The 72,089-nt window shown below is 44.9% G+C and overlaps 2 protein-coding genes across 3 annotated transcripts; both read right to left on the bottom strand.

Annotated features, from left to right (window-relative positions):
• Nucleotides 1-14,123: 14,123 nt before the first annotated feature.
• Nucleotides 14,124-35,241, bottom strand: LOC120028001 (glycogenin-1-like). 2 transcript variants are annotated; one of them, XM_038973111.1, is made up of 8 exons: nt 35,185-35,241; nt 31,301-31,436; nt 28,922-29,096; nt 28,684-28,846; nt 19,310-19,436; nt 16,391-16,607; nt 16,075-16,167; nt 14,124-14,615 (listed from the first exon to the last, which is right to left on the bottom strand). In XM_038973111.1, the coding sequence occupies exons 1-8, from the start codon at nt 35,192-35,194 to the stop codon at nt 14,457-14,459; spliced, it is 1,080 nt and encodes a 359-aa protein (XP_038829039.1). In that variant the 5' UTR covers nt 35,195-35,241; the 3' UTR covers nt 14,124-14,456. The 2 variants fall into 2 exon arrangements, with proteins under 2 accessions (XP_038829039.1, XP_038829040.1); XM_038973112.1 differs by lacking the exon at nt 16,075-16,167.
• Nucleotides 35,242-50,043: 14,802 nt separating this feature from the next.
• On the bottom strand, nt 50,044-53,884 carry LOC120027934 (type-1 angiotensin II receptor-like). The gene is made up of 4 exons (XM_038973027.1): nt 53,318-53,884; nt 52,861-53,076; nt 50,592-50,704; nt 50,044-50,224 (listed from the first exon to the last, which is right to left on the bottom strand). Exons 1-4 carry the CDS (start codon nt 53,882-53,884, stop codon nt 50,044-50,046), a joined length of 1,077 nt encoding a protein of 358 aa, XP_038828955.1.
• Between the last annotated feature and the right edge of the window lie 18,205 nt (nt 53,885-72,089).

Raw genomic sequence — 72,089 nt, forward strand, 5'->3', positions numbered from 1 at the left:
CTTGTCGTCCACTATATCCTCAGTGATTTTCCATCCAGGTTGTCAGACCCCGGTGGCTTGTCGTCCACTATTATCCTCAGTGATTTTCCATCCAGTTTAGACCCCGGTGGCTTGTCGTCCACTATTATCCTCGATGATTTTCCATCAGGTTGTCAGACCCCGGTGGCTTGTCGTCTGCTATTATCCTCAGTGATTTTCCATCCAGGTTGTCAGACCCCGGTGGCTTGTCGTCCACTATTATCCTCAGTGATTTTCCATCCAAGTTGTCAGACCCCGGTGGCTTGTCGTCCTCTATTATCCTCAGTGATTTTCCATCCGTTGTCACGCCACCGGTGGCTTGTCGTCCGCTATTATCCTCAGTGATTTTCCATCCAGGTTGTCAGACCCGGTGGCTTGTCGTCCCTATTATCCTCAGTGATTTTCCATCCAGGTGTCAGACCCCGGTGGCTTGTCGTCCACTATTATCCTCAGTGATTTTCCATCCAGGTTGTCAGACCCCGGTGGCTTGTCGTCTGCTATTATCCTCAGTGATTTTCCATCCAGGTTTTCAGACCCCGGTGGCTTGTCGTCCACTAATTATCCTCAGTGATTTCCATCCAGGTTGTCAGACCCGGTGGCTTGTCGTTGCTATATCCTCAGTGATTTTCCACAGGTTGTCAGACCGGTGGCTTGTCGTCTGCCTATTATCCTCAGTGATTTTCCATCCAGTTGTCAGACCCCGGTGGCTTGTCGTCCGCTATTATCCTCAGTGATTTTCCATCCAGTTGTCAGACCCCGGTGGCTTGTCGTCCACTATTATCCTCAGTGATTTTCCATCCAGGTTGTCAGACCCCGGTGGCTTGTCGTCGCTATTATCCTCAGTGATTTTCCATCCAAGGTTGTCAGACCCCGGTGGCTTGTCGTCTGCTATTATCCTCAGTGATTTTCCATCCAAGTTGTCAGACCCCAGTGGCTTGTCGTCTGCTATTATCCTCAGTGATTTTCCATCCAAGTTGTCAGACCCCGGTGGCTTGTCGTCTGCTATTATCCTCAGTGATTTTCCATCCAAGTTGTCAGACCCCAGTGGCTTGTCGTCTGCTATTATCCTCAGTGATTTTCCATCCAAGTTGTCAGACCCCGGTGGCTTGTCGTCCTGCTATTATCCTCAGTGATTTTCCATCCAGGTTGTCAGACCCCGGTGGCTTGTCGTCCACTATTATCCTCAGTGATTTCCATCCAGGTTGTCAGACCCCGGTGGCTTGTCGTCCACTATTATCCTCAGTGATTTTCCATCCAGGTTGTCAGACCCCGGTGGCTTGTCGTCCACTATTATCCTCAGTGATTTTCCATCCAGGTTGTCAGACCCCAGTGGCTTGTCGTCCACTAATATCCTCAGTGATTTTCCATCCAGGTTGTCAGACCCCGGTGGCTTGTCGTCCACTATTATCCTCAGTGATTTTCCATCCAGGTTGTCAGACCCCGGTGGCTTGTCGTCCGCTATTATCCTCAGTGATTTTCCATCCAAGTTGTCAGACCCCGGTGGCTTGTCGTCTGCTATTATCCTCAGTGATTTTCCATCCAGGTTGTCAGACCCCGGTGGCTTGTCGTCTGCTATTATCCTCAGTGATTTTCCATCCAGGTTGTCAGACCCCGGTGGCTTGTCGTCCACTATTATCCTCAGTGATTTTCCATCCAGGTTGTCAGACCCCGGTGGCTTGTCGTCCACTATTATCCTCAGTGATTTTCCATCCAGGTTGTCAGACCCCGGTGGCTTGTCGTCCACTATTATCCTCAGTGATTTTCCATCCAGGTTGTCAGACCCCGGTGGCTTGTCGTCCACTATTATCCTCAGTGATTTTCCATCCAGGTTGTCAGACCCCGGTGGCTTGTCGTCCACTATTATCCTCAGTGATTTTCCATCCAGGTTGTCAGACCCCGGTGGCTTGTCGTCCGCTATTATCCTCAGTGATTTTCCATCCAGGTTGTCAGACCCCGGTGGCTTGTCGTCCGCTATTATCCTCAGTGATTTTCCATCCAGGTTGTCAGACCCCGGTGGCTTGTCGTCCACTATTATCCTCAGTGATTTTCCATCCAAGTTGTCAGACCCCGGTGGCTTGTCGTCCTCTATTATCCTCAGTGATTTTCCATCCAGGTTGTCAGACCCCGGTGGCTTGTCGTCCACTATTATCCTCAGTGATTTTCCATCCAGGTTGTCAGACCCCGGTGGCTTGTCGTCTGCTATTATCCTCAGTGATTTTCCATCCAGGTTGTCAGACCCCGGTGGCTTGTCGTCCGCTATTATCCTCAGTGATTTTCCATCCAGGTTGTCAGACCCCGGTGGCTTGTCGTCTGCTATTATCCTCAGTGATTTTCCATCCAGGTTGTCAGACCCCGGTGGCTTGTCGTCCTCTATTATCCTCAGTGATTTTCCATCCAGGTTGTCAGACCCCGGTGGCTTGTCGTCCACTAATATCCTCAGTGATTTTCCATCCAGGTTGTCAGACCCCGGTGGCTTGTCGTCCTCTATTATCCTCAGTGATTTTCCATCCAGGTTGTCAGACCCCGGTGGCTTGTCGTCCACTAATATCCTCAGTGATTTTCCATCCAGGTTGTCAGACCCCGGTGGCTTGTCGTCCACTATTATCCTCAGTGATTTTCCATCCAGGTTGTCAGACCCCGGTGGCTTGTCGTCCACTAATATCCTCAGTGATTTTCCATCCAGGTTGTCAGACCCCGGTGGCTTGTCGTCCACTAATATCCTCAGTGATTTTCCATCCAGGTTGTCAGACCCCGGTGGCTTGTCGTCCGCTATTATCCTCAGTGATTTTCCATCCAGGTTGTCAGACCCCGGTGGCTTGTCGTCCACTATTATCCTCAGTGATTTTCCATCCAGGTTGTCAGACCCCGGTGGCTTGTCGTCCACTATTATCCTCAGTGATTTTCCATCCAGGTTGTCAGACCCCAGTGGCTTGTCGTCCACTATTATCCTCAGTGATTTTCCATCCAGGTTGTCAGACCCCGGTGGCTTGTCGTCCACTAATATCCTCAGTGATTTTCCATCCAAGTTGTCAGACCCCGGTGGCTTGTCGTCCACTATTATCCTCAGTGATTTTCCATCCAGGTTGTCAGACCCCGGTGGCTTGTCGTCCACTATTATCCTCAGTGATTTTCCATCCAGGTTGTCAGACCCCGGTGGCTTGTCGTCCACTAATATCCTCAGTGATTTTCCATCCAGGTTGTCAGACCCCGGTGGCTTGTCGTCTGCTATTATCCTCAGTGATTTTCCATCCAGGTTGTCAGACCCCGGTGGCTTGTCGTCTGCTATTATCCTCAGTGATTTTCCATCCAGGTTGTCAGACCCCGGTGGCTTGTCGTCCACTATTATCCTCAGTGATTTTCCATCCAGGTTGTCAGACCCCGGTGGCTTGTCGTCTGCTATTATCCTCAGTGATTTTCCATCCAAGTTGTCAGACCCCGGTGGCTTGTCGTCCACTATTATCCTCAGTGATTTTCCATCCAGGTTGTCAGACCCCGGTGGCTTGTCGTCTGCTATTATCCTCAGTGATTTTCCATCCAGGTTGTCAGACCCCGGTGGCTTGTCGTCCTCTATTATCCTCAGTGATTTTCCATCCAGGTTGTCAGACCCCGGTGGCTTGTCGTCTGCTATTATCCTCAGTGATTTTCCATCCAAGTTGTCAGACCCCGGTGGCTTGTCGTCTGCTATTATCCTCAGTGATTTTCCATCCAGGTTGTCAGACCCCAGTGGCTTGTCGTCCTCTATTATCCTCAGTGATTTTCCATCCAGGTTGTCAGACCCCGGTGGCTTGTCGTCTGCTATTATCCTCAGTGATTTTCCATCCAAGTTGTCAGACCCCGGTGGCTTGTCGTCCACTAATATCCTCAGTGATTTTCCATCCAGGTTGTCAGACCCCGGTGGCTTGTCGTCTGCTATTATCCTCAGTGATTTTCCATCCAGGTTGTCAGACCCCGGTGGCTTGTCGTCTGCTATTATCCTCAGTGATTTTCCATCCAAGTTGTCAGACCCCGGTGGCTTGTCGTCCACTAATATCCTCAGTGATTTTCCATCCAGGTTGTCAGACCCCGGTGGCTTGTCGTCCACTATTATCCTCAGTGATTTTCCATCCAGGTTGTCAGACCCCGGTGGCTTGTCGTCTGCTATTATCCTCAGTGATTTTCCATCCAGGTTGTCAGACCCCGGTGGCTTGTCGTCTGCTATTATCCTCAGTGATTTTCCATCCAGGTTGTCAGACCCCGGTGGCTTGTCGTCTGCTATTATCCTCAGTGATTTTCCATCCAGGTTGTCAGACCCCAGTGGCTTGTCGTCCTCTATTATCCTCAGTGATTTTCCATCCAGGTTGTCAGACCCCGGTGGCTTGTCGTCTGCTATTATCCTCAGTGATTTTCCATCCAAGTTGTCAGACCCCGGTGGCTTGTCGTCCACTAATATCCTCAGTGATTTTCCATCCAGGTTGTCAGACCCCGGTGGCTTGTCGTCTGCTATTATCCTCAGTGATTTTCCATCCAGGTTGTCAGACCCCGGTGGCTTGTCGTCTGCTATTATCCTCAGTGATTTTCCATCCAAGTTGTCAGACCCCGGTGGCTTGTCGTCCACTAATATCCTCAGTGATTTTCCATCCAGGTTGTCAGACCCCGGTGGCTTGTCGTCCACTATTATCCTCAGTGATTTTCCATCCAGGTTGTCAGACCCCGGTGGCTTGTCGTCTGCTATTATCCTCAGTGATTTTCCATCCAGGTTGTCAGACCCCGGTGGCTTGTCGTCTGCTATTATCCTCAGTGATTTTCCATCCAGGTTGTCAGACCCCGGTGGCTTGTCATTGTTGATAGACAATCATTTGTTTACCTCTTCCACACTTACTTTACGGAATTCTAAATTACAACGCTTGTTTTTCATAATTTGGTCAGATATTCATGGATGTGTAGTGTCAGTGTTTGTTGCTGGAATGTCATCCCTGAGTCTGCTAATCAGGCCAATGAAAAAGATAATTAAAATAGTTAGGCAATATCAGTGGGCTTTGTGATGAATAAGCCATCTGATTCAATGAATGAATTTGATCCAACATTTCATTGAAGGTGCTCCAAACCTTTTTACTATCATTCTTTATGTAATTTATCTTTGTTTCATAGTGTAGTTTCTTCTTCTTGTTATTCAGTTTAGTCACATGATTTCTTAATTTGCAGTACGTTTCCCAATCAGTTGGGCTGACAGACTTATTTCCATACCTTTTGCCTCATTCATATGTTGAATGAGGCAAAAGGTACGGCATACAATTGTTCAAATCCTCATCAATCATTTGGATTTAACAGGTTTTAGAGTTATTTTCTTAATGGGTGCTTATTAGTAACTGGAATAAGCAATTTCATAAGTGTCAAGTGGAGAGTCTGGTTGCTCCTCATTACACACCACAGATCATCAACACAAGTTATTGACTTCATGAACCTTGTTTCTCATGTTCATGTGGAATATTTGTACTTTCTGGGAAGCTTGATTGTTCTTAATGCTTTAACTGGGAAGCTTATCAGAAGTAGACATGCTCATGTTATTTATGTTTGAGCTGATAGTGCAGGGTGAGCTGCACACAGTGGTCTTCCTACTAGGACACACCACCTCAATGTTAACAGTGTAACTCTGGTTCATAGGTATATGATTACTACATACAATAGCTATAGGATCAACAGAGGTATTCAGGGCAGTAAGATGGACATCAATTAAGTTACTTACATTGTGTCTACCAACGCTCCTGGAATAATATACATTTGATGCAGCATTATGACAATTCAGCATCACAACGGTAGGGATTAACTGAGCTGGGCTCGGGTCAATGATAAGTCATTGTCTCAACGCAGCCTTGAAATGCGTGGACAGAGTTGCAGGAGATGATTTGGATGGACTCCGTCATTCCTGTAGAGTATCTTCTTTATTTTTTATTTAACCTTTATTCATACAGAGTTTTCTCATTGAGATCAAATCTATTTTTCAAGAGCGACCTGGTCAAACAGCAGCATGGGGGAACAACGTTTCAGACAAAACAACTAACACAACATTGAACAAAACTATAAACACATACAGTACAACAATTACATATTACATAAAGAAACACAAATGTCATAACTAAAAAACAGCTGTCCTAAAGACAATTACACTCTTTGATATTTATATTGACCAAGTGTTTAAACTCCACCAACGAAACTAGATCATCACATTTTAAAATGTTCAGGAGAGAATTCCAGGACCACGGAGCTGAGTAACTAAAACTATTTCTACCATGACCTGTTCTAATTCTTGGTTCTGTTAGAAGCAAATCAGAATGGGACCGTAATTGATATTTATTTACCTAGTAGGTCTAGTGGGTCTTTATTGTCTCTAGTAGTTCCATACTGTCTCTATAGTAGTTCTATACAGTCTCTAGTAGGTCTATACAGTCTCTAGTAGGTCTATACAGTCTCTAGTAGGTCTTTAATGTCTCTAGTAGTTCCATACTATCCCTCTAGTAGGTCTATACAGTCTCTAGTAGGTCTTTAATGTCTCTAGTAGGTCTATACTGTCTCTCTAGTAGGTCTATACAGTCTCTAGTAGGTCTTTAATGTCTCTAGTAGGTCTATACTGTCTCTCTAGTAGGTCTATACAGTCTCTAGTAGGTCTATACTGTCTCTCTAGTAGGTCTATACTGTCTCTCTAGTAGGTCTATACAGTCTCTAGTAGGTCTATACTGTCTCTCTAGTAGGTCTATACTGTCTCTCTAGTAGGTCTATACAGTCTCTAGTAGGTCTATACTGTCTCTAGTAGGTCTATACTGTCTCTCTAGTAGGTCTATACTGTCTCTAGTAGGTCTATACTGTCTCTATAGTAGGTCTGTACTGTCTCTATAGTAGGTCTGTACTGTCTCTCTAGTTAGTCCCATACTGTCTCTAGTAGGTCTGTACTGTCTCTAGTAAGTCTATACAGTCTCTAAAGTAGATCTGTACTGTCTCTCTAGTTAGTCTATACTGTCTCTAGTAGGTCTGTAATGTCTCTAGTAAGACTATACAGTCTCTCCAGTAGGTCTGTACTGTCTCTCTAGTTAGTCTATACTGTCTCTAGTAGGTCTAGTAGGTCTTTATTGTCTCTAGTAGTTCCATACTGTCTCTCTAGTAGGTCTATACAGTCTCTAGTAGGTCTATACAGTCTCTAGTAGGTCTATACTGTCTCTAGTAGGTCTACACTGTCTCTCCAGTAGGTCTATACAGTTTCTAGTAGGTCTATACATTCTCTAGTAGGTCTATACTGTCTCTAGTAGGTCTATACAGTCTCTAGTAGGTCTATACTGTCTCTATAGTAGGTCTATACAGTCTCTAGTAGGTCTTTATTGTCTCTCCAGTAGGTCTGTACTGTCTCTCTAGTTAGTCTATACTGTCTCTAGTAGGTCTGTACTGTCTCTAGTAAGTCTATACAGTCTCTCAAGTAGATCTGTACTGTCTCTCTAGTTAGTCTATACTGTCTCTAGTAGGTCTGTAATGTCTCTAGTAAGACTATACAGTCTCTCCAGTAGGTCTGTACTGTCTCTCTAGTTAGTCTATACTGTCTCTAGTAGGTCTTTATTGTCTCTAGTAGGTTTATACTGTTTCTAGTTAGTCTTCACTGTCTCTCTAGCATGTCTATACTGTCTCTAGTAGGCATATACTGTCTCTCAAGTAGGTCTGTACTGTCTCTCTAATATATCTATACTGTCTTTAGATAGTCTTTACTGTGTCTCTAGTAGGTATATCTCTCTCTAGTAGGTCTATCTCTTTCTAGTAGGTCTTTAATGTCTCTAGTAGTTCCATACTGTCTCTCTAGTAGTTCCATACTGTCTCTATAGTAGGTCTATACAGTCTCTAGTAGGTCTATACAGTCTCTAGTAGATCTATACTGTCTCTCTAGTTAGTCTATACTGTCTCTAGTAGGTCTGTACTGTCTCTAGTAAGTCTATACAGTCTCTCCAGTAGGTCTGTACTGTCTCTCTAGTTAGTCTATACTGTCTCTAGTAGGTCTAATAGGTCTTTATTGTCTCTAGTAGTTCCATACTGTCTCTCTAGTAGGTCTATACTGTCTCTAGTAGGTCTACACTGTCTCTCAAGTAGATCTATACTGTCTCTAGTAGGTCTACACTGTCTCTCAAGTAGATCTGTACTATCTCTAGTAGTTCTAAATTGTCTCTAGTAGGTCTATACTGTCTCTAGAATGTCTATACTGTCTCTCAAGAAGATCTGTACTGTCTCTAGTAGGTCTATACTGTCTCTCAAGAAGATCTGTACTGTCTCTAATATGTCTATACTGTCTCTAATAGGTCTATACTGTTGCTAGTTAGTATTCACTGTGTCTCTAGTAGGTCTATACTGTCTCTCAAGAAGATCTGTACTGTCTCTAATAGGTATATACTGTTGCTAGTTAGTATTCACCGTGTCTCTAGTAGGTCTATACTGTCTCTAGTAGGTCTATACTGTCTCTAGTAGGTCTGTACTGTCTCTAGTAGGTATATACTGTCTCTAGTAGGTCTTTATTGTCTCTAGTAGGTTTATACTGTTTCTAGTTAGTCTTCACTGTCTCTCTAGCATGTCTATACTGTCTCTAGTAGGCATATACTGTCTCTCAAGTAGGTCTGTACTGTCTCTCTAATATATCTATACTGTCTTTAGATAGTCTTTACTGTGTCTCTAGTAGGTATATCTCTCTCTAGTAGGTCTTTAATGTCTCTAGTAGTTCCATACTGTCTCTATAGTAGGTCTATACAGTCTCTAGTAGGTCTGTAGTGTCTCTCTAGTTAGTCTATACTGTCTCTAGTAGGTCTATACTGTCTCTAGTAAGTCTATACTGTGCCTAGTATGTCATTTATGTTTCGAGTAGGTCTATACTGTCTCTAGTAGGTCTATACTGTCTCTGTCCATGATTGAATCTTTCAATGAAGAGATTGATATAAAACTGCCCAGTTTGAGTGTTTGTTGCAGCTCGTTCCAGTCGCTAGCTGCAGCGAACTGAAAAGACGAGCGACCCAGGGATGTGTGTGCTTTGGGGACCTTTAACAGAATGTGACTGGCAGAACGGGTGTTGTATGTGGAGGACTGCAGTAGATATCTCAGATAGGGGGGAGTGAGGCCTAAGAGGATTTTATAAATAAGCATCAACCAGTGGGTTTTGCGACAGGTATACAGAGATGACCAGTTTACAGAGGAGTATAGAGTGCAGTGATGTGTCCTATAAGGAGCATTGGTGGCAAATCTGGTGGCCGAATGGTAAAGAACATCTAGTCGCTCGAGAGCACCCTTACCTGCCGATCTATAAATGTACATCTCCATTATCTAGCATGGGTAGGATGGTCATCTGAATCAGGGTTAGGCTGGCAGCTGGGGTGAAAGAGGAGCTATTATGATAGAGGAAACCAAGTCTAGATGTAACTTTAGCCTGCAGCTTTGATATGTGCTGAGAGAAGGACAGTGTACAGTCCAGCCATACTCCCAAGTACTTGTATGAGGTGAACACCTCAAGCTCTAAACCCTCAGAGGTAGTAATCACAACTGTGGGGAGAGGGGCGTTCTTCTTACCAAACCACATGACCTTTGTTTTGGAGGTGTTCAGAACAAGGTTGAGGGCAGAGAAAGCTTGTTGGACACTAAGAAAGCTTTGTTGTAGATTATTTAAAACAAAATCCAGTGAGGGGCCAGCTGAGTATAAGACTGTATCATCTGCATATAAATGGATGAGAGAGCTTCCTACCGGCTGAGCTATGCTGTTGATGTAAATTGAGAAGAGCGTGGGGCCTAGGATTGAGCCTTGGGGTACTCGCTTGGTGACAGGCAGTGGCAGAGACAGCAGATTTTCTGACTTTATTGTATTCTCTCTGGTATGCAATCTGGTTTCCACTCAGGTTATGGATGTGCCACTGCAACCTTAAAGGTCCTCTATGATGTCACCATTGCCCTTGATTCTAAGCAATGTTGTGCTGCTATTTTTATTGACCTGGCCAAAGCTTTTGATACGGTAGACCATTCCATTCTATTGGGCCGGCTAAGAAGTATTGGTGTGTCTGAGAGGCCTTTGGCCTGGTTTGCTAACTGCACTTTTTGAGAGAGGTAGTGTATAGACATCAAGAAAGCCAGTCAGTTGATTATTGACACGTTCTTCCAACACTTTTGATAAACAGGGCAAAATAGAAATAGGCTTAAAACAGTTAGGAACAGCTTGATCTCCCCCTTTAAATAAAGGATGCACTTTGGCTGCCTTCCAATCAATGGGAACCTCCCCAGAAAGGAGAGACAGGTTAAAAAGGTTGGAGATAGGCTTGGTGATGATAGGGGCAGCAACCTTAAAGAAGAAAGGGTCTAAACCATCTGACCCAGATGTTTTTTTGCGGTCAAGTTTCAGGAGCTCCTTTAGCACCTCGGACTCAGTGACTGCCTGCAGGGAGAAACTTTGTAGCGGGGCAGGGGGAAAAGAGGGAGGAACATCGGGGATAGTCGCATTAGAAGGGGTGGGAGATGAGGAAATGGTGGACGGGCAAGGAGGCATGGCTGAGTCAAATAGGAATCCTGACTTAATGAAGTGGTGATTAAAGAGCTCAGCCATGTGCTCCTTGTCAGTAACAACCACATCATCAACATTAAGGGACATGGGCAGCTGTGAGGAGGAGGGTATATTCTCCAGGTCTTTAACCGTTTTCCAGAACTTCTTGGGGTTAGACCCACAGAGAGAGAACTGCTCCTTAAAGTAACTAACTAACTTTAGCCTTCCGGATAGCCTGAGTGCACTTATTTCTCATTTTCCTGAACGAGAGCCAGTCAGCCTGTGTATACGTGTGCCGAGCCTTTCGCCAAATGCAATTCTTGAGGTGGAGTCACTCTGCCAGTAGCGGTCGAACCAGGAACCTGTTTTTAATTCTCATTTTCTTTATGGGGGCGTGTTTGTTAACAATACAACTTTTACAATTTGATTCTATACTAATTTACAGCGACCAGGTCATGAAGGCTTGCTCATTAAAGTTTTTTAGAAAGTGTCTATGACAAATCAGGACAGGTCGTTTCACTGAGCAGACATTACCAACACAGGCTGTAAAACAGTGATCACTAAGGTCATTACAGAAAACACCAGACTGATACCTATCAGGATTATTTGTGAGGATAACTTCGAGGAGAGTAGACATTTCTGGGTGTTTGGAGTCCTACCTTGTGGGATTGGTAATAATCTGTACCAGACAGGGGGAGACAACCAGGGCAGACGGTGAACAGATCACCAGGTGGACTCCAAGCAGCAGTGCAGCAGGCAACGGGAGTAGGTGTCACCCACTTGGGAGAATATTTATTTCTGGAGGCAGATTTCTTGTAGAAAATGAACAGCAGGAGGGGGCTTCAAGGCCTCTGGATCTGGGTGGGGCAGCCTGTCATTTGCTGGGCTTCGACACCTAACGCTTCACGTCAGTGTTATATTGAAGTTGTTACTCTTTGTCCTGAGCATTCAGTCCTTATAAAGTAAAATATATCATTGGAATGTATTTTTCTTCATGGCTTTTGAAAGTAAAAAAAATTGCTTCAGACTAAACATTACTCAGTTCCAGGTTGGATGGTGTTTTCAGGTTTCTGTTTGTTTCCCAGAGCATTTACTGTATAGCTTGGGAATAATAATCCTTGTTTGTTTCCCAGAGCATTTAATGTATAGCTTGGGAATAATAATCCTTGGGTGCAAAGTCTTCCAGGTAATTCTGTCCAAAATCAGGTTGTAGGTTTTGAGTGGTTTTATTTAGGGTAGCATCCTATATATGTCTATGCCCAAAAAATCTAAGTTTGTCTAACTGTAAACATGCTGAAAAATGTGGGAGCTCATCTGCTCATCTTTCTCTCTGTGCTATACCGTCTAGTAGGTCTATGAAGGGCCAATAAGCCAGTTAAACCACATGCCTTCACATGGGAATCCAATGGATCAATAGTAATGAGGTACTCACATCTTGATTTCTAACACGGATCTGACAGATCAGAGATATGGGGTAATAATGTCTTCATGTCCCGTACCATTGAACCTTCCTGAATGAACCCTAGTGTGTGTTATTGTGCCAAAATAAAGACCCAGCGCAACTTATTCTACCAGTACTTTATCACGTGACACGGGCTGTGGTACCAGGCACCATTTGGGTCGAAGAAAAGAGTGACCTAAACAAAGCTGAACAAAATGAGATCAACATGTACCAGTGTTAGGAGCCGTTACCTAGAGTACAGATATGATCACTCGCCGAAGAACAGAGCCTTCAGCTCAACCAGGGACTTTAACAGGTTCACAAATCCAGCTTTGAGGGTTCAGGCCAACTGAAGACCTACCCTGGGTTCAGGCCAACTGAAGACCTACCCTGGGTTCAGGCTAACTGAAGACCTACCCTGGTCTCAGGTCAACTGAAGACCTACCCTGGGTTCAGGTCAACTGAAGACCTACCCTGGGTTCAGGTCAACTGAAGACCTACCCTGGGTTTAGGTCAACTGAAGACCTACCCTGGGTTCAGGTCAACTGAAGACCTACCCTGGTCTCAGGTCAACTGAAGACCTACCCTGGTCTCAGGTCAACTGAAGACCTACCCTGGCCTCAGGCCAACTGAAGACCTACCCTGGCCTCAGGCCAACTGAAGACCTACCCTGGGTTCAGGCCAACTGAAGACCTACCCTGGGTTCAGGCCAACTGAAGACCTACCCTGGGTTCAGGCCAACTGAAGACGTACCCTGGGTTCAGGCCAACTGAAGACCTACCCTGGGTTCAGGCCAACTGAAGACCTACCCTGGGTTCAGGTCAACTGAAGACCTACCCTGGGTTTAGGTCAACTGAAGACCTACCCTGGGTTCAGGTCAACTGAAGACCTACCCTGGTCTCAGGTCAACTGAAGACCTACCCTGGCCTCAGGCCAACTGAAGACCTACCCTGGCCTCAGGCCAACTGAAGACCTACCCTGGCCTCAGGCCAACTGAAGACCTACCCTGGCCTCAGGCCAACTGAAGACCTACCCTGGGTTCAGGCCAACTGAAGACCTACCCTGGGTTCAGGCCAACTGAAGACCTACCCTGGGTTCAGGCCAACTGAAGACCTACCCTGGTCTCAGGTCAACTGAAGACCTACCCTGGGTTCAGGCCAACTGAAGACCTACCCTGGGTTTAGGCCAACTGAAGACCTACCCTGGGTTCAGGCCAACTGAAGACGTACCCTGGGTTCAGGCCAACTGAAGACCTACCCTGGGTTCAGGCCAACTGAAGACCTACCCTGGGTTCAGGCCAACTGAAGACCTACCCTGGGTTCAGGCCAACTGAAGACCTACCCTGGGTTCAGGCCAACTGAAGACCTACCCTGGGTTCAGGCCAACTGAAGACCTACCCTGGCCTCAGGCCAACTGAAGACCTACCCTGGCCTCAGGCCAACTGAAGACCTACCCTGGCCTCAGGCCAACTGAAGACCTACCCTGGCCTCAGGCCAACTGAAGACCTACCCTGGCCTCAGGCCAACTGAAGACCTACCCTGGCCTCAGGCCAACTGAAGACCTACCCTGGCCTCAGGCCAACTGAAGACCTACCCTGGCCTCAGGCCAACTGAAGACCTACCCTGGCCTCAGGCCAACTGAAGACCTACCCTGGCCTCAGGCCAACTGAAGACCTACCCTGGCCTCAGGCCAACTGAAGACCTACCCTGGCCTCAGGCCAACTGAAGACCTACCCTGGGGGAAACAAGCCAGAGAAGAGATCACACTCATAGCAGCAGCAAAGTGAATTGTAAACCGTATTAAAGGCAGCAGAACAGCATCTTTCCACAAGAATATCAGAGGAAGATAATTTACTTTTAGAGAACGTTAGTTTAGACATCCGATCAAGGTGTGACTTCATATCCCACTGACTGCACGGTAACAGTATACTAGTCCCTGGTTGTGCTGCGTGGAGACCGTCACACAGGACAATACATTAAATGCTTTGTTAGTCTGAGGAGTCAGAAGTATTGCCACACCTGCATCTATGAAAGGTGTATTTCAGTGCCCCAAGAACTGAAGTATTAATCTGTCAAAATGTTTTTCAAAGTGTCCCCATGTAAGGCTCGTATGTTCATATATCCGACAACACCATGTTTCATTGCAGTTTTTATTCTCTTCACCAATACAACAATTTCAAAACATTTTTTAAATCATGCTTCTCAATCAATCAATAAATGTGTGCTTCACAGTGTGGGCATCTTTACAGTATGTGACAGCCTGAACATACTACACAAGTATTGCATAGTTAATGCGCTCTGCCAACAATGTCAGAATGTTTCACATTGTAAAACAATGTGCTGTAATCCTTAGAGGTGGTGTGGGTAGTGGCTCACTAGGAGAACCAACTATTGGCCAGATGGAGAGTTGGGGGGGGGGGGGGGGGGGGGGGGGGGAAATAACTAAATCAATCTGTCAAACTAAGTGATCCCTTGTAGACCTTTATTTGAGGAAAGCATCAAGCTTTTTCTGGATATTGTCAAACGAGTCCTTTCCCATGTAGTCCGCCTGGCCCTGCTCCCATTTCTGCTTGCGTTCCTCAGAGGTCTCGGGTGGCATGTATGGCTCAGTGTGATGGGGCTCATGGGACGTGCTGCTTCCCTGCGGGAGGAAACAAAACAATATTAATAATTATAATATTTTCTATAACAGATAGATGAATTCTGGAAAAAAAACGACAACTAAAAGCGACAGAGAAAACATGTTTCTTCACAGTCAGTACAGTTACACAATTATGTAAAACCTGCCATTCATATTAACGTTACGCCAGACCATCAAATCGATCTATACTGAACAAAAATATAACCTCAAAAGGCAACAATTCAAAGATTTTACTGAGTTACTGATCATTGAAAAGGAAATCAGTCAATTGAAACACGAGGCACTAATCTATGGATTTCATAACTGGGAAAACAGATGCATCTGTTGGTCAGTATCTGTTATGACCATCATTTGCCTCATGCTGCAACACATCTCCTTCACATAGAGTTGATCAGGCTGCTGATTGAGGCCTGTGGAATGTTGTTCCACTCCTCTTCAGTGGCTGTGCGTTGCTGGATATTGCTGGATATTGGCGGGAACTACACGTCGATCCAGAGCATCCCAAACATGCTCAATGGGTGACATGTCTAATGAGTACGCAGGCCATCTTCAGCTTCCAGGAATGTTGTACATATCCTTGTGACATGGGGCCGTGCATTATCATGCTGAAACATGAGGTGATGGCAGTGGATGAATGGCACAACAATGGGCCTCAGGATCTCGTCAAGGTATCTCTGAGCATTCAAATTGCCATCGATAAAACACAAGTGTGTTCATTGTCCATAGTTTATGCCTGCCCATACAATAATTCCACCATGGGACACTGTTCACATTGGCAAACCGCTCGCCCACACACCATACACGTGGTCTGCAGTTGTGAGGCCGGTTGGCTGTACTGACAAATTCTCTAAAACGACCTTGGAGTTGGCTTACAGTAGATAAATTAATGTGGAATTGCTGCAGTAAATCACACCAATTGTACCCTCCCTCAACTTGAGAAATCTGTGGCGTTGTGTGACAAAACTGCACATTTTAGAGTGACCTTTTGTCACCCAGCACAAGGGGCACCTGTGTAATGATCATGCCGTTTAATCAGCTCCTCTATATGCAACACCTGTCAGGTGGATGGATTATCTTGGTAAAAGGAGAGATGCTCACCGACAGAGATGGAAACTAATTAGTGCACAAAATGAGAAATCAGCTTTGTGCGTATGGAACATTTCTGGGATCTTATATTTCTGCTAATTTATCATAGGACCAACACTATACATGATGCGTTGATATTTATGTTCAGTTCATATAGCCAGCGAACACACGGCTATAGTACTATAGGGCTAGAAACTAAGCCAGGTTTGTTGTACATTCAGTTCATATAGCCAGCGAACACATGGCTATAGTACTATAGGGCTAGAAACTAAGCCAGGTTTGTTGCACAACAGATTGCCCACAAGATGCAGCGATTATTAGTGACGAGCGAGGTTAAGGCAGCATCACAACCAACTAGTCTCCTTCAGCATACCTTCCATCCATCCTCCTTGTGACTACAGATCTGGGACCACAGCTCATGCCAGTGACCATGATGATTACAACTTTCTTTGACCGAGGATTGGAACTATCAGATGGAGGAATGAGGGTTAGACATCGCAACAGCCATCAGGACTGAAGTATCACTACATTTTACAAATTGACTAATTTCTATCGTTTGGTATTAATTCAGGAGGTGCGGTGAGACGACATTACTTTAATTTACTAACAAGCATCCAAGTAACCATTTAATTTAAATTGTTCCAGCTGTTGATAACAGGAAGAACAAAGGCTAATACTTCTAGACTGACTTCCACACAGCCAGAGTGGAAGGGCTGGTCTCCGTATCCCTCCGTCATCATGGGCACCACAGAGGACGAGTAGAGGATCCACCAGTCCAGGAGGAAGCTGGGGTGTGTGGAGGTCTCCTGCATGTCCCCGCTGATCTTCTTGGTCGTGGGGTCGTACGTGTAGCTCCACGGCTTGGTCTGACCCAGGAAGTGGACCACCTTTGCGTTGCCACCGTATCTGGAACAGAATGTATGGTCATTTACGTCAAATTTATTTATAAAGACCTTACATCAGCTGATATCTCAAAGTGCTGTACAGAAACACAGCCTAAAACAGCAAGCAATGCAGGTGTAGAAGCATTTACTTATATTTTGTAGCGAAATCCAACTCATCTTGTAGTTAAAGATTGTTGTGAATGATGTGGTTTGACAGGTTTGACTGGCTTTCAGCCAGTATATCTGCAATATCAGCAGCAAATTGGGCAATAAATTGGTGATTCAATTCTACAAGATACCGTACCATTTAATCAGCAGTAATACGATTCCAAGAGTCAGTCCATTCTAGAAGCACTGTCCGACCTACCAGTCCCTTCTAGGATATCTACCCCAACAAGGCCTTGGGCCCTACAGTGGCTGGGAGGATATCTACCCCAACAAGGCCTTGGGCCCTACAGTGGCTGGGAGGATATCTACCCCAACAAGGCCTTGGGCCCTACAGTGGCTGGGAGGATATCTACCCCAACAAGGCCTTGGGCCCTACAGTGGCTGGGAGGATATCTACCCCAACAAGGCCTTGGGCCCTACAGTGGCTGGGAGGATATCTACCCCAACAAGGCCTTGGGCCCTACAGTGGCTGGGAGGATATCTACCCCAACAAGGCCTTGGGCCCTACAGTGGCTGGGAGGATATCTACCCCAACAAGGCCTTGGGCCCTACAGTGGCTGGGAGGATATCTACCCCAACAAGGCCTTGGGCCCTACAGTGGCTGGGAGGATATCTACCCCAACAAGGCCTTGGGCCCTACAGTGGCTGGGAGGATATCTACCCCAACAAGGCCTTGGGCCCTACAGTGGCTGGGAGGATATCTACCCCAACAAGGCCTTGGGCCCTACAGTGGCTGGGAGGATATCTACCCCAACAAGGCCTTGGGCCCTACAGTGGCTGGGAGGATATCTACCCCAACAAGGCCTTGGGCCCTACAGTGGCTGGGAGGATATCTACCCCAACAAGGCCTTGGGCCCTACAGTGGCTGGGAGGATATCTACCCCAACAAGGCCTTGGGCCCTACAGTGGCTGGGAGGATATCTACCCCAACAAGGCCTTGGGCCCTACAGTGGCTGGGAGGATATCTACCCCAACAAGGCCTTGGGCCCTACAGTGGCTGGGAGGATATCTAACCCAACAAGGCCTTGGGCCCTACAGTGGCTGGGAGGATATCTAACCCAACAAGGCCTTGGGCCCTACAGTGGCTGGGAGGATATCTACCCCAACAAGGCCTTGGGCCCTACAGTGGCTGGGAGGATATCTACCCCAACAAGGCCTTGGGCCCTACAGTGGCTGGGAGGATATCTACCCACAAGGCCTTGGGCCCTACAGTGGCTGGGAGGATATCTACCCACAAGGCCTTGGGCCCTACAGTGGCTGGGAGGATATCTACCCCAACAAGGCCTTGGGCCCTACAGTGGCTGGGAGGATATCTACCCCAACAAGGCCTTGGGCCCTACAGTGGCTGGGAGGATATCTACCCCAACAAGGCCTTGGGCCCTACAGTGGCTGGGAGGATATCTACCCCAACAAGGCCTTGGGCCCTACAGTGGCTGGGAGGATATCTACCCCAACAAGGCCTTGGGCCCTACAGTGGCTGGGAGGATATCTACCCCAACAAGGCCTTGGGCCCTACAGTGGCTGGGAGGATATCTACCCCAACAAGGCCTTGGGCCCTACAGTGGCTGGGAGGATATCTACCCCAACAAGGCCTTGGGCCCTACAGTGGCTGGGAGGATATCTACCCCAACAAGGCCTTGGGCCCTACAGTGGCTGGGAGGATATCTACCCCAACAAGGCCTTGGGCCCTACAGTGGCTGTGAGGATATCTACCCCAACAAGGCCTTGGGCCCTACAGTGGCTGGGAGGATATCTACCCCAACAAGGCCTTGGGCCCTACAGTGGCTGGGAGGATATCTACCCCAACAAGGCCTTGGGCCCTACAGTGGCTGGGAGGATGTCTACCCACAAGGCCTTGGGCCCTACAGTGGCTGGGAGGATGTCTACCCACAAGGCCTTGGGCCCTACAGTGGCTGGGAGGATATCTACCCACAAGGCCTTGGGCCCTACAGTGGCTGGGAGGATATCTAACCCAACAAGGCCTTGGGCCCTACAGTGGCTGGGAGGATATCTAACCCAACAAGGCCTTGGGCCCTACAGTGGCTGGGAGGAGCCTTTAGACTTAATGCTGCTGCTCCGTTAAAGCTCCCATCACTGGTAACCTGATGCCATAGCATGAGCACACTTTAATGTGACCGTATCACCTTACGCCTCCCGTTCTCACAGCCCACGCCAACAAGACGATTCCTGCTAGGGGTTGTACAGGTAGTCTACTATCGAGTCACTTCTGATCTTCCCACCTTTCGTTAGGCAAGCAGGGAATTGTAGAAAACTCTGATATTAACTTGATGTAGCCATGTTTGTGATTTAGCTGAATGGTTTATCAATGTAAGACGTACAGATCTATTCAGGCAGTTACTGCCTAAACCAGCAACTAGAGCTACACAGTTCTCTATCATACGAGTACTGGAAGGGAGGTGTAGACTGAGTACGTACTGTTTGAATGCTGGAAGGGAGGTGTAGACTGAGTACGTACTGTTTGAATGCTGGAAGGTAGGTGTAGACTGAGTACGTACTGTTTGAATGCTGGAAGGTAGGTGTAGACTGAGTACGTACTGTTTGAATGCTGGAAGGTAGGTGTAGATTGCTATGCTGCTGAGGTTGTAGATGAAGGGGAGGTGTTTCGATATATCTGCTGTTGCCCAGTCACTGAAGTAGCCATTCAAGATCCCCTGGTCTCCACCTAGAGACAGAAGAAAAACATCTGTTAGCAATTACACACAACAGGAAGCACAATATCTTTCACCCCAACATAATGGTTATGAGTGGTTCAAAACACGAGGAAGCAGAGGCTCGTTCAAGACTTAATCCATCTAGAAGTACTTCATTTATCATCATGAGCTTTGCCAGCCAATACACAGCCGACCAGTACCAGCCAGCCAGTACACAGCCAGCCAGTAGACAGCCATAGGTTGACACCAAGTCATTCCAGGGTTTCTTTATTTTTACTATTTTCAAATAGTGAAGACATGAAAACTATGAAATAAGTGTTCAACAACCTGACAACCACGGACCAGATGTAACCACGCCAGCCCAGGACCGCCACAGGAGTTGATTTTCTCCATTATAGTTAACCAATAGCTACCCACACTATCTGCATTCACCCTTTCTGCACCAACTCTGTACATACGCTGCTGTTACTGTTTACCATCTATCCAGTCTCACTTTACCCCTTCTAACCCCCCCACCCCTTCTAACCCCCCCACCCCTTCTAACCCTCCACCCCTTCTAACCCTCCACCCCTTCTACCCCTCCACCCCTTCTAACCCCCCACCCCTTCTAACCCCCCACCCCTTCTAACCCCCCACCCCTTCTAACCCCCCACCCCTTCTACTTCTACCACTATCCCCTTTTCTGCATTGTTGGAAAGGGCCTGTAAGTAAACATTTCACTGCTAGTCTACACCGGTTGTTTCCAAAGCCTGTGACCAATAACACTGGATTTGACATTGTCACTATGCTTTAGCCATCCAGAGATATAAATATCAAAGTGTCTGAGCTGACAGTCTGTCTATCGCTATATGATTAAGTCACCATACAGTCAGTCACCATCCAGAGATGTATTTATAGGAAACAGTCTGGGCAGCCTGGCAGTGTGGCTATCACAGTGGCAGCATGTAGTGTGGAAATCACACAATGTACAGATCACTAAGGAGACCCCGTTTTCCTCTGGTCGTTAGAAGTCATTGTGTGAGTGGGTTTCTGTTGGGAGTAAACCGTCTGTTGCAAAATATTTTACAACGGAAAATACGTTTTAAAAGGAATCTGACTAATGAAAACCCCCCAGGTGTTTGGCAAACATTTTAAAGCTCAGAGCTCAGACTGCAGACCGACATTCCGCCACACTGCGGCCCGAGGAATACATTCCGCCACACTGCGGCCCGAGGAATACATTCCGCCACACTGCGGCCCGAGGAATACATTCCGCCACACTGCGGCCCGAGGAATACATTCCGCCACACTGCGGCCCGAGGAATACATTCCGCCACACTGCGGCCCGAGGAATACATTCCGCCACACTGCGGCCCGAGGAATACATTCCGCCACACTGCGGCCCGAGGAATACATTCCGCCACACTGCGGCCCGAGGAATACATTCCGCCACACTGCGGCCCGAGGAATACATTCCGCCACACTGCGGCCCGAGGAATACATTCCGCCACACTGCGGCCCGAGGAATACATTCCGCCACACTGCGGCCCGAGGAATACATTCCGCCACACTGCGGACCGAGGAATACATTCCGCCACACTGCAGACCGAGGAATACATTCCGCCACACTGCAGACCGAGGAATACATTCCGCCACACTGCAGACCGAGGAATACATTCCGCCACACTGCAGACCGAGGAATACATTCCGCCACACTGCAGACCGAGGAAGTCTTTAAATAACACACCAACAGCTGAGCAACCTTCTCAGAAGAGGCTCACCTTCCTCGAGATGACAAACACACGTAAGGTATGCAGAGGTCATTGAGTAATCTACATACAAGGTTTCACAATCCACCAGTCAAATTACGAGATGGAGAAAATGTAACTGTTGTGCTGGAGGTTGAGACACTAGCTACATGTTAGAGTGGTCCATCTACTGTCCACAGAACGTTAGGAGGATAGAGTGGTCCATCTACTGTCCACAGAACGTTAGGAGGATAGAGTGGTCCATCTACTGTCCACAGAACGTTAGGAGGATAGAGTGGTCCATCTACTGTCCACAGAACGTTAGGAGGATAGAGTGGTCCATCTACTGTCCACAGAACGTTAGGAGGATAGAGTGGTCCATCTACAGTACACAGAACGTTAGGAGGATAGAGTGGTCCATCTACTGTCCACAGAACGTTAGAAGGATAGAGTGGTCCATCTACTGTCCACAGAACGTTAGGAGGATAGAGTGGTCCATCTACTGTCCACAGAACGTTAGGAGGATAGAGTGGTCCATCTACTGTACACAGAACATTAGGAGGATAGAGTGGTCCATCTACAGTACACAGAACGTTAGGAGGATAGAGTGGTCCATCTACTGTCCACAGAACGTGAGCAGGAGGACCTTTAAGCTGGAGACTGCAGGCTGAGTGTTCAACAGCGTAGTGCCGTGTCTAGTCTAAACCACTTGTTTCTGTAGTTTATTATAAACAGAGGGGCTGTACTGTCCGTCCGTTGTTAGCACAACCCCAGATACCCCCCTTGGGGCTTTACTCCAGCAGAGAGGTTCCAGGAAGTTAATGAGCCCAAGAATCTTCATTTAGAGGGGCTGAGCAGAAGCCAGCAGGAATGCAGCTCTACCCCTGCGGGCACTGCCAGTGTACCTTGGCAGCAGATGATACCGAACCACAGGTCCAGCTACAGCCTCAGGGTAGAACCAGTTCTGACCTGGACAGCATGCAGTAATAAAGGGGAAATTGTATTGAGGCGCCCCCGGCCCAAGACCTGAATTCTGATCTCCCCTGAACCATTTCTTCACTCCGATCATAACCAACTATTGTGCAATGTTGTTTAGCCAGAGCTATACAGCCAGGCCAAAATTGACTGGCACTATAATGTCCCCCCCGACTATGTTTTCCAGTTGTAGTGGAGGGCCGGAGCATAAATGCTAAAGGTCAGAGAAGTGCAAGTCACAGCTACAGTGAAACATGAAAAGACCAACGCTAAAAACACCGCAGCTTTAGCCAGTTAGCACACCGCAGCTTTAGCCAGTTAGCACACCGCAGCTTTAGCCAGTTAGCACACCGCAGCTTTAGCCAGTTAGCACACCGCAGCTTTAGCCAGTTAGCACACCGCAGCTTTAGCCAGTTAGCACACCGCAGCTTTAGCCAGTTAGCACACCGCAGCTTTAGCCAGTTAGCACACCGCAGCTTTAGCCAGTTAGCACACCGCAGCTTTAGCCAGTTAGCACACCGCAGCTTTAGCCAGTTAGCACACCGCAGCTTTAGCCAGTTAGCACACCGCAGCTTTAGCCAGTTAGCACACCGCAGCTTTAGCCAGTTAGCACACCGCAGCTTTAGCCAGTTAGCACACCGCAGCTTTAGCCAGTTAGCACACCGCAGCTTTAGCCAGTTAGCACACCGCAGCTTTAGCCAGTTAGCACACCGCAGCTTTAGCCAGTTAGTACACCGCAGCTTTAGCCAGTTAGCCGGTCTAGAATACTGGCCGAGGATCAAGTCTGATTGGAAAATTAAACAAAGCTTTCAAATTAAATAGTTTGGTGAGAAGGAACTGATTCAGACTCACATCATCCACTACAACTTTCTACCATCACCTACACCAAATACTAAAGATAGTCACCTGTGAGTCACAGCAAAGACCATGCTAGAGGGAGAAAGGCAGGGAACTTGTTCGGCCAAATATTTAAAGATACAAATTGACTGAAAAGGATTGGCATAAATGGAAAAATATACCAGTTTCATTTGAAGACAAACATGTTGACAGCTGCACCATACAGGTTGCAAAATATAAAATGGTAAGAGATGTGCGATGTACCAATTCCATTGCACATGGTTTATGAACCGATACATAAAGCATGTACCAATTCCATGGCACATGGTTTATGAACCGATACATAAAGCATGTACCAATTCCATGGCACATGGTTTATGAACCGATACATAAAGCATGTACCAATTCCATGGCACATGGTTAATGAACCGATACATAAAGCATGTACCAATTCCATGGCACATGGTTTATGAACCGATACATAAAGACAATTAATTCGGTTTAAATTTAACTTATACAAACTTCTTGCCACCAACAGAGAGATCTCATCTCAGTCTCCTCACAGCAAAATCTACAATCACTAGATCATTTATTCTGGTATAGTAGTATGTAGCTTGTCTCTGGTCACAGGTTCAGAAATTATATTAAAACATAGCATGTCTCTGTAGACTGTATGGTGTAGCAGGAAAGCTGTAAAACCAAAAAAGATGTCCTCCGAAGAGGAGGTAGATGGGTAAAAACAGACCACGTTACCACACTAGTCTGCTGCGTCTACAGTGCCACTTAATTTATTTCACCTTTATTTAACCAGGTAGGCCAGGTGAGAACAACTTGTCATTTACAACTGAGAACTGGACAAGATAAAGCAAAGCGACAGAGTTACACATGGGATAAGCATACAGTCAATAACACAATAGGAACATCTATATATAGTGTGCAAATGAGGTAAGATTACAGAGGTTAGGCAATAAATAGGCCATAGTAGCTAAATAATAACAGTTAAGCAATTAAACACTGGTGTGACAAGTAGAGATACCGGGATGCAAAGGAGCAAGATAAATAAGTATGGGGATGAGGTAGTTGGATGGGCGGTTTACAGATGGGCTACTGTCTGTGGTCCCCTCCCTGAGGACCTAAGTGCTGTAAGGACTGTCTAGATGCGCTGGGCTGACTAGCCTAGGATCCCCTGACAGGCAGGTTCTTCACCCGTGTTCTGCCAATCTACCTGCCTTGCTGTGTGCTGGAAGCCAGAGGTCAGTATTTTCGCTGGGCTTGCAAGCCCAGGATGCGCCACCGGTGATTTGCAGGTAGCCTAGTGGTTAGAGCGTTGGACTAGTAACCGTTTGGTTACAATATCAAATCCCCCGAGTGGACAAGGTAAAAATCTGTAGTTCTGCCCCTGAACAAGGCAGTTAACCCACTGTTCATAGGCCGTCATTGAAAATACACATTTGCTCTAAACTGACTTGCCTAGTTAAAGTTAAAATATATATTTTTTGCCCAGATCCACAAACGGCGTGAAATCCCAGTCAGCACACCGTGGCTGATGAGGCACCACTTGGTTTCTAACTAGATCTGTAGGCTACAGATGAACATTTTCAGGGCATTTAAGGTTAAAAGACCAACGCTGCATATTTAAATAGGTTCTAGTGAATTGTTGGAGTCAGTGGTTTAAAATGGGTGTTTCTGTACAAATGGTTTAATAGCTGTTATCTTGGTTATGGCTGATTGCAGTCAGTCGCCACAAACCCAGAAAACACCAAACCCTACTGTGATTGTAGCGCAGGTTTCATCTTACAGATCTGTTTGGTCTGATTGTGTCACCGTTAGATTCCTACGGTGATATGCTCATTAAAACATTCTCATCTGCAGGTTTTGGTCTGGCTACCAACTGTTGTATCAGAGGACTGTAGTTTGGATTATTTTAAGTCTTCTAAGTGTAGAGATTTTAGGAAGCAACAAATCAAAGGGTTTCATTTTTCTTCTGCTCTTGGTGTTAAATGTTCCCCTGAACCAAGGCCCAATGGCTGTGGATGAACTTCTGACTCAAATGTAACCTAGATCAGGGTTGGACTGACACATTAACATGAGTCTGATGCGTAAATTGTACATGACAAAAGACTGGGTTCATACCGTCTTAGTTCTGTCCGCAACATTACTCAGAGGCCATAAGAGGATTGACTGCAGTATAGACTTCTACTCAATTGCAGTTGCCCAAACCAAAAGACATCTCCAAGTCAACACTTCAAATTATTCTAACAATCCGCATCATTTTCAGCCATTGGTTGTTTCCCTAATGGTTTCAGCGATCTTTGTTAAGTTGCCCTAAAGTTCCCATCGGTTCATAGTCACAGAAGCAGTTCTGTCAGCAGACGGGGATAGGATTGCACTAGACAAATTCTCATGTTTTCATTCCACTTTTTCTACTATGTGATAAACGGATAAGTCAACAATCCTTGGTTGATAAACTTGTAACTCACCTTTTGAGCCTTAGACCCACCCGTCTCTATAAGGATTCACATGAGGCCATGTGCTAAACAGAGGGAGTAGTGTAGTAAACAGCCAAAAATCAAGACTGTAAGTGGAGAATGTAGTAGCCTACAATAAGGCCTGTGGAGGAACGCCTGGCTAACTTGATGGGTCATGTAAACATCCGGTGAAGTGGAGTATTGTTTAGACATGTAGCTAGCTAAACAATGAACCGGCATAATCCCAACTCATACTACTACCACCAATACAAACATCGTCATAGCTGGAGTATGAATCTGCAGCTGGCTAAAGCTAACTAGGTTGAATGTCAGCTAATATTAGTCTATAACTAGCAATGCAAATGAATTTATGATTAGAATATTACTACTGTACACCGAGCATACACGTAACGGTTGTTGATGTGTGCAGAGGGTCCCTGGTTCGAGCCCAGTTAGGGGCAAGGAGAGGGACGGAAGCTAAAGTGTTAAAACGTTCAAATGTGAAGTAGTGATGTGTGACATACAGTTGAAGTTGGAAGTTTACATAGCCTTATGTTGGAGTCATTAAAACTCGTTATTCAACCAATCCACAAATTTCTTGTTAACAAACTATGGTTTTAGGACATCTACTTTGTGCATGACAAGTCATTTTTCCAACAATTGTTTACAGACAGATTATTTTATTTAAAATTCACTGTATCACAATTCTTGTGGATCAGAAGTATACATACACTGTGCCTTTAAAAAGCTTGAAAAATTTCAGAAAATGTTATGGCTTTAGAAGCTTCTGATAGGCTAATTGACATAATTTATGTCAATTGGAGGTGTATTTCAAGGACTACCTTCAAATGCAGTGCTTCTTTGCTTGACATCATGGGAAATTCAAAAGAAATCAGCCAAGACCTCAGAAAAAGAATTCTAGACCTCCACAAGTCTGGTTCATCCTTGGGAGCAATTTCAAAATGCCTGAACGTACCGCGTTCATGTGTACAAACAATAGTACACAAGTATAAACACCATGGAACCAAGCAGCCGTCATACCGCTCAGGAAGGAGACGCGTTCTGTCTACTAGAGATGAACGTACTTGTTTGAAAAGTGCAAATCAATCCCAGAACAACAGCAAAGGACCATGTGAAGATGCCGGAGGAAACCAATACAAAAGTATCTATATCCACAGTAAAACGAGTCCTATATGGACAACCTGAAAGGCCGCTCAGCAAGGAAGAAGCCACTGCTCCAAAACGGCCATAAAAAAAACAGACTACGGTTTGCAATTGCACATGGGACAAAGATCGTACTTTTTGAAGAAATGTCATCTGGTCTGATGAAACAAAAATAGAACTGTTTGGCCATAATGACCATCGCTATGTTTGGAGGAAAAAGGGGGGGCTTGCAAACCGAAGAACACCATCCCAACCGTGAAGCACGGAGGTGGCAGCATCATGTTGTGGGGGTGCTTTGCTGCAGGAGGGACTGGTGCACTTCACAAAATAGATGGCATCATGAGGCAGGAAAATGTGGCTATATTGAAGCAAATTCTCAAGACATCAGTCAGGAAGTTAAAGCTTGGTCGCAAATAGGTCTTCCAAATGGACAATGACCCCAAACATACTTCCAAAGTTGTGGCAAATTGTCTTAAGGACAACAAAGTCAAGCCCTGACCTCAATCCTATAGAAAATGTGTGGGCAAAACTGAAGTGTGTGAGCAAGCAGGCCTACAAACCTGACTCAGTTACACCAGCTGTCAGGAGGAATGGGCCAAAATTCACCCCTTATTGTGAGAAGCTTGTGGAAGGCTACCCAAAACATCTGACCCAAGTTAAACAATTTAAAGGCAATGCTACCAAATACTAATTGAGTGCATGTAAACTTCAGACCCACTGAGAATCTGATGAAAGAAATAAGCTGAAATAAATCACTACTATTATTCTGACATTTCACATTCTTAAAATAAAGTGGTGATCCTAACTGACCTGAGACAGGGAATTTTTACTAGGATTAAATGTCAGGAATTGTGAAAAACTGAGTTAAATGTTTTTGGCTAAAGGTGCATGTAAACACCTTCCAGTGTTGTGTTGGAAAGTCAAAGACAGCTAGCTAACATAGCATCCCTCTGTTTGAGCAGGGTGTTTCAGTAGGCTAAACTAGCTAGCTGCATTTCTTAGATAAGTGAATCTGAAAATAATTCACTTTATTTTAGAAGAAATGAATTTGTTCAAAACTGTTCAACTATTGTCTGAGTCAACTACTCACCACAATTTATACACTGTAGTGCTATCTGGTTGTAGCTTAAGCTTTGGGTACTAGATAATTTCTCTGATCCTTTGATTGGGAAACATCAGTTTTTGCTGCAAGAGCTCGTCCTCCAACCTATCATAATTACTGTGCAAGTCTATGGAAGGGGGTGAGAACCATGAGCCTCCTAGATTTTGTATTGAATTCAATGTACCCAGAGGACAGAGGCTAGCTGTCTGCCGGAGGCCAGCCACCACCAAACAGCAGACTGCCGGAGGCCAGCCACTACCTAGAAAGAAATACCAGATATTTTGAATGCTGCACATCCATGGAAACACTACTCCAATATGCTCCAAGACCTACCAACAGACCATGGAAACACTACTCCGATATGCTGCAGGACCTACCAGCAGACCATGGAAACACTACTCCAATATGCTCCAAGACCTACCAGCAGACCATGGAAACACTACTCCGATATGCTGCAAGACCTACCAGCAGACCATGGAAACACTACTCCGATATGCTGCAGGACCTACCAACAGACCATGGAAACACTACTCCGATATGCTGCAGGACCTACCAGCAGACCATGGAAACACTACTCCGATATGCTCCAAGACCTACCAGCAGACCATGGAAACACTACTCCGATATGCTCCAAGACCTACCAGCAGACCATGGAAACACTACTCCGATATGCTGCAGGACCTACCAGCAGACCATGGAAACACTACTCCGATATGCTGCAGGACCTACCAGCAGACCATGGAAACACTACTCCGATATGCTGCAAGACCTACCAGCAGACCATGGAAACACTACTCCGATATGCTGCAAGACCTACCAGCAGACCATGGAAACACTACTCCGATAGACGTAGATTTGTACATAAGCGCCAACGGTTAGCTCTATGCAATGAGTACAATAGGTACCATTAAAATACACAAGTCATGGGATGGAAAATGGACATTACATTTCTTAACAGAAGGAACCATTAAAAACGGACACGTACCATCGAAGCTGCCGTGTTCTGTGCAGTACTGGAGCAGGTTGCTGTACGTCTCGTCGGAGGGCCGGAACACGAACACGCCGGAGTTGAAACAGTCAGGCCAGCCGGGGTCCGGGGACGCAGACAGCTCCTCCCTATCAAACAGCTCATCTATGTTCTGTACCACCTGCAACAAACACATACAGGTGAACTATACCGTACCAGGAGGAGGGTGTACAAATCAACACCAACTGTGTCTCACCAGTGTGTCTGCGTCCATGAAGACACATTTGGAATAGTGTGTAAGGGTCCAGCAGCGTAGCTTGGTGAAGGTGACTCCCAGGTCAGGTCTCTTCATCAGGGCCAGGTGAGCTGCATCTCCGCTGTCCAACACTTCCACCAACAGTACCTCGTCAAAGATCTTGTGAAGCACTCCCCTGTTGGTGGTAGGAGGAAGAGGCAGAGGAGGCAGAGACAGCATAACGTACCGTGAATATGGTGTACAGTTGAATGCATTCTGAATAACTGCAGTAGGGCGGGGCCGGGGAACACCTCTAGGGCAGGGCGGGGCCTAAGATGCCAAACTTGTAGGGCAGGGGTATTCAAATCTTATCCTACACGAGGTCCAGAGCCTGCTAGTTCTCTGTTCTATCTGACAATGAATTGCAGCCACCTGGTGTCCCAGGTCTACATCAATCCTTGATTAAAGGGGCTAAATTAAACAGAGTGGATCTGGCTCGGAGGTCAAGATATCAGTTTGAAGGCCACAGGGGAAGTCAGAAAGTTCTGGGTGTGGGAGATGGGGCATGTTTAAGCCCCGGAACATGACCGCCAACAGGTCTAGGATCAGCTCTTCCATCGCTAACGTTATAGAATTAACATTGGCATCGGAATAGATAGGATCAAGTCTTCAACTCCAATGTAATAGGTTAAGGGCATAATGCAAAGCATCTTCTCTAGGACGTTAAGGGAAGCACCTAGAGTCGTTTGATGCGCGGGTGAGGTCATTTTGAGTATTGAATAGCTCAGTGTTTTAATGTCGAGACTTACTGTTTATTGTAGTGGCTGCAGCTCAATCCCCTCTTCCCGCCAATTTAAAGTCTGAACCTGTTCCATAACTTGGGTTTGTGAAAGTGGCCTTTTTCTACACAATGATCCGGACAAGAAAATCACCTGTAAAACCCAAGCTGTGTGAGCTACAAACTAATGTCACCAATACAGAGAGACTCTCAGGAACACATCAGTGCCAGTTGGTTGGCTCTACGCCGTCTCTACGACACAAGTTTACGGCAGTTATCTTTACGCTGTCGTGGAGGTCCTCGTTTCTCACAAAACCAACTGCCCAGACCGAACCGTTGGCGCTACAATATCGAAAGGGGAGACTAACGAACACTACGCTGTCAGTTCTGCTCTACGATACACGATTCATGGGAGTCATCTGAAGGTAACCCAGTACCGGGTTGTAAAAATTACAAAAGTTGCATGGGGTGAAATGTGCCAAAAATAACACGAGTCTAAATGTATTTTCTTACATTCTCAGATATAGGACAGACTTCAAAACCTTGTTCCATATGATTATAATTATATATATTTTTTTTTACTTAGTTGACATTGATGAATGTATCATTTAAAGCATTTCTATGGGCTACAGCAGTAAAGGCCAAACACATCGTTTCATAAAATAATTGATATATATATATCTTTATATACCTATAGGGGGTCCTAAAATTCAAAAAACCCCCGCTAAATTAGATTTTATGGCCATCTAAAATTCCATATGTTAGCTTAGTAGATATTGCGATCTATGGGCTTAGACCTATAAGGGTTATTAAGGGAAATTTCATTGGGAAGTGACAGGTTTTTATATACATGGTCAGAGAGTTCAACTCAGACATCCTCTGCTGGCATTTTCTAAACAATGCATATTATTGTATACTAAATTTTGGTTTCAAAACTCTTAAGTCCTACAAAAATATGCTTAGAACTATTACAAATGGTCAAATGCTGGGAAAAAGATGAAAATATATCACCGATTACAGTTCCAAATAAAAACAAATAAAATGTTTTTCCTTACGGTAGGGCAAAAAGTAATTGTGTCATTCCAAACTTTATCTGCAATTTTCTACCATTTTGTGCCACTCAAGCCTTTCCCCTATCCAGCCATGCCATTCTCTAGCCTACTGCTGCAGGTACCGAACAAAAAGGAAACAAACAAAGTGTCTTAACAGGGCATTGGGCCAGAACAGTTTCAATGCACCTTGGCATAGATTCTACAAGTGTCTGGAACTTCCTGTGTGGAAGCTCCCGCAATCCCTCATTGACTCACGTTTCCTTATTTTAGGCAGTTGCCTGATGAATGGACGGCGCGGTATCGCACTGAATATTACATTGCCATTCCTTTATCCGCAACGTCATGTGCACAACATCTAAGGAACTGCATCACTACATTGAATGCTTTTCCATTTCTGAAAGGACATATTTCTGGACATTTTGTTCATGGTCCCCCCCCCCCCCCCCCCCCCCCAAGAGTCCCATACAACGCAACAAGGATAATGAAATGAATTGCTGGGTAAATTCTTCAACAACAAGTGAAACCATTTAGACTTGGTTGTAAAACATTGTCCTTTAAAGAGGTTCTTACTTGCAGGGATCAGAGACGTTGGGTCCGATCATCACCACCAGCTGCCTGGTTGTCTGGTGGTTCCTCAGGGACTTGCCCAGGACCATGGCTCCTCTGGCATAGTTGTCATTGGTCGCCAATGTCACAAAAGCCTGGTCTGGATGGGGGGGGCATAACTTGTTAATACAAACTTAGCAATAACATTTTCATTAGGTTCAAATGGTTGGAGTCCTACTCTTAAAACCTTCCCCCAAAAATACTTTGCCAGACTCATTTTTTACAAATTATTTAAACAGGGAGTCACATTGAGATTAAAAATCTATTTTACGAGAGAGCCCTGTACACATTACAATAAAAACAGATTTAAACATAAAACAATATCATTCAGCACAATAAAATGGTTTATAAAAGCAATCCCATTCAACTACATAGAGGTCCTCCATCAATAATGTAAACTGCCCGAGTGACACCAGTACATCTGACTGCAGTGAACGCTGCAGGTTGGTCCACAAATTGGGGGCAAAAACTAAACAGATTTCCCCAAATCTGACTGGAGTGATCTCTAGTGTTATCCATTCCTGTGAACGGGTTTGGTAACTTAGGATTCTTATCCTAGTTAATGATGTTAAATAGTGATTGCTTTGTAATCAGATTGCTTTGTAAATAGAGAACGCAGCTCTTTGAAACATGGGTCCATCTGACATGTTTATACAGACTACAATGAGTCCTAAAATTGTCCCGTGATAAAACGTATTGCGGAATGGAAGACGGCGTCCAAGGAGTTTAAAATAGAGGTGGTGCCGCATGTAAACAAAATCACCAAAACAGGGAGAAGTGTTTAAATAATCTCTTATTTTTAATACTAAGGAATGATTTATTTCTATAAACATAAAACTCTTGATCTTAGCTTCGTCAGATTTCCTATATATTCGTTACAAAGGAAACTATCAACCCCTCATAGCCTGGTTCCTCTCTAGGTTTCGGCCTTTCTAGGGAGTTTTTCCTAGCCACCGTGCTTCTACACCTGCATTGCTTGCTGTTTGGGGTTTTAGGCTGGGTTTCTGTACAGCACTTCGAGATATTAGCTGATGTATGAAGGGCTATATAAAATAAACTTGATTGATTGATTGATCAATCCAGACACCCAGGTACTTATACTGAGAAACAAGCTCAGTTTGGGCTCCATTTATAGCAGATGTTCCATGGTCATTCTGAGCCTCTTTACTGTGTCGCCACCATGCTCGATGCTAGGTACAAGGACCACTACTTCGATGCAGACAAGAAACCGGGTTTACGTGAAATGTTAGACACAGCTGGACCAGATGGAAACAGACAGTGAGCACCGAAGAGGACCCACAACCGAAGAGGACCCACAACCGAAGAGGACCCACAACCGAAGAGGACCCACAACCGAAGAGGACCCACAACCGAAGAGGACCCACAACCGAAGAGGACCCACAACCGAAGAGGACCCACAACCGAAGAGGACCCACAACCGAAGAGGACCCACAGAGACAGAGCTGAAACTTCACTGCCTTGACATGCATGATGAAATCCTGGTGGAGACTGAACAAATGAACAACGAAACAGCAAGTAAGTGAACGAAATAGGTTTTGATGATGTTTAACTGGTAATGGGGACATACGTAAATGCCAACAAAATAACTTTTTGGTGTGTTGCAAATATCTAACTGTATTAGAAGGCTGCTAACATTTTAAATATCAGGTTTTTTGGCAAGGAAAATACCGGATATCGGTCAAAACTCAGCGCATCAAACTAACGAATCAAAGTGTATTTGTCACATGCACCGAATACAACAGCTGTAGACCTTACTGTGAAACGCTGACTTACGAGCCCTTTACCAACAATGCAGTTGAAGAATAAGAGTTTAGAAAATATTGACTAAATTAAAGTATAAAATTGTGAGGGAGTGATGTCCAATGGTCTGTGGCGGTTTAAACAATGACACCAATGTCTGAATGCCAGTCAGAACAGCCAAGGGCTTGAAGAGGTCTACTTTGGCATGCTGTGCCATATAGGAAAATCTATAAAACTGCCCATAGACTCACAGCTTACAATCATTCCATTGTTGAGACAAAAGACCAAATAGATTCATGTTATTATAATGCCAAATGTACAAACTGGCAGTTAATATGAGCAGGCCTGGCTGGTCAGTTAAATAATCCCCTGGTATAGTAAGTCTTGGTGGACAACTGGATAACAGCCTGGTAAACAGCCTGGTAAAAAGAAACCACTGGATACAAAACCTCAAAATTGTGTTCAGATGCCAAACCAGGTACAGATGAAGTGTAATTAGGTATTTCCAACTGTACCTCCCAACACAAACTCTCCCACCCCGTATTGCCATTGGTCCCAAGAAAACAGCTGATGTTATATTAGAAGCAAGAAATATCAAATAAATCTGCCCTTAAAAAAATAAACAGTCAACAGAAGGCTCTACTGGATCTCTGCTTCTCTGCTGGTAAAATGCCCAGATAAGCACAGAAAGACATACTGTTGGCCTTCAGGCCTCAACCCACTGGATGGACATAGTGATGCTATTACAAAGGCAGAAGACCATGGGATGACAAACCTTCTGTAAGTCATGGGGACAGGATGTCAGGTTTCTCTACTGCATTTCTGCCAGGTACATATATAACTGTCATTTTAGTGTGCCCCTTATATTGGCTTTAGGTAGGCCTATATAGGCTTAATATAATAAAACATGGTGAGAATGCTTTGTAAGTTTACAGGACATGCAGTTTCACTTGGAACAGTAATTCAATAAGTTGTAGCATACTTCTAGCTGTCTACAGCATTGTGGCCAGCAGGTACAGTGAGATTTAACCCAACACTAGACCTGCCCTGTCGTCCAGGATTGATGTGCTCCGTGGAACGGCTCGTACATACAGCGTTCTCCATCTCAGCCTGCAAATGCATCATTTTTCTCCTTAACTATATTTAATGACAGGCCGTCAAAATAGAAAAATAATAAGATCACTTTATTGGTCAATTTTCCAGGCGGTCCAAACCAAAAGATGTCACCTGCTTTTCACCAAACACCTAAAAAACACTAGTTTTTGGAGCGGTGCGGGGGGCAGCCACAGGGCGCCTGGGGGGCTGTACCTTGCTGAAGGGCACAACGGCAGGCAATGGCATCTACGATTTGATAGCAGAAACCCTCAAAATGAAGGCCAGAATTGACGCGTTGTACTAAGCCCAAAACGTGTGGTTTCCGATGAAAAAGAGAAATGATTTAGGTTATCCTAACAAACTTTAACGGTGGGCTAGTTTTTTTTTCTCACGAGTTCCCCGTTGTATTAAAGTCAAAACGCAGGTTGAGAGAGAGACCCTTTGAGTAAGAACAGGATTAATTTGCAGCCTGAATGGAGGACGTTATGTACGAACCGGTCCACACCAGTAATAACGGCTGGGTACATCATTGCCAGACGGTAGCACCGATATAGCGGCCACTATCGGCTGTTTAGGCTACGTGTGAATATGGGGTTACAACTAGGGAGAGACTGAGCAACAGCAAAACTCATTGACCCAACCATTAACCTACTCCGTTATCCACACAGCCGTGAAACGTATCGATACGATTCTATTAAGTCCATGTTACAAAACACGCGGTGATGGAAAGCGGAATAGAGACTTTAAATATCAACGACTCAGTTTCCACATGCCTGTTGGTGTCACGGATCGAAAACCCCCAAAATAACGGCAACAAACCAAGCTGTACATTTCTCAACGCCAGCCCATCATTTACATACGACGGACATTGCTGCAACTCTTCGCCTCTGACAGTGGGAACAATCACAAGTTACTTAGTTTCCACCGTGTCCGCCACAGTCAAACTTCCATCACATCATCCAAGGCTTACATTGTAACAAACCGTCACGTACCTTTTGACATATTGCTGGTAGAAGTTGTAGATCCTCTGTAGACTAGACACAGCACCTTCGTTAGGAAAGGACAAGACTACTTCATGGAGGTGCATTTATAGACGCATGTAGACCGTGGGTCACGTGACAGGGTCTAGGCGCACACCCCCTTCTGAACTATCTATGGCAGGGTTCCGCAACTGGCGGCCCGCGGATCACAATCTGGCCCGCAGGTGATTTTATTTCGCCCCAGAGGTTGCTGAGCAAAAGAAAAATAAATTGTTTTATGTATTATTATTTTATTGTTGGACACAAAAGACTGTAAAAACACCAGCAAATCAGCTCCAAGTGATTACATTTTTGGAAATCTGTTCCAAAGTATTCCCATGCATTATAGAGAGATATATGTGACCGTATACAAACATAAGCAAGGTTTGATATGATTATGTTTTAGTCAAATATAATATCTGTTTGGACTTCTTGCAGGTCAATTTGCAGTCTACAAATTATTTGTAATTATGTTCTGGTCCCATGACCGTCTGCTCAAGAAAAAATCTACCCGCAACTGAAGTTGATGATCCCAGATCTATGGAGAAGGACCTCGCTGGAGAAGCCCCTATTCGGGGTCCACCATCCGTTTTCATTTGCGGAGGCTTTCCAGACAGACGATGAGCACTGTGGGATTCGTATATATACTGAAAAAGTATATAAACACAACATGTAAAGTGTTGGTCCCATGTTTTATAAGCTGAAATAAAAGATTCCAGAAATGTTCCATATACAAAAAAAGCTGATTTCTCTCAAATTCTGTGCAGAAATTTGTTTACATCCCTGTTAGTGAGCATTTCTCCATTGCCAAGATAATCCATCCACCTGACAGGTGTGGCATATCAAGAAGCTGATTAAACAGCATGATCATTACACAGGTGCACCTTGTGCTGGGGACAATTAAAGGCCACTCTAAAATGTACAGTTTTGTCAGACAACACCACAGATGTCTCAAGTTTTGAGGGAGCATGTAATTGGCATGCTGACTTCAGGAATATTGAATGTTAATTTCTCTACCATAAACCGCCTCCAACATCATTTTAGAGAATTCTCCACCTGCGGAATCGTCTGACACCAGCCACCTGGACAGCCAATGAAATTGAGGAGAATTTCTGTCTGTAATAAAGCACTTTTGAGGGGAAAAACTCATTCTGATAGGCTGGGTCTGGCTCCCCAGTGGGTGGGCCTATGCTCTCCCAGGCCCACCCATGGCTGCACCCCTTCCCAGTCATGTGAAATACATACATTACCAGTCAAAAGTTTGGAGAAACCTACTCATTCAAGGGTTTTCCTTTATTTTTTACTTTTTTCTACATTTTAGAATAATAGTGAGGACATCAAAACTATGAAATAACACATATAGAATCATGTAGTAACCAAAATAGCCAAAAGAGTGTTGAACAAATCAAAATATATTTTATATTTGAGATTCTTCAAAGTAGCCACCCTTTGCCTTGATGACAGCTTTGCACACGCTTGGCATTCACTTCTTTTTTTTTTGTCAGTGTACACTAGCCGTCTCCACCAATCCTAGAAGCAGAAGAACTCTCATTATGTTGTCAGTGTACACTAGTCGTCTCCACCAATCCTAGAAGCAGAAGAACTTTCATTATGTTGTCAGTGTACACTAGCCGTCTCCACCAATCCTAGAAGCAGAAGAACTCTCATTATGTTGTCAGTGTACACTAGCCGTCTCCACCAATCCTAGAAGCAGAAGAGCTCTCATTATGTTGTCAGTGTACACTAGCCGTCTCCACCAATCCTAGAAGCAGAAGAACTCTCATTATGTTGTCAGTGTACACTAGCCGTCTTCACCAATCCTAGAAGCAGAAGAACTCTCATTATGTTGTCAGTGTACACTAGCCGTCTTCACCAATCCTAGAAGCAGAAGAACTCTCATTATGTTGTCAGTGTACACTAGCCGTCTCCACCAATCCTAGAAGCAGAAGAACTCTCATTATGTTGTCAGTGTACACTAGCCGTCTCCACCAATCCTAGAAGCAGAAGAGCTCTCATTATGTTGTCAGTGTACACTAGCCGTCTTCACCAATCCTAGAAGCAGAAGAGCTCTCATTATGTTGTCAGTGTACACTAGCCGTCTTCACCAATCCTAGAAGCAGAAGAGCTCTCATTATGTTGTCAGTGTACACTAGCCGTCTTCACCAATCCTAGAAGCAGAAGAGCTTTCATTATGTTGTCAGTGTACACTAGCCGTCTTCACCAATCCTAGAAGCAGAAGAGCTTTCATTATGTTGTCAGTGTACACTAGCCGTCTTCACCAATCCTAGAAGCAGAAGAGCTTTCATTATGTTGTCAGTGTACACTAGCCGTCTTCACCAATCCTAGAAGCAGAAGAGCTCTCATTATGTTGTCAGTGTACACTAGCCGTCTTCACCAATCCTAGAAGCAGAAGAGCTCTCATTATGTTGTCAGTGTACACTAGTCGTCTCCACCAATCCTAGAAGCAGAAGAGCTCTCATTATGTTGTCAGTGTACACTAGCCGTCTTCACCAATCCTAGAAGCAGAAGAGCTTTCATTATGTTGTCAGTGTACACTAGCCGTCTTCACCAATCCTAGAAGCAGAAGAGCTCTCATTATGTTGTCAGTGTACACTAGTCGTCTCCACCAATCCTAGAAGCAGAAGAACTTTCATTATGTTGTCAGTGTACACTAGTCGTCTCCACCAATCCTAGAAGCAGAAGAACTCTCATTATGTTGTCAGTGTACACTAGTCGTCTCCACCAATCCTAGAAGCAGAAGAGCTCTCATTATGTTGTCAGTGTACACTAGTCGTCTCCACCAATCCTAGAAGCAGAAGAGCTCTCATTATGTTGTCAGTGTACACTAGTCGTCTCCACCAATCCTAGAAGCAGAAGAGCTCTCATTATGTTGTCAGTGTACACTAGTCGTCTCCACCAATCCTAGAAGCAGAAGAGCTCTCATTATGTTGTCAGTGTACACTAGCCGTCTTCACCAATCCTAGAAGCAGAAGAGCTTTCATTATGTTGTCAGTGTACACTAGCCGTCTTCACCAATCCTAGAAGCAGAAGAGCTCTCATTATGTTGTCAGTGTACACTAGTCGTCTCCACCAATCCTAGAAGCAGAAGAACTTTCATTATGTTGTCAGTGTACACTAGTCGTCTCCACCAATCCTAGAAGCAGAACAACTCATTATGTTGTCAGTGTACACTAGTCGTCTCCACCAATCCTAGAAGCAGAAGAGCTCTCATTATGTTGTCAGTGTACACTAGCCGTCTCCACCAATCCTAGAAGCAGAAGAGCTCTCATTATGTTGTCAGTGTACACTAGTCGTCTTCACCAATCCTAGAAGCAGAAGAGCTCTCATTATGTTGTCAGTGTACACTAGTCGTCTCCACCAATCCTAGAAGCAGAAGAGCTCTCATTATGTTGTCAGTGTACACTAGCCGTCTTCACCAATCCTAGAAGCAGAAGAGCTCTCATTATGTTGTCAGTGTACACTAGTCGTCTCCACCAATCCTAGAAGCAGAAGAGCTCTCATTATGTTGTCAGTGTACACTAGCCGTCTTCACCAATCCTAGAAGCAGAAGAGCTCTCATTATGTTGTCAGTGTACACTAGCCGTCTCCACCAATCCTAGAAGCAGAAGAGCTCTCATTATGTTGTCAGTGTACACTAGCCGTCTCCACCAATCCTAGAAGCAGAAGAGCTCTCATTATGTTGTCAGTGTACACTAGCCGTCTCCACCAATCCTAGAAGCAGAAGAGCTCTCATTATGTTGTCAGTGTACACTAGCCGTCTCCACCAATCCTAGAAGCAGAAGAGCTCTCATTATGTTGTCAGTGTACACTAGCCGTCTCCACCAATCCTAGAAGCAGAAGAGCTCTCATTATGTTGTCAGTGTACACTAGTCGTCTCCACCAATCCTAGAAGCAGAAGAGCTCTCATTATGTTGTCAGTGTACACTAGCCGTCTCCACCAATCCTAGAAGCAGAAGAGCTCTCATTATGTTGTCAGTGTACACTAGCCGTCTCCACCAATCCTAGAAGCAGAAGAACTCTCATTATGTTGTCAGTGTACACTAGCCGTCTCCACCAATCCTAGAAGCAGAAGAACTCTCATTATGTTGTCAGTGTACACTAGCCGTCTCCACCAATCCTAGAAGCAGAAGAACTCTCATTATGTTGTCAGTGTACACTAGCCGTCTCCACCAATCCTAGAAGCAGAAGAGCTCTCATTATGTTGTCAGTGTACACTAGCCGTCTTCACCAATCCTAGAAGCAGAAGAGCTCTCATTATGTTGTCAGTGTACACTAGTCGTCTCCACCAATCCTAGAAGCAGAAGAGCTCTCATTATGTTGTCAGTGTACACTAGCCGTCTTCACCAATCCTAGAAGCAGAAGAGCTTTCATTATGTTGTCAGTGTACACTAGCCGTCTTCACCAATCCTAGAAGCAGAAGAGCTCTCATTATGTTGTCAGTGTACACTAGTCGTCTCCACCAATCCTAGAAGCAGAAGAACTCTCATTATGTTGTCAGTGTACACTAGCCGTCTCCACCAATCCTAGAAGCAGAAGAACTTTCATTATGTTGTCAGTGTACACTAGTCGTCTCCACCAATCCTAGAAGCAGAAGAACTCTCATTATGTTGTCAGTGTACACTAGCCGTCTCCACCAATCCTAGAAGCAGAAGAGCTCTCATTATGTTGTCAGTGTACACTAGTCGTCTCCACCAATCCTAGAAGCAGAAGAGCTCTCATTATGTTGTCAGTGTACACTAGTCGTCTCCACCAATCCTAGAAGCAGAAGAGCTCTCATTATGTTGTCAGTGTACACTAGTCGTCTCCACCAATCCTAGAAGCAGAAGAGCTCTCATTATGTTGTCAGTGTACACTAGCCGTCTTCACCAATCCTAGAAGCAGAAGAGCTTTCATTATGTTGTCAGTGTACACTAGCCGTCTTCACCAATCCTAGAAGCAGAAGAGCTCTCATTATGTTGTCAGTGTACACTAGTCGTCTCCACCAATCCTAGAAGCAGAAGAACTTTCATTATGTTGTCAGTGTACACTAGTCGTCTCCACCAATCCTAGAAGCAGAACAACTCATTATGTTGTCAGTGTACACTAGTCGTCTCCACCAATCCTAGAAGCAGAAGAGCTCTCATTATGTTGTCAGTGTACACTAGCCGTCTCCACCAATCCTAGAAGCAGAAGAGCTCTCATTATGTTGTCAGTGTACACTAGCCGTCTCCACCAATCCTAGAAGCAGAAGAGCTCTCATTATGTTGTCAGTGTACACTAGCCGTCTCCACCAATCCTAGAAGCAGAAGAGCTCTCATTATGTTGTCAGTGTACACTAGTCGTCTCCACCAATCCTAGAAGCAGAAGAGCTCTCATTATGTTGTCAGTGTACACTAGCCGTCTCCACCAATCCTAGAAGCAGAAGAGCTCTCATTATGTTGTCAGTGTACACTAGCCGTCTCCACCAATCCTAGAAGCAGAAGAACTCTCATTATGTTGTCAGTGTACACTAGCCGTCTCCACCAATCCTAGAAGCAGAAGAACTCTCATTATGTTGTCAGTGTACACTAGCCGTCTCCACCAATCCTAGAAGCAGAAGAACTCTCATTATGTTGTCAGTGTACACTAGCCGTCTCCACCAATCCTAGAAGCAGAAGAGCTCTCATTATGTTGTCAGTGTACACTAGCCGTCTTCACCAATCCTAGAAGCAGAAGAGCTCTCATTATGTTGTCAGTGTACACTAGCCGTCTCCACCAATCCTAGAAGCAGAAGAGCTCTCATTATGTTGTCAGTGTACACTAGCCGTCTCCACCAATCCTAGAAGCAGAAGAGCTCTCATTATGTTGTCAGTGTACACTAGTCGTCTCCACCAATCCTAGAAGCAGAAGAGCTCTCATTATGTTGTCAGTGTACACTAGTCGTCTCCACCAATCCTAGAAGCAGAAGAGCTCTCATTATGTTGTCAGTGTACACTAGCCGTCTCCACCAATCCTAGAAGCAGAAGAACTCTCATTATGTTGTCAGTGTACACTAGCCGTCTCCACCAATCCTAGAAGCAGAAGAACTCTCATTATGTTGTCAGTGTACACTAGCCGTCTCCACCAATCCTAGAAGCAGAAGAACTCTCATTATGTTGTCAGTGTACACTAGCCGTCTCCACCAATCCTAGAAGCAGAAGAACTCTCATTATGTTGTCAGTGTACACTAGCCGTCTTCACCAATCCTAGAAGCAGAAGAGCTCTCATTATGTTGTCAGTGTACACTAGCCGTCTTCACCAATCCTAGAAGCAGAAGAACTCTCATTATGTTGTCAGTGTACACTAGCCGTCTCCACCAATCCTAGAAGCAGAAGAGCTCTCATTATGTTGTCAGTGTACACTAGCCGTCTCCACCAATCCTAGAAGCAGAAGAACTCTCATTATGTTGTCAGTGTACACTAGCCGTCTCCACCAATCCTAGAAGCAGAAGAGCTCTCATTATGTTGTCAGTGTACACTAGCCGTCTTCACCAATCCTAGAAGCAGAAGAGCTCTCATTATGTTGTCAGTGTACACTAGCCGTCTCCACCAATCCTAGAAGCAGAAGAGCTCTCATTATGTTGTCAGTGTACACTAGCCGTCTCCACCAATCCTAGAAGCAGAAGAGCTCTCATTATGTTGTCAGTGTACACTAGTCGTCTCCACCAATCCTAGAAGCAGAAGAGCTCTCATTATGTTGTCAGTGTACACTAGTCGTCTCCACCAATCCTAGAAGCAGAAGAACTCTCATTATGTTGTCAGTGTACACTAGCCGTCTCCACCAATCCTAGAAGCAGAAGAGCTCTCATTATGTTGTCAGTGTACACTAGCCGTCTCCACCAATCCTAGAAGCAGAAGAGCTCTCATTATGTTGTCAGTGTACACTAGCCGTCTCCACCAATCCTAGAAGCAGAAGAGCTCTCATTATGTTGTCAGTGTACACTAGTCGTCTCCACCAATCCTAGAAGCAGAAGAACTCTCATTATGTTGTCAGTGTACACTAGCCGTCTCCACCAATCCTAGAAGCAGAAGAGCTCTCATTATGTTGTCAGTGTACACTAGTCGTCTCCACCAATCCTAGAAGCAGAAGAGCTCTCATTATGTTGTCAGTGTACACTAGTCGTCTCCACCAATCCTAGAAGCAGAAGAGCTCTCATTATGTTGTCAGTGTACACTAGTCGTCTCCACCAATCCCCATCCTTCATAATGACTAAATCAAAACACTTTAAACATCGCCAGAATAAAATCAGTGACACAAAGGACACATCTTCCTCAAATGTTGATATTTGGTTGCGTTGACAACCAAAAACAATTCATTATTACTTTTGTTAAATAGCAAATAACCTAAAGTTAAGGCAAACTAATAATCTACTATTAATATAACGGTAGCCGATTTATTCAACCTTAAAACGAGTAACACATTGTTGGCAACATTTTGAGGTTACTTCTTATGCGATCATCGAAAGCGTGCATGTTCTAGACAGCATGCAGAGGTCCCGGGTCAGTGGACATCTTCACAATTACTATAATAATCTGTGCTGAATCTCCAACAGCATTAATCACTTGAACTATGTACTTTCAATGTAATCTCACCTGTATTCCAGGTCATTTGGTTCTGCTATTAGACGAAGCACAGTGGTAACACATTAATAATCCGTTGTATATAATACAACGAATCTGACATTGTATTTCCAATTTGAACTTTGCTTTTAAAATGGTTGAACGTGCAGTGATAACACATTTAGGTGAGAACTCAACCACAAATCAGACATTCATGGTCCTTTGTTGGTTGTGCTTTGAGATGGTTAGAATCATAGTGATAACACGTTGTGAATTCAATGAAAAACCTAAATTAGCGGTCACAAAGTAGACATGCTAACGACGTTACCACCATGACATTTAATCGTTCTCAACATGTATAGTCTAACGTTATAGCTAGCTAACTATGTCAGCAAAATAGTTTAAGTTTTGTCCGTAAAATATCATTAATGAATACATTGTCCGCAACATCAGCATTGCAGATTGTCCGAAATATCCCCAAACTCCGTCGTAGAGAACTGCAGCCGCCCGACTGCTTCTTTGATTAGATTCCCAGACAATATTATTTCCTGTCTTTTTGTGTGCGTGAATAAAGGTTGAAATCCCATTGCTCAACGTCTCAACCAAATATTACCCACATTTTGACGTTGAAATGACGTAAGGGTTTTTGCATTAGTTCTGGTCAGATGCATTGTGGTGATACAGAACATTGCAGTTGGACATATTTTAATGCACTTACTGCATTTTGAGATTGTTTATCAATGAAAAGAGGGTTATACATTAAATGTATTCTTCTTCTTATCATTATTTGTCACGCCCTGACCGTGGAGAGCTTGTTATGTCTCTATTTTGGTTTGGTCAGGGTGTGATTTGGGTGGGCATTCTATGTTCATTTTCTATGTTTTGTATTTCTATGTTTTGGCCGGGTGTGGTTCTCAATCAGAGGCAGCTGTCTATCATTGTCTCTGATTGAGAACCATCTTAGGTAGCTTTTTCCCACATGGATTTTGTGGGTAGTTAATTTCTGTTTAGTGTTTTCACCTTTCAGGACTGTTTCGGTTATTCTCTTGTTTATTTTTGTTCTAGTGTTCAGTGTTAATAAAACAAGCATGAACACTTACCACGCTGCGCTTTGGTCCGATGATTCCTCTTCTTCAGACGACGAATACCGTTACAGAACTACCCACCACACGCGGACCAAGCAGCGTGGTAACGAGGAGCAGAGGGTTCAGGACTCCTGGACTTGGGAGGAGATATTGGACGGACAGGGACCCTGGAGACAGGCTGGGGAATATCGCCGCCCGAAGGAAGAACTAGAGGCAGCTAAAGCTGAGAGGCGGCGATATGAGGCAAGGCAGCGCAGCAGGCACGAGAGGCAGCACCCCATTTTTTGGGGGTGGCACACGGGGCGATTGGCGGAGTCAGGCGATAGACCTGAGCCAACTCCCCGTGCTTACCGGAAGCAGCGGAAGCAGCGTGGTACTGGTCAGGCACCGTGTTATGCGGTGAAGCGCACAGTGTCTCCAGTGCGCGCTCATAGCCCGGAGCGCTATATGCCAGCCCCCCGCAAGTGCCATGAGAGAGTGGGCATCCAGCCAGGGCGGATTGTGTCAGCTCAGCGCGTTTGGTCTCCGGTGCGCCGTTTCGGCCCAGGGTGTCTTGCGCCGGCTCTGCGTACTGTGTCTCCGGGGCGCTGGGAGGGTTCAGTTCGTCCTATGCCTGCGCTCCGCCTGTGCCGGGCGAAAGTGGGAATTGAGCCTAATGGAGAGGTGCGAGTGTTAAGCACTAGATCTCCAGTGCTCCCCCACAGCCCGGTTCGACCTGTGCCTCCTCTACGCACCAGGCCTCCTGTAGGTCTCCCCAGCCTGGTGGGCCCTGTGGCAGCCCCACGCACCAGGCTGTCTCTGCGTCTCCTCCCTCCAGAGTCGCCCTCCAGTCCGGATCCTCCAGTGACGCCCTCCAGTCCGGAGCTTCCAGCGACGCCCTCCTGTCCAGAGCCTCCAGTGTCGCCCTCCAGTCAGGAGCTTCCCACGACGCCCTTCAGTCCGGAGCTTCCAGAGGCGCCCTTCAGTCCGGAGCTTCCAGAGGCGCCCTTCAGTCCGGAGCTTACAGAGACGCCCTCCAGTCCGGGGCCCGCTACGAGGGTCCCCAGTCCGGGGCCCGCTACTAGGGTCCCCAGTCCGGGGCCCGCTACGAGGGTCCCCAGTCCGGGGTCGACGGCGAGGGTCCCCGCTCTAGAGGCACCACCTAAGTGGGCCAAGCCAGAGGTGGAGCGGGGTCTACGTCCCGCACAAGAGCGGCCACCGCGGAGAAATGTCCACCCAGACCCTCCCCTATAGGTTCAGGTTTTGCGGCCGGAGTCCGCACCTTTGGGGGGGGGGGTACTGTGTGATTTGGGTGGGCGTTCTATGTTCCTTTTTCTATGATCTGTATTTCTGTGTGTTTGGCCGGGTGTGGTTCTCAATCAGAAGCAGCTGTCTATCGTTGTCTCTGATTGAGAACCATACTTAGGTTGCCTTTCCTCACCTGTATTTGTGGGTAGTTGTCTATGTGTAGTTGCATGTCAGCACTAGTTGTTTATAGCTTCACGTTCGTTTTGTTATTTTGTTAGTTTGTTTAAGTGTTTCTTCGTTTTAATAAAGAAGAATGTATTCCAATCAGGCTGCACCTTGGTCTCATCGTTACGACGAACGTGACACTTGTTTATTTTTGAAATAGTGTTCAGTTTTAATAAAACGAGCATGAACACTTACCACTCTGCGCTTTGGTCCGATGATTCCTCTTCTTCAGACGACGAATACCGTTACATTATTATTATTATTGTTAATACATACTGAGCAACAGAAGCATCAGACATGACACAGGCGTTTGGAAGCATAAGGACGATGTTGAAATGATGCAACTGGTTCGATAGGTTACTACCCTGTGCCTCTCTTTGTCCCTATCGATGAAGAAATACCCAACAATAACAAATCACAGGGATATGTACGTATCTCGATTTTTTTTCAGTTTTAATAATATATTTATGTGTATTTGTGATGAACTGTACACTTACAGAATAAAAAATATCTAGAGAACAGTGTGAACACGTTTCAATACCACAAAGACACCAGATCTGCCCAGACACAGAATATACACCCAATGTACAGAATCACTTTCACATATGTACTTAATGTACAGAAATCACCTGGAGTGCTTCTGTTAAACTCGATCTTCATCGTCACGTCTCCCTAACGTTGTTTCTGGTAACTTTCCACAAATTTTCCAAATCCTGGTTGTAAAATTCCGTGAATCAGGAGGGAAATATGCAGGAAATCAAGATTCCTCCAACCAGGATTTCTGGAAAAACGGGGAATTTTGGGATAGATCTCCGTGATCTCCGTGATCTCAGGTGCTATACTTTACAGTTATTAAAGCATAACGTTTTGTTGGCAACACTAAATCAATTTCTCCCAGAACAACGGTACACCACTACAACTCCCTATACAAAGGCATTGCTATAAGAACACAGTTCCACAACACATCACACACACAATACCAGTTACATGGTGTTGGTACCAAACACAGTCACATGGTGTTGGTACCAAACACAGACACATGGTGTTGGTACCAAACACAGTCACATGGTGTTGGTACCAAACACAGTCACATGGTGTTGGTACCAAACACAGTCACATGGTGTTGGTACTACCAAACACAGTCACATGGTGTTGGTACTACCAAACACAGTCACATGGTGTTGGTACTACCAAACACAGTCACATGGTGTTGGTACTACCAAACACAGTCACATGGTGTTGGTACTACCAAACACAGTCACATGGTGTTGGTACCAAACACAGTCACGTGGTGTTGGTACCAAACACAGACACATGGTGTTGGTACCAAACACAGTCACATGGTGTTGGTACTACCAAACACAGTCACATGGTGTTGGTACTACCAAACACAGTCACATGGTGTTGGTACCAAACACAGTCACATGGTGTTGATACCAAACACAGTCACATGGTGTTGGTACCAAACACAGACACATGGTGTTGATACCAAACACAGTCACATGGTGTTGGTACCAAACACAGTCACATGGTGTTGATACCAAACACAGACACATGGTGTTGATACCAAACACAGTCACATGGTGTTGGTACCAAACACAGTCACGTGGTGTTGGTACCAAACACAGACACATGGTGTTGGTACCAAACACAGTCACATGGTGTTGGTACCAAACACAGTCACATGGTGTTGGTACCAAACACAGTCACGTGGTGTTGGTACCAAACACAGACACATGGTGTTGGTACCAAACACAGTCACATGGTGTTGGTACCAAACACAGTCACATGGTGTTGGTACCAAACACAGTCACATGGTGTTGATACCAAACACAGTCACATGGTGTTGATACCAAACACAGTCACATGGTGTTGGTACTACCAAACACAGTCACATGGTGTTGGTACTACCAAACACAGTCACATGGTGTTGGTACTACCAAACACAGTCACATGGTGTTGGTACCAAACACAGACACATGGTGTTGATACCAAACACAGTCACATGGTGTTGATACCAAACACAGTCACATGGTGTTGGTACTACCAAACACAGACACATGGTGTTGGTACCAAACACAGACACATGGTGTTGATACCAAACACAGTCACATGGTGTTGATACCAAACACAGTCACATGGTGTTGGTACTACCAAACACAGTCACATGGTGTTGGTACTACCAAACACAGACACATGGTGTTGGTACCAAACACAGACACAGAAGTTACATAGATCATCAACTTTACAATTACAAGTAGAGCAGAGTAGTAGACATAATTCAGTTTATCGTGCACTAGCTGACGGCAGGCTAGGTAAGTCATTCTATTTGGTTGAGCATGGGAGTGTACAGGCCTGTACGGTAGCTAGGCTTGTAGCTACACTTACATGTGTAAAAATAGGACAAATACAGTGAGCTCCAAAAGTACTGGGACAGTAATCATTGAAATGGTACAATGACTACAAGGTTAAAGTGCTGACTGTTAGCTTTAATTTGAGGTTATTTTCATCCATATCGGGTGAACCATTTCAAATTACAGCACTTCTTGTACATAGTCCTCCCATTTTAGGGAACCAAAATTATTGGGACAAATTCACTTATATGTGTATTAAAGATGTAAAAAGTTTAGTATTTTGTCCCATAATCTAGCATGCAATGATTACATCAAGCTGGTGACTCTACAAAATTGTTGGATGCTTGGATACTAACCTCCCCTGTTATTGTAATGGTGAGTGGTTAGCATGTCTTGGGGATATGATATAAAATGCTAACCTCCCCTGTTATTGTAATGGTGAGAGGTTAGCATGTCTTGGGGGTATGATATTACTGCGTCAGTAACTTTCTCACTCATCAACTTAATCTCAGCTACAGTATATTCAAAGCTAACATTTACCGAATGTGCAGTATAAATACTGTATGTATGCGTCTGCTTACACATCTATGTACCTGTGTGACGACAACACAAAACAGCAACACCAAAGTACAGTAATAGTATTTCACATCAGTAAACAGAAATCACGCAGTTGTTTTGTTCTAAAGCTGCATTACAATGAAATCTGTTAGCTAGCCATGCACCTCTGCTGTATGTTGAAATCTGTTAGCTAGCCATGCACCTCTGCTGTATGTTGAAATCTGTTAGTTAGCCATGCACCTCTGCTGTATGTTGAAATCTGTTAGCTAGCCATGCACCTCTGCTGTATGTTGAAATCTGTTAGCTAGCCATGCACCTCTGCTGTATGTTGAAATCTGTTAGCTAGCCATGCACCTCTGCTGTATGTTGAAATCTGTTAGCTAGCCATGCACCTCTGCTGTATGTTGAAATCTGTTAGCTAGCCATGCACCTCTGCTGTATGTTGAAATCTGTTAGCTAGCCATGCACCTCTGCTGTATGTTGAAATCTGTGAGCTAGCCATGCACCTCTGCTGTATGTTGAAATCTGTTAGCTAGCCATGCACCTCTGCTGTATGTTGAAATCTGTTAGCTAGCCATGCACCTCTGCTGTATGTTGAAATCTGTTAGCTAGCCATGCACCTCTGCTGTATGTTGAAATCTGTTAGCTAGCCATGCACCTCTGCTGTATGTTGAAATCTGTTAGCTAGCCATGCACCTCTGCTGTATGTTGAAATCTGTTAGCTAGCCATGCACCTCTGCTGTATGTTGAAATCTGTTAGCTAGCCATGCACCTCTGCTGTATGTTGAAATCTGTTAGCTAGCCATGCACCTCTGCTGTATGTTGAAATCTGTTAGCTAGCCATGCACCTCTGCTGTATGTTGAAATCTGTTAGCTAGCCATGCACCTCTGCTGTATGTTGAAATCTGTTAGCTAGCCATGCACCTCTGCTGTATGTTGAAATCTGTTAGCTAGCCATGCACCTCTGCTGTATGTTGAAATCTGTTAGCTAGCCATGCACCTCTGCTGTATGTTGATATCTGTTAGCTAGCCATGCACCTCTGCTGTATGTTGAAATCTGTTAGCTAGCCATGCACCTCTGCTGTATGTTGAAATCTGTTAGCTAGCCATGCACCTCTGCTGTATGTTGAAATCTGTTAGCTAGCCATGCACCTCTGCTGTATGTTGAAATCTGTTAGCTAGCCATGCACCTCTGCTGTATGTTGAAATCTGTTAGCTAGCCATGCACCTCTGCTGTATGTTGAAATCTGTTAGCTAGCCATGCACCTCTGCTGTATGTTGAAATCTGTTAGCTAGCCATGCACCTCTGCTGTATGTTGAAATCTGTTAGCTAGCCATGCACCTCTGCTGTATGTTGAAATCTGTTAGCTAGCCATGCACCTCTGCTGTATGTTGTTCAAGGCAGCGAACGAACCTGACCTAACTCATATGATTCAGACACAAAGGAAACATTCCCTCAGTATTTAATAGCCATGTTCTACCTATATTTCTCTACGGTTCTACGGTACAACTTCTAACCATGCTTCAGTGCTTGGTATAACAGTTGGGGATGTGTACCAAATGGCATCCTTTTCCCTATATAGTGCACTACTTTTGACCAGAGAATGCCACCCTATTCCCTATAAGGTGCACTACCTTTGACCAGGGCCCAAAGGGCACTATATAGGGACTAGGGGGCCATTTGGGAGGCATCCACAATGTGTATTCATCCGTACTCCTCACGTCACACAACCAGAAGAGCCAAAGAATTACACAGCTACACTTCTCCTTCCTACTTCCTACTTCCTACTTCCTTCTCTCCTCACATCAGACATTGTTCTTGTTGGTGAGGTGCAGGGCCTCAGAGGGGCGGTAGGACAGGGCGGACATCTTAGAGGAGATGGAGGGATGTGTCCCGGCCAGGCCAACGGGGGAGCAGCGGAGCAGTAGAAACAGGTTCTTTCTGAAGTTCTGTCCCACGAAGCCGTACAGGATGGGGTTGACACAGCTGGCGAAAAAAACCACAACATCAGATAATACTTTATTATTGTCAATGTTCCTAGCCTGAAATCCAGCCATGTTTTGAGCTGTCATTCCACTCTTTGTTCTCCATGTCATATGCCAAACATGTTTAGCATGACAAGGAGCGGCAAGGAGTGGAATGATAGACCAAATAGACAGGTACCAAGGCTAGATTTTCCCCAGTTATGGTCAAGATTCGAACCAGTGACCTTCCAGTGACCTTCCAGTTCACCTTCCAGTTGACCTGCCCCTTTAACCTCTAGGTTATCTACCGTAGATAACCTTAACATCTAATTCAATTACGTGAGATTTTAGTTACGTGAGATTTTAGATTTTAGTAACCTCTAGGCTACCTGTTGAGAAATGCGATGCAGATGGTGAAGGGCATGGCCGTGTCGATGACGTCCACAATCACACAGTTAGTTACAACCTTTAGCTGGGCCAGGAGCTCCATGAAGTGGAATACCTAAGGTGAGGGAGAGATTACATTAACTACACAGTACAGATCTAGAAAGACAAAAAGGGCATTCCTCATCACTTCAAGAGAACATTTAGGGAGGAACAGGATAACAACAGGATAACTGGATAATAACAGGATAATAACTGGATAATAACATGATAATAACTGGACAATAACGGGATAATAACTGGATAATAACTGGATAATAACTGGATAATAACTGGATAATAACTGGATAATAACTGGACAATAACGGGATAATAACTGGATAATAACTGGATAATAACTGGATAATAACAGGATAATAACTGGATAATAACTGGATAATAACTGGACAATAACGGGACAATAACGGGACAATAACGGGATAATAACTGGATAATAACTGGATAATAACAGGATAATAACTGGACAATAACAGGATAATAACTGGACAATAACGGGACAATAACTGGATAATAACTGGATAATAACAGGATAATAACTGGATAATAACAGGATAATAACTGGATAATAACTGGATAATAACTGGATAATAACTGGACAATAACAGGATAATAACTGGATAATAACTGGACAATAACGGGATAATAACTGGATAATAACTGGATAATAACAGGATAATAACTGGACAATAACGGGATAATAACAGGATAATAACTGGACAATAACGGGATAATAACTGGATAATAACTGGATAATAACAGGATAATAACTGGATAATAACTGGATAATAACTGGACAATAACGGGACAATAACGGGATAATAACTGGATAATAACTGGATAATAACTGGATAATAACTGGACAATAACGGGACAATAACGGGACAATAACGGGATAATAACAGGATAATAACTGGATAATAACTGGATAATAACAGGATAATAACTGGATAATAACAGGATAATAACAGGATAATAACTGGATAATAACTGGATAATAACAGGATAATAACTGGATAATAACGGGATAATAACTGGATAATAACAGGATAATAACTGGATAATAACGGGATAATAACGGGATAATAACAACTGGATAATAACTGGATAATAACTGGATAATACCAGGATAATAACGGGATAATAACTGGATAATAACAGGATAATAACTGGATAATAACTGGACAATAACGGGATAATAACTGGATAATAACTGGATAATAACGGGATAATAACAGGATAATAACTGGATAATAACTGGACAATAACGGGATAATAACTGGATAATAACTGGATAATAACTGGATAATAACTGGATAATACCAGGATAATAACGGGATAATAACGGGATAATAACTGGATAATAACTGGATAATAACTGGACAATAACGGGATAATAACTGGATAATAACTGGATAATAACTGGATAATACCAGGATAATAACGGGATAATAACTGGATAATAACTGGATAATAACTGGACAATAACGGGATAATAACTGGACAATAACGGGATAATAACTGAATAATAACTGGACAATAACTGGATAATAACTGGATAATAACTGGATAATACCAGGATAATAACGGGATAATAACTGGATAATAACTGGATAATAACTGGACAATAACGGGATAATAACTGGACAATAACGGGATAATAACTGGATAATAACTGGACAATAACGGATAATAACGGGATAATAACTGGATAATAACTGGATAATAACTGGACAATAACTGGATAATAACTGGACAATAACGGGATGATAACGGGATAATAACTGGATAATAACTGGATAATAACAGGATAATAACGGGATAATAACTGGATAATAACTGGACAATAACAGGATAATAACTGGACAATAACTGGATAATAACAGGATAATAACGGGATAATAACTGGATAATAACTGGATAATAACAGGATAATAACTGGATAATAACTGGATAATAACTGGACAATAACAGGATAATAACTGGACAATAACGGGATAATAACTGGATAATAACTGGACAATAACAGGATAATAATTGAATAAGTGAATAACTTAAGTATAAAGTGTGTTAGCAGAGTCTCTTCAGAGTACAGTGTGTGTGTGTGTGTGTGTGTGTGTGTGTGTGTGTGCGTGTGTGTGTGTGTGTGTGTGTGTGTGTGTGTGTGTGTGTGTGTGTGTGTGTGTGTGTGTGTGTGTGGCGGGAGTCTCCTCACACCTGGTGGGGCGCCCAACACAGGAAGAAAGCTAGAACAGCCGCCGCCAGCATCCTCAACACCTCATCGTCTCTCGACCGGGTGGTCTTCTGGATGCTCCTCGCACTGACCAGGGCTTGACCAATCAGACAGTAGCAGGTGATGATGATGAGGAAGGGAAACAGGAACCCAAGGATGCTCTTCATCAGGCTGATGATGAGGAGGAGGTGCCTGGAGCCCTGATTGATTGGTCAAATTGACTAGATTATTTAAAGCAGTAGGATGCTCCAGCCGGATGGTAGATAGCAGGTGGAAAAGACTGATACTTTAAACACTTTAAACAATTTACACACCTTATTAAGCACTTTACGCTCAACTTAGTTGAAAACAACAATAGTAAAGACAACGATTACAAATATTTACACAGAGGTGCCCGTTTAAGAGTCGCATTGTGAAAGGATAGCCCTATTCATGCCAAACCTCAGGGTGCAGCACGCCACACGTGGTGATGTTGTAGTTGGTGATGTGCATCAGGTCTCTGGTCAGGGCCGTGGGGACGGACAGCAGCAGGGCAAAGAGCCAAACCAGGACGCAGGTGATACGGGCGTAGAGCACAGTACGGCGCTGCCGCGACCTCACCGGGTGGACGATGGCCAGATAGCGGTCGATGCTGAGCGCGGTGAGGAAGAAGATGGAGCTGTAGAGGTTGAACATAACCAGTCCAGCGCTGGCCTTACACAGGAATCCACCGAAGGGCCACTGGTAGCCTGTGGCTGTGAAGGTGGCCCACATGGGCAGGGTGATCAGGAAGGTAAGGTCTGAGATGGCTAGGTTGAGGACGAACACATTGGCCACTGTCTTCAGCTTCATGTAACGGTAGATGACCGCCACCACCATGCTGTTCCCCACCATGCCGATGACAAAGTTACAGCCGTACACGACCGGGATCAGGGTGAAGATGAAGTTGTGCCTCCCGGACATGCTGCAGTTCAGATGGATACCTTCTGTCTCTGTGGTCACTGCTCCAACAGCCGTAAAGTTCTCCATCGTCAGGTTTAACAGCTCCACGGGGGGCGAGCTCAAAGAGGGGATGGTTGACGGGGGGTCAGTCTGGGGGACAAATACGATATGGGGCCTCAGTCAGTCAGTCCTATGAAAGAAACACAAAAAAGTTCAGGGACAGTCTAGGAGAGAAGCTTTCATTATCAACAGGACATAAACACAGTCTAGGAGACTGTCTATGCGCTCACCCTACACTAAACCTTACACCCTAAACCCTACACCTTAAACCCTACACCCTAAACCTTAAACCCTACACCCTTCACCCTAAACCCTACACAGTACACCCTAAACCCTAAACCCTACACCCTAAACCCTACACACTACACCCTAAACCCTACACCTTAAACCCTAAACCTTACACCCTAAACCCTACACCTTAAACCCTACACCCTAAACCCTACACCTTAAACCCTACACCCTTCACCCTAAACCCTAAACCTTACACCCTAAACCTTACACCCTAAACCCTACACCTTAAACCCTAACCCCTACAGGGCCCTGCTCATCCTACACCATCGCATTAAAACCGTCTGGCAGGTTTACATGTAAAATAGGAGGCCATCAAAACCAGATGTTGGATGTTATTTAATATTGTAAAAATGACGGGCTGGATTTCAACCCCCTCTCTTTAAACGTCTCTTTAGCGAATGAATAGAAACAGTAAAACTGTAGAACGCTCATCAAATGGTCCGTCCGTACGGCCTGTGTGTGAACCCGGAAAGAGTGTTTATGTTGAGATACGATCCTGTGTTAATAAAGACTGCATGCATTAAGGTGTGTTCCAATTGGTAGTTACCATGCTGGGTCCTTAGCTCACAAAGCTACCTATCTCTCTACCTCTCTCTCTCGCTCTCTCTCTCGCTCTCTCTCTCTCTACCGCTCTCTCTCTCTACCTCTCTCTCTCTACCTCTCTCTCTCGCTCTCTCTCTCTACCTCTCTCTCTCTCTACCTCTCTCTACCTCTCTCTCTCTACCTCTCTCTCTCTACCTCTCTCTCTCTCCCTCTCTCTCTACCTCTCTCTCTCTCTCTCTCTCTCTCTCTCTCTCTCTCTCTCTCTCTCTCTCTCTCTCTCTCTCTCTCTCTCTCCCCTCTCTCTCTCTCTCCCCCCTCTCTCTCTCTCCCCTCTCTCTCTCTCTCCTCTCTCTCTCTCTCTCTCTCTCTCTCTCTCTCTCTCTCTCTCTCTCTCTCTCTCTCTCTCTCTCTCTCTCTCTCTCTCTCTCCCCTCTCTCTCTCTCTCTCTCTCTCTCTCTCTCTCTCTCTCTCTCTCTCTCTCTCTCCCTCTCTCCCTCTCTCTCTCGCTCTCCCCTCTCTCTCTCCCCTCTCTCTCTCTCTCGCCCCTCTCTCTCCCCCCCCTCTCTCCCCTCTCTCTCTCTCTCCCCCCTCTCTCTCTCTCTCTCTCCCCTCTCTCTCTCTCCCCTCTCTCTCTCTCTCCCCTCTCTCTCTCTCCCTCCTCTCTCTCTCCCCCTTCTCTCTCCCCTCTCTCTCTCTCCCCTCTCCCCCCTCTCTCTCCCTCTCTCTCTCTCCCCCTCTCTCTCTCCCCTCTCTCTCTCTCTCCCCCCTCTCTCTCCCCTCTCGCTCTCTCCCTCTCTCTCTCCCCTCTCTCTCTCTCCCCTCTCTCTCTCTCCCCTCTCGCTCTCTCCCCTCTCTCTCTCCCCTCTCTCTCTCTCCCCTCTCTCTCTACCCTCTCGCTCTCTCCCCTCTCTCTCTCCCCTCTCTGTGTGAACATCAAACCTGTGTGCCTCAAGCTACATAGGCGTTTATGTTCATTATTAAATAATATGGTGTGAAATAGTGGGGATATAAACATTAAAGCATTCATTGAAATGTTTAGTGTATGGGGTTTAAAACATGCACCATTAGTGGAGCCTTAGGTACACTGTTACTCCCCTGCAACCTGCTCTCAGAGCAGTTCCTATTATTGTCTACGTAAATCTGAGACTCTCATTTTAGTGTGATATTTTACGTTTCGTTTGGTACTGTACCTATTCATTTGTGGATGTCCATCATCCATTTCGTATGATATGTTTTGAGTTACGATTTGTATGATATGTTACGAATTCCAATTTGTTGTGGCTAACGTTAGCTAGGCGGCTAGCTGGCTGAAACGTTAGCTAGGCGGCTAGCTGGCTGAAACGTTAGCTAGGCGGCTAGCTGGCTGAAACGTTAGCTAGGCGGCTAGCTGGCTGAAACGTTAGCTAGGCGGCTAGCTGGCTGAGACGTTAGCTAGGCGGCTAGCTGGCTGAAACATTAGCTAGGCGGCTAGCTGGCTGAAACATTAGCTAAAAAATGCTAAAATTGTCCACGATGAGAATTAAACACGTAGCCTTTGGGTTGCTAGACGCTATACGTTATACGCCTACCCATCCACCCTCCTTTCGTTTTTGCCTTAAGTAACCTTCTGTCTTATGTAATCATACCACACAGAATTACTCTTACTATGTTACGTCTAGTCTATGAGACCAGGCTTCTATGCTACTTAACCCACCACAGATATATTTAAGAAAAAGGTAATGTCTTTGAATATGAATAATAATTACATTAAATAATTACAGTGGAATGAAATAGGAAAACGTGCTGGGAAAGACAGACTCAGGGTTTGACCGTGCTGGGAAAGACAGACTCAGGGTTTGACCGTGCTGGGAAAGACAGACTCAGGGTTTGACCGTACTGGGAAAGACAGACTCAGGGTTTGACCGTGCTGGGAAAGACAGACTCAGGGTTTGACCGTGCTGGGAAAGACAGACTCAGGGTTTGACCGTGCTGGGAAAGACGGATTGAGGGTGTGACTGCTTTCTTACAGGCTTGAGACCAGTTGCAGTTTCAGAGTTAATTAATTATTGTACAGTTAAACCATCAAAGAAAATCCAATTTCCAGAATATGAAAGGAATGTCTGTGTTCTTTTCTCTCTTGTTCCTGTATGTATTTTGTTGTAGTTGTTAAGGGTGTGTACTGGAGGTGAAGTCAGGTGCAGGAGAGTGTAGTTAACAGGCACAATGTTTTATTCCGGTCCAAATGAAAGCACAGAAGTACATAAACGTGCCCAAAACACGGAACAATAAACAAAAGTCTTGCGCGTGAAAACACTCACATAACATCAAAACATTTTCACACAAAGACATGGAGGGGAACAGAGGACTAAATACATGCAGTGTGGTTAGGGAATGAAAACCAGGTGTGTATGGAACAAGACAAAACAAATGGAAATATGAAAAATGGAGCGGCGATGGCTAGAAAGCCGGTGACGTCGATCGCCGCCCGAACAAGGAGAGGAGCCCGACTTCGGCGGAAGTCGTGACATTAGTCTGATGTAACCTTTCTACCATTTTAACTGAAGTGAGATGGGCCCTACAATCCACAAGGTGGCACCCCAACTCATTGGGATATTATGAAACTGAAGTCCTTCACTCCTTCACTACGTGCACAGCAAATAACATAATCTACAGTTATAACCTGGGCACGTATCCACAAAGCATCTCAGAGTAGGATCCTGTCCATCTGTCCATATTATCTTACTCATTAGATTGTAAAAGGCCACACTGATCCTACTGTAGATCAACAGTCCTGCTCTCAGGGCCCTGAGCTCTTCCAACAGCGATTCAATCTGGAGCAGACCAAACCTCCTCCTTTATGGGTGGATGCATCCTTCAGGAACAGACATTAAAGGGCCAATCAGCATCCTTCAGAAACAGCCTTGCTGCATTAAAGGGCCAATCAGCAGTTGAATGAATAAGATGAGAGTACTCCCCGCTACTGTTTTGGTAAAAAAGCAGAGGGATGCAGCCATTCTCTAATTCATAGAATGAGCTACAGATGCAAGGACTGACCAGCCATGATATCAGATGAATAGTTTTAACCATGTTTTTATTTTTTTTATTTTATTTCACCTTTATTTAACCAGGTAGGCTAGTTGAGAACAAGTTCTCATTTGCAACTGCGACCTGGCCAAGATAAAGCATAGCAGTGTGAACAGACAACAACACAGAGTTACACATGGAGTAAACAATAAACAAGTCAAAACATGGTAGAAAAAAAGAGAATCTATATACACTCTATATACAATGTGTGCAAAAGGCATGAGGTAGGCAATAAATCGAGTAATTACAATTTAGCAGAGATACTGGTGTGCAAAAGAGCAGAAAAGTAAATAAATAAAAGCAGTATGGGGGGTGAGGTAGGTAAATTGGGTGGGTAGTTTACAGATGGACTATGTACAGCTGCAGCGATCGGTTAGCTGCTCTGATAGCAGATTTTTAAAGTTGTTGAGGGAGATAAAAGTCTCCAACTTCAGAGATTTTTGCAATTCGTTCCAGTCGCAGGCAGCAGAGAACTGGAAGGAAAGGCGTCCAAATGAGGTTTTGGCTTTAGGGATGATCAGTGAGATACACCTGCTGGAGCGCGTGCTACGGGTGGGTGTAGCCATCGTGACCAGTGAACTGAGATAAGGCGGCACTTTACCTAGCATAGCCTTGTAGATGACCTGGAGCCAGTGGGTCTGACGACGAACATGTAGCGAGGGCCAGCCGACTAGGGCATACAGGTCGCAGTGGTGGGTCGTATAAGGTGCTTTAGTAACAAAACGGATGGCACTGTGATAAACTGCATCCAGTTTGCTGAGTAGAGTATTGGAAGCTATTTTGTAGATGACATCGCCGAAGTCGAGGATCGGTAGGATAGTCAGTTTTACTAGGGTAAGTTTGGCGGCGTGAGTGAAGGAGGCTTTGTTGCGGAATAGAAAGCCGACTCTAGATTTGATTTTGGATTGGAGATGTTTGATATGAGTCTGGAAGGAGAGTTTGCAGTCTAGCCAGACACCTAGGTACTTATAGATGTCCACATATTCTAGGTCGGAACCGTCCAGGGTGGTGATGCTAGTCGGGCGTGCGGGTGCAGGCAGCGAACGGTTGAAAAGCATGCATTTGGTTTTACTAGCGTTTAAGAGCAGTTGGAGGCCACGGAGGGAGTGTTGTATGGCATTGAAGCTCGTTTGGAGGTTAGATAGCACAGTGTCCAAGGAAGGGCCGGAAGTATACAGAATGGTGTCGTCTGCATAGAGGTGGATCAGGGAATCGCCCGCAGCAAGAGCAACATCATTGATATATACAGAGAAAAGAGTCGGCCCGAGAATTGAACCCTGTGGTACCCCCATAGAGACTGCCAGAGGACCGGACAACATGCCCTCCGATTTGACACACTGAACTCTGTCTGCAAAGTAGTTGGTGAACCAGGCAAGGCAGTCATTAGAAAAACCGAGGCTACTGAGTCTGCCGATAAGAATATGGTGATTGACAGAGTCGAAAGCCTTGGCCAGGTCGATGAAGACGGCTGCACAGTAATGTCTTTTATCGATGGCGGTTATGACATCGTTTAGTACCTTGAGCGTGGCTGAGGTGCACCCGTGACCGGCTCGGAAACCGGATTGCACAGCGGAGAAGGTACGGTGGGATTCGAGATGGTCAGTGATCTGTTTGTTGACTTGGCTTTCGAAGACCTTAGATAGGCAGGGCAGGATGGATATAGGTCTGTAACAGTTTGGGTCCAGGGTGTCTCCCCCTTTGAAGAGGGGGATGACCGCGGCAGCTTTCCAATCCTTGGGGATCTCAGATGATACGAAGGAGAGGTTGAACAGGCTGGTAATAGGGGGTGCGACAATGGCGGCGGACAGTTTCAGAAATAGGGGGTCCAGATTGTCAAGCCCAGCTGATTTGTATGGGTCCAGGTTTTCCAGCTCTTTCAGAACATCTGCTATCTGGATATGGGTAAAGGAGAAGCTGGGGAGGCTTGGGCGAGTAGCAGCGGGGGGGGCGGGGCTGTTGGCCAAGGTTGGAGTCGCCAGGAGGAAGGCATGGCCAGCCATTGAGAAATGTTTGTTGAAGTTTTCGATTATCATGGACTTATCAGTGGTGACCGTGTTACCTAGCCTCAGTGAAGTGGGCAGCTGGGAGGAGGTGCTCTTGTTTTCCATGGACTTTACAGTATCCCAGAACTTTTTGGAGTTAGAGCTACAGGATGCAAATTTCTGCTTGAAAAAGCTGGCCTTTGCTTTCCTGACTGACTGCGTGTATTGGTTCCTGACTTCCCTGAACAGTTGCATATCGCGGGGGCTCTTCGATGCTATTGCAGTTCGCCACAGGATGTTTTTGTGCTGGTCGAGGGCAGTCAGGTCTGGAGTGAACCAAGGGCTATATCTATTCTTGGTTCTGCATTTTTTGAACGGAGCATGCTTGTCTAATATGGTGAGGAAGTAACTTTTAAAGAATGACCAGGCATCCTCAACTGACGGGATGAGGTCAATATCCTTCCAGGGTACCCGGGCCAGGTCGATTAGAAAGGCCTGCTCGCAGAAGTGTTTTAGGGAGCGTTTGACAGTGATGAGGGGTGGTCGTTTGGCCGCGGACCCGTGGCGGATACAGGCAATGAGGCAGTGATCGCTGAGATCTTGATTGAAGACAGCAGAGGTGTATTTGGAGGGCAAGTTGGTTAGGATAATGTCAATTAGGGTGCCCATGTTTACGGATTTAGGGTTGTACCTGGTGGGTTCCTTGATGATTTGTGTGAGATTGAGGGCATCAAGCTTAGATTGTAGGACTGCCGGGGTGTTAAGCATATCCCAGTTTAGGTCACCTAACAGAACAAACTCTGAAGCTAGATGGGGAGCGATCAATTCACAGATGGTGTCCAGGGCACAGCTGGGAGCTGAGGGGGGTCGGTAGCAGGCGGCAACAGTGAGAGACTTATTTCTGGAGAGATTAATTTTTAAAATTAGAAGTTCGAACTGTTTGGGCATAGACCTGGAAAGTATGACAGAACTTTGCAGGCTATCTCTGCAGTAGATTGCAACTCCTCCCCCTTTGGCAGTTCTATCTTGACGGAAAGTGTTATAGTTGGGTATGGAAAATGGTTTTGAGGCTATATAGTGTTTGTTTAAATGTACTTTGTTTACAAATATTGGAGTAAAACAAGCTTATATTTGTGTTCTGATAGGGGTACGACAGTTGAACTAAGCTCATGAGGAATTTAGTTAAATTCTTCAAAAATCAATGGGGGGCCATACCATTCATTTATAAGTAAAAAAATGTATGTAGCAACTACAGCTTGCCCCTTTTACAGCTACAGTAAAGCTACAGCCATAATGAGGTGCAGCTGTGGCTTGTTGCTCTGTTACTTGACAATGTAGGGAGCCAAGGGAAACAGAATAATGAGATATCTATTAGAGAGGGTTTCCTCCACCAGACCTGCTGTCATAAAGCCACACAGACGTCAGGGTTTAGATTTAGGAGCGTTGTCCTTTGTTAATGATTCAAAGAGCGAGGGTCGACTGGAGACAGAAGTATCCGTTTTCCATTTTGATTTAAAAAATTTTGGGAAGAAAACATTTGTTTTTGTTTTTGAAAGAGCCAAAATGTAAATGTTTGGAACGCTGTACAGCCATAGTAAACACACAACTCAAAATGACATCATCCTATATTATGTGATAATAATAATATCATATAGAAAAATCTCGTTCTCATTCCCTGTAAATTTCCACACGTGAAGAAAATCCATATCCGTGATTATGATGACATGTTCTGAAACTACAACAGATATTACAGTAGATACTATAGTCATTTAGCCAGGTACAGTCAACATATATTACAGTAGATACTATAGTCATTTAGCCAGGCACAGTCAACAGATATTACAGTAGATACTATAGTCATTTAGCCATGTACAGTCAACAGATATTACAGTAGATACTATAGTCATTTAGCCAGGCACAGTCAACAGATATTACAGTAGATACTATAGTCATTTAGCCAGGTACAGTCAACAGATATTACAGTAGATACTATAGTCATTTAGCCAGGCACAGTCAACAGATATTACAGTAGATACTATAGTCATTTAGCCATGTACAGTCAACAGATATTACAGTAGATACTATAGTCATTTAGCCAGGTACAGTCAACAGATATTACAGTAGATACTATAGTCATTTAGCCATGTACAGTCAACAGATATTACAGTAGATACTATAGTCATTTAGCCATGTACAGTCAACAGATATTACAGTAGATACTATAGTCATTTAGCCAGGTACAGTCAACAGATATTACAGTAGATACTATAGTCATTTAGCCAGGTACAGTCAACAGATATTACAGTAGATACTATAGTCATTTAGCCATGTACAGTCAACAGATATTACAGTAGATACTATAGTCATTTAGCCATGTACAGTCAACAGATATTACAGTAGATACTATAGTCATTTAGCCAGGTACAGTCAACAGATATTACAGTAGATACTATAGTAATTTAGCCAGGTACAGTCAACAGATATTACAGTAGATACTATAGTCATTTAGCCAGGTACAGTCAACAGATATTACAGTAGATACTATAGTCATTTAGCCAGGTACAGTCAACAGATATTACAGTAGATACTATAGTCATTTAGCCATGTACAGTCAACATATATTACAGTAGATACTATAGTCATTTAGGCAGGTACAGTCAACAGATATTACATTAGATACTATAGTCATTTAGCCATGTACAGTCAACAGATATTACAGTAGATACTATAGTCTTTTAGCCAGGTACAGTCAACAGATATTACAGTAGATACTATAGTCATTTAGCCAGGTACAGTCAACAGATATTAAAGTAGATACTATAGTCATTTAGCCAGGTACAGTCAACAGATATTACAGTAGATACTATAGTCATTTAGCCAGGTACAGTCAACAGATATTACAGTAGATACTATAGTAATTTAGCCAGGTACAGTCAACAGATATTACAGTAGATACTATAGTCATTTAGCCATGTACAGTCAACAGATATTACAGTAGATACTATAGTCATTTAGCCAGGTACAGTCAACAGATATTACAGTAGATACTATAGTCATTTAGCCAGGTACAGTCAACAGATATTACAGTAGATACTATAGTCATTTAGCCAGGTACAGTCAACAGATATTACAGTAGATACTATAGTCATTTAGCCAGGTACAGTCAACAGATATTACAGTAGATACTATAGTCATTTAGCCATGTACAGTCAACAGATATTACAGTAGATACTATAGTCATTTAGCCATGTACAGTCAACAGATATTACAGTAGATACTATAGTCATTTAGCCAGGCACAGTCAACAGATATTACAGTAGATACTATAGTCATTTAGCCATGTACAGGCAACAGATATTACAGTAGATACTATATTCATTTAGCCAGGTACAGTCAACAGATATTACAGTAGATACTATAGTCATTTAGCCAGGTACAGTCAACAGATATTACAGTAGACACTATAGTCATTTAGCCAGGTACAGTCAACAGATATTACAGTAGATACTATAGTCATTTAGCCATGTACAGTCAACAGATATTACAGTAGATACTATAGTCATTTAGCCAGTTACAGTCAACAGATATTACAGTAGATACTATAGTCATTTAGCCAGGTACAGTCAACAGATATTACAGTAGATACTATAGTCATTTAGCCAGGTACAGTCACCTCCAAAAGTATTGGCACCCTTGATGAAGATGAGCAAAAGCTCTGCATAAAACGAACAATTAGTAGCTAGCTAAATGGAGAATGCAGAGGTTCATATGGTCTGCTACAAATACAGAGCTGTACTGCATGTTCAAAACATTCTGGAAATGCGATTATTTTATACTAATACACTTGCTCAGATAAAGAGATTTTGTTTAAAGGGACAACCAGCAGTTGCTACATTTTTAAACTTGATATGTAATGATATGAACCCATTGATTCTTGAAGAATATAACTTGTACATTCCTCGTGACCTCAGTTCGACTGTCACACCCCATGAGAACCCAACATATAAGCTTGTTTTACTCCAATGTTTGTAAACAGAGTAAATGTAAATTAACACACTATATAAATAAAATAAAAAAATAAAACATGTTTAAAATAAATGTTGATATCAGGGATGGTCAGTCCTTGCGTCTATAGCTCTGTCTATGAATTTGAGACTGGTTACACTTCTCCAGGCCCATCCCTCAGCTTTTTATCAAAACAGTGGTGGGGAGGCAATTTTGTTATTATTTCTACTGCTGATTGGCGCTTTAAAAGAAAATACTAAAATGATAGGTTTCAACATCATTGGCACAAACTAAAGATTCTCATAAATAAAATCAAACAAAATTACAGTCTACTTTTTTAATGCTGCGTTTGTAACCAAGTGGAAAGTGGGAATTTACCACATACGACTTTGAAAAAACTTGAATGGCGATCCAACTGGTAATTACTAGTGGTAAAACTCATCTATCATCCTGAGCTCCCACTTCTTCCACATGCTACCTCTGATGTCACATACTAAGGAAATGACCTCCATAGGAATGCAACAGTCAAAAATTATTTATAAAAAACAATATATTAACATTGTTTTTTAACACTATAATTTGCTTAGAAGCATGAAAGCTGTACTTTTAGTTTATGGTTTACGCAGCTTGTTGGCCATTGGCCAATCAGCATTTGTCAACGAGTTCAATGCAGGTGAATCATCCGACTGGTAGTGAAACCAACCTCCCGGGTGGCGCAGTGGTCTAGGGCACTGCATCGCAGTGCTAGCTGCGCCACCAGAGTCTCTGGGTTCGCGCCCAGGCTGGGCTGGGTTTGCGCCCAGGCTCTGTTGCAGCCGGCTGCAACCGGGAGGTCCGTGGGGCGACGCACAATTGGCATAGCGTCGTCCGGGTTAGGGAGGGTTTGGCCGGTAGGGATATCCTTGTCTCAGTATGTAAAATGTATTGAAATGTAAAAATGTAATAAAATGTATGCGCTCTACTGTAAGTTGCTCTGGATAAGAGCGTCTGCTAAATGACTAAAATGTAAAAAATGTAATGATGACTTCAGAAGTGGTAAATCCCCACCTCCCACTTGGTTAAGAACACAGCATTAGTTCATCTCAATTGAAAAGACCCCTCCAGAGGAAGTTCCCGTCAATATTTAAACTTAAAGCCGCAATATGTAACTTTTTGGGTGACAAGACAAAATTCACATAGAAAAATATATAGATCTGTCTTTCTCATTGAAGGCAAGTATAAGAAGTGGTAGGAACTTTTTTAAGTGAGCTATTTTTTATGCGTCCCGTTTTAGAAGTTTCTTTTACTTTTGCTTTTGTACCCCAGCTTCAAACAGCTGAAAATACAATATGTTTGGTTCTGGAAAATATATTTCACAGCGGATTAGATGGTACAATGATTCTATACACTATACTTGCTTGTTTTGGCACATCAACTGAAATTAGACAAAACTATTAGAATTTTAACAACCAGGAAATTGTGGAGCGATTCCTGCATAGTGCATCTTTAATTGCTGTCCTAGTGTGGAAATGCTGGTTTAGTTCCACCCTCTGAACACCAACGTATAGCTCCTTATAAATAATTTATTAATCGGGCATGCACATCTCCCTCCGTGTGCACGTGTAACAGTATAACTTTAAACCGTCCCCTCGCCCCGACACGGGCGCGAACCAGGGACCCTCTGCACACATCAACAACTGACACCCACGAAGCATCGTTACCCATCGCTCCACAAAGGCCACGGCCCTTGCAGAGCAAGGAGCAACACTACTTCTAGGTTTCAGAGCAAGTGATGTAACTGATTGAAACGCTAGTAGCGCGTACCCGCTGACTAGCTAGCCATTTCACATCCGTTACACTCACCCCCCCTTTCAACCTCCTCCCTTTCCGCAGCAACCAGTGATCCGGGTCAACAGCATCAATGTAACAGTATAACTTTAGTACATCCCCTCGCCCCGACACGGGCGCGAACCAGGGACCCTCTGCACACAGCAACAACGGTCGCCCACGAAGCATCGTTACCCATCGCTCCACAAAGGCCACGGCCATTGCAGAGCAAGGGGCAACACTACTTCTAGGTTTCAGAGCAAGTGACGTAACTGATTGAAACGCTAGTAGCACGTACCCGCTGACTAGCTAGCCATTTCACATCCGTTACACACGGCCCTTACAATCTCTGGCACAGTCCACACAAAGGTCAATATAGCTTTACTAATCGCTACAGAGCACAGCACAGCTAGCTAGGACAAGGCTGAGGACCATCCACTCTCCTCCTCCCTCTTCTGCAACTGAATTGTATGTTCAAGGATGAGATGAATACAGAGTTTAGCGGTAATACAGGAGTTTTACCGGTGAAGCTCGAGGCTTGCTGACCTACTCCCTGGACCAATAAAGCTAGCTAGCTAGCTAGGTAGAAACGGGTAACTATTAGCAACTGTGAATAGTTCTTTCCAATGTTGTTTCAAGCATAAGATAACCTGTAATTATGCTAGCAAGCTACCTACCATTTAGCTGTTTTTCTAGCCTAATTATCTGAAGAGTAAACAGTAGGTAGTTATTAGCCGTTTGGCAAATCTGACCATAATTATATCCTTCTGATTCCTGCTTACAATTTTTTTTAAGCGGGAAGCACCAGTGACTCGATCAAAAAAGAAGTGGTCAGATGAACAGATGCTAAGCTACAGGACTGTTTTGCTAGCACAGACTGAATATGTTCCGGGATTCCTCCAACGGCATTGAGGAGTACACCAGATCAGTCATTGGCTTCATCAATAAGTGCATCGATGACGTCATCCCCACAGTGACCGTACGTACATACCCCAACCAGAAGCCATGGATTACAGGAAACATCCGCACTGAGCTAAAGGCTAGAGCTGCCGCTTTCAAGGAGCGGGACTCTAACCCGGAAGCTTATAAGAAATCCCGCTATGCCATCCAACGAACATTCAAACAGGCAAAGCGTCAATACAGGACTAAGATCGAATCGTACTACACCGGCTCTGATACTAGTCAGATGTGGGAGGGCTTGCAAACCATTACAGACTAGAAAGGGAAGTACAGCCGAGAGCTGGCCAGTGACACCAGACGAGTTAAACTACTTCTATGCTCGCTTCGAGGCAAATAACACTGAAACATGCATGAGAGCACCAGCAGTACCGGAAGACTGTGTGATCACGCTCTCCGCAGCCAATGTGAGTAAGACCTTTAAACAGGTCAACATTCACAAGGCCGCAGGGCTAGACCGATTACCAGGATGTGTATTGTGAGCATGCGCTGACCAACTGGCAAGTGTCTTCAGTAACATTTTCAACCTCTCCCTGTCTGAGTCTGTAATACCAACATGTTTTAAGCAGACCAGCATAGTCCCTATGCCAAGAATGCCAAGGTAACCTGCCTAAATGACTACCGACCCGTAGCACTCACGTCTGTAGCCATGAAATGCTTTGAAATGCTGGTCATGGCTCACATCAACACCATCATCCCAGAAACCCTAGACCCACTCCAATTTGCATACCGCCCCAACAGATCTACAAATGATGCGATCTCTATTGCACTCCACACTGCCCTTTTTTTACCCTTTATTTAACTAGGCAGTCAGTTAAGAACAAATTCTTATTTACTACGGCAGCCTAGGAACAGTGGCTTAACTGCCTTGTTCAGGGGCAGAACAACAGATTTTTCAGCTCAGGGATTCGATCTAGCAACCTGCCGCCCCATAATTATTCCCCCCTTTCCCACCTGGACAAAAGGAACACCTATGTGAGAATGCTATTCATTGACTACAGCTCAGCGTTCAACACCATAGTGCCCTCAAAGCTCATCACTAAGCTAAGGACCCTGGGACTAAACACCTCCCTCTGCAACTGAATCCTGGAATTCCTGACGGGCCGCCCCAGGTTGTAAGGGTAGGTAACAACACATCCGCCACCCTTATCCTCAACACAGGGGCCCCTCAGGGGTGCGTGCTCAGTCCCCTCCTGTACTCCCTGTTCACTCATGACTGCACAGCAGGCACGATTCCAACACCATCGTTAAGTTTGCCGATGACACAACAGTCAGCAACAACGAGACAGCCTATAGGGAGGAGGTCAGAGACCTGGCCATGTGGTGCCAGGACAACAACCTCTCCCTCAACGTGATCACGACAAAGGAGATGATTGTGGACTGCAGGAAAAAGAGGACCGAGCACGCCCCCATTCTCATCGACGGGGCTGTCGTGGAGCAGGTTGAGAGCTTCAAGTTCCTTGGTGTCCACATCACCAACAAACGGACGTGGTCCAAGCACACCAAGACAGTCGTGAAGAGGGCACGACAAACCTATTCCCCCTCAGGAGACTGAAAAGATTTGGCATGGGTCCTCAGATCCTCAAAAGGCTCTACAGCTGCACCATCGAGAGCAGCCTGACTGGTTGCATCACTGCTTGGTATGGCAATTGCTCGGCCTCCGACCGCAAGGCACTACAGAGGGTAGTGCGTACGGCCCAGTGCATCACTGAGGCCAAGCTTCCTGCCATCCAGGACCTCTATACCAGGCGGTGTCAGAGGAAGGCCATAAAAGTTGTCAAAGACTCCAGCCACCCTAATCATAGACTGTTCTCTCTGCTATCGCACGGCAAGCAGTACCGGAGTTCTAAGTTTAGGCCCAATAGGCTTCTAAACAGCTTCTACCCCCAAGCCATAAGACTCCTGAACATTTAATCAAATGGATACCCAGACTATTTGCATTGACCTCCCCCCTTATTTTACACCGCTGCTACTCTTTGTTGTTATTATCTATCCATAGTCACTTTAATAACTCTACATACATGTACATATTACCTCAACTAACCGGTGCCCCCGCACATTGACTCTGTACCGGTACCCCCTGTATATAGTCTCACTGTTGTTATTTTACTGCTGCTCTTTAATTACTTGTTACTTTTATTTCTTATTCTTACTCATATTTATTTTTAATGCATTGTTGGTTAGGGGCTCGTAAGTAAGCATTTCACTGTTGTATTCGGCGCATGTGACTAATAACATTTGATTTGATTTGATTTACTCAAAATGTAGCTAGCTTGTTGCTACCTGGATAGCTAACTAAACAACAGCTGGAACGACCTAGCTGTGAAGTTTACAAGTAACGTTATCCCCACAAGCTGGCTACTATTTCATTTTTTATTGAAGTAGTCAAGTCAGAAGTTAAGAACAAATTCTTATTTACAATAACGGCCTACCCTGGCCAAACCCTAACCCTACCCCGGCCAAACCCTGGCCTACCCTGGCCTACCCTGGCCTACCCTGGTCAAACCCTAACCCTACCCTGGCCAAACCCTAACCTGGATGACGCCTAACCTACCCTGGCCAAACCCTAACCTACCCTGGCCTACCCTGGCCAAACCCTAACCTACCCTGGCCAAACCCTAACCTACCCTGGCCAAACCCTAACCTACCCTGGCCAAACCCTGGCCAAACCCTAACCTACCCTGGCCTACCCTAACCTACCCTGGCCAAACCCTAACCTACCCTGGCCAAACCCTAACCCTAACCTACCCTGGCCAAACCCTAACCTACCCTGGCCAAACCCTAACCTACCCTGGCCAAACCCTAACCTACCCTGGCCAAACCCTAACCTACCCTACCCTGGCCAAACCCTAACCTGGATGACGCTGAGCCAAATGTGCGTTGCCCTATGGGACTCCCAATCACGGCCGGATGTGATACAATATAACAGGTCCTAAAACTTTTTGTAGAAAGCCAAGGAAAGCAACTATTGCCTGTATCGGGGATGGACACTATCTAGAACGTGGACCAATACTTTTATAGCAGTATAGCTAGCTTCTAATACAGCAGCCCAGCTTCTTGCACATTGTTCTGATGAGGCTGGCACTTGGTCAAAATCATGAATCATACTCTGTACCAAATAGCATTGTCTATCAATTAACATCTGACGATGCATACATATCATGTAATTCTACTGTATATTCCTCATTGTTTGCTGAGTATTATCAAACTTCATCCAGATATTAGACTGATGTGTATGGATAGATAGTAGTTGTTGCACTCCAGTACCAGAATGAGGCTAAATACTGTAATAGAAGTTCCAGTCCTAAGAGGAGGAAGTGGAGGCTTGTTGGAGCAGAGACATGGTTCTACTTTCAGTAGTGCTCAGGAGGAGCCCCGTAACCAGTCAACTGTCAATGTGGGCCCCGTAACCATTCAACTGTCAATGTGGGCCCCGTAACTATTCAACTGTCAATGTGGGCCCCGTAACTATTCAACTGTCAATGTGGGCCCCGTAACTATTCAACTGTCAATGTGGGCCCCGTAACTATTCAACTGTCAATGTGGGCCCCGTAACCATTCAACTGTCAATGTGGGCCCCGTAACCATTCAACTGTCAATGTGGGCCCCGTAACCATTCAACTGTCAATGTGGGCCCCGTAACCATTCAACTGTCAATGTGGGCCCCGTAACCATTCAACTGTCAATGTGGGCCCCGTAACCATTCAACTGTCAATGTGGGCCCCTCAAACATATAGTAACTGTAGGAACCCTCTGTAGTCAATGTGGGCCCCTCAAACGTATAGTAACAGTAGGAACCCTCTGTAGTCAATGTGGGCCCCTCAAACATATAGTAACAGTAGGAACCCTCTGTAGTCAATGTGGACCCCTCAAACATATAGTAACAGTAGGAACCCTCTGTAGTCAATGTGGACCCCTCAAACATATAGTAACAGTAGGAACCCTCTGGAGTCTCTGTAGTCAATGTGGCCCCTCAAACATATAGTAACAGTAGGAACCCTCTGTAGTCTCTGTAGTCAATGTGGACCCCTCAAACATATAGTAACAGTAGGAACCCTCTGTAGTCAATGTGGCCCCTCAAACATATAGTAACATTAGTCCCCTCAAACATATAGTAACAGTGGTCCCCTCAAACGTATAGTAACAGTGGGCCCCTCAAACGTATAGTAACAGTAGGAACCCTCTGTAGTCAATGTGGGCCCCTCAAACATATAGTAACAGTGGGCCCCTCAAACGTATAGTAACAGTAGGAACCCTCTGTAGTCAATGTGGCCCCTCAAACGTATAGTAACTGTAGGAACCCTCTGGAGTCAATGTGGGCCCCTCAAACATATAGTAACTGTAGGAACCCTCTGTAGTCAATGTGGCCCCTCAAACATATAGTAACAGTAGGAACCCTCTGTAGTCAATGTGGGCCCCTCAAACATATAGTAACTGTAGGAACCCTCTGTAGTCAATGTGGGCCCCTCAAACATATAGTAACTGTAGGAACCCTCTGTAGTCAATGTGGGCCCCTCAAACATATAGTAACTGTAGGAACCCTCTGTAGTCAATGTGGGCCCCTCAAACATATAGTAACAGTGGGAACCCTCTGTAGTCTCTGTAGTCAATGTGGGCCCCTCAAACATATAGTAACAGTAGAAACCCTCTGTAGTCAATGTGGGCCCCTCAAACATATAGTAACATTGGGAACCCTCTGTAGTCAATGTGTGATAGGACCTGAGTGCAGGAGTAGACTATAATTGGTTAAATTTGACATGTGGGCCTTTGCATATTGTTATCATGTATGTACTATTCCATTGTTTACTCAGCTTGTAATTGTAGTTGGTTATGTAAACATTATCATGACCATCGATGATAAACAGAACACAACATGCACCCATTCAGTGATATTTAAAAATAATATAATTTAATATAATTTAATCAACATCCTTTATGTCAATATTGCAATATTGCTGCTTGTTCAGCCTCTGTCCTTGGTCTGCACCACGTAGCCTGGGAGTCCCAGCCTCTGTCCTTGGTCTGCATCACGTAGCCTGGGAGTCCCAGCCTCTGTTCTTGGTCTGCATCACGTAGCCTGGGAGTCCCAGCCTCTGTTCTTGGTCTGCATCACGTAGCCTGGGAGTCCCAGCCTCTGTCCTTGGTCTGCATCACGTAGCCTGGGAGTCCCAGCCTCTGTCCTTGGTCTGCATCACGTAGCCTGGGAGTCCCAGCCTCTGTTCTTGGTCTGCATCACGTAGCCTGGGAGTCCCAGCCTCTGTCCTTGGTCTGCATCACGTAGCCTGGGAGTCCCAGCCTCTGTCCTTGCTCTGCATCACATAGTCTGGGAGTCCCAGCCTCTGTCCTTGCTCTGCATCCCATAGTCTGGGAGTCCCAGCCTCTGTCCTTGCTCTGCATCACATAGTCTGGGAGTCCCAGCCTCTGTCCTTGGTCTGCACCACACATCCTGGGAGTCCCAGCCTCTGTCCTTGCTCTGCATCACATAGTCTGGGAGTCCCAGCCTCTGTCCTTGGTCTGCATCACATAGTCTGGGAGTCCCAGCCTCTGTCCTTGGTCTGCACCACACATCCTGGGAGTCCCAGCCT

The sequence above is a fragment of the Salvelinus namaycush genome, chromosome 33 (genome assembly GCF_016432855.1).
Source record: "Salvelinus namaycush isolate Seneca chromosome 33, SaNama_1.0, whole genome shotgun sequence".
Lineage (NCBI taxonomy): Eukaryota > Metazoa > Chordata > Actinopteri > Salmoniformes > Salmonidae > Salvelinus > Salvelinus namaycush.

Excerpts from the sequence above, each read along its gene's own strand:
- LOC120028001 (XM_038973111.1), bottom strand. Across the intron at positions 29,097-31,300 it reads AACGTCTCTGATCCCTGCAA|GGGAGTGCTTCACAAGATCT; the intron begins GTAAGAACCTCT and ends TACCACCAACAG. Across the intron at positions 16,608-19,309 it reads TACCTTCCAGCATTCAAACA|ATACGGTGGCAACGCAAAGG; the intron begins GTACGTACTCAG and ends ATTCTGTTCCAG.
- LOC120027934 (XM_038973027.1), bottom strand. The coding sequence starts at position 53,884 with ATGGAGAACTTTACGGCTGTTGGAGCAGTGACCACAGAGACAGAAGGT. Across the intron at positions 53,077-53,317 it reads GTGGCGTGCTGCACCCTGAG|GGCTCCAGGCACCTCCTCCT; the intron begins GTTTGGCATGAA and ends CCAATCAATCAG. Across the intron at positions 50,705-52,860 it reads TGTGTTGGGCGCCCCACCAG|GTATTCCACTTCATGGAGCT; the intron begins GTGTGAGGAGAC and ends CCCTCACCTTAG.